Source organism: Dermacentor andersoni, chromosome 6 (assembly GCF_023375885.2).
Source record: "Dermacentor andersoni chromosome 6, qqDerAnde1_hic_scaffold, whole genome shotgun sequence".
NCBI lineage: Eukaryota > Metazoa > Arthropoda > Arachnida > Ixodida > Ixodidae > Dermacentor > Dermacentor andersoni.
This window is the reverse complement of record NC_092819.1, coordinates 89702459-89774547: the sequence shown is the minus strand read 5'-3', so window position 1 is coordinate 89774547 and position 72089 is coordinate 89702459. Positions and strand designations below refer to the sequence as shown.

Here is a 72089-nt window from a genome sequence, read left to right as displayed (position 1 = left end):
GGAAGTGTTCCCTCCAAATACAGATGGCGCTAAGCCCCATGAACCGCCGATGAAGCGCCATGTTTTGAGCGTATGCGCTTATATGGAAGCTTCGCTGCCAGGTACATTTAACTTGGAACCTGTGCCAACAAAAGTAAATTACGCTCAAACACAACGATAGCGGTGAACACAGTCGGCGATTCTAGAAAATATGATCTGGCAGCCAAGCGGCGTCGGCTTTTATACATCAGTCGACGAATTTTTCCGCGTAATCACTGAAGCCCGCGTGTCTTGCGGAAACTTCTGTACAATTCGCGTCGCACATGCAATCAGATTACACAAGCTTCGGTGACAACAGGCATCAGATAGAACCATCGATAACATTCCCCTAAGTTCCAATCATACAGGCACGTCTTGCGCTGAGCGTTGACTTTAAGTGTTGGTGAAATGCAGTCCCCGCGAAGAGAGAGAGAGAGAGAGAGAGAATGAAACCTTTATTTGAAGTCGTGACTTGTCAGTCGAGGTGGGAGGGTCCCTTATTCCAGGAACCCTCTGGCTTGGATCGCACTCCGGGCCCGGGCGACTAGTTCGCGCTGGTCGACCAGGTCCGGCTTGGAGATCGCAGCCTCCCACGTTTCAGCGAGGAGGTTTGGATCTGCGTCTGCTGCTTTTAGTTGTGTCGCTGTGATGCTTGCTCGGGTGTTCTTGCACTGCAGGAGGAGGTGCGCCAGGTTGTCAGGCACGTTGCAGTGTGGACAGGTGTAGCTGTATAGCGTCGGGTGGAAATGATGCAGCAAGATTCCGTGGGTAAAGGTATTGCTTTGGAGTCGCCTGTAGTCGGTGCCTTCGTTTCTTGTTAGTTTGGGATGTGGTGGGAGGGTACACCCTGCGTCCAAGCCGATAGTGTTGTAGTCGTGCTTCGTAAGTTAACGTTATTGTTTACGTTTTCTCCGCTGATTTGTATGGGTGGGACTTGTCTAGAATGCCGTGCGGGGAAGCCCGGTTGATGCTTGCGCGGGCCGCGGTGTGTGCCGCTTCATTTCCCTCGAGTCCCTCGTGTCCCGGAACCCACATGATGCAGGTGTAGGGGGGAGGAGTATCGCCACGTTTAAGTAAGTTGATCGCTTTGGTGGAGATCCTGCCTTTCATATAGTTGCGTGCCGCTGTTTGTGAGTCGGTGAAGACCACTATGGCATCCTCGCTTGTATGGGTGGCGAGTGCTATAGCGGCCTCCTCAGCTGTGTCCGCGCGTTTGGCGAGAATTGTCGCCAACGCCAGTGTCGTCCCCATGTAGTCTGTGACGCTGATGGCGAAGGCGTTTCGGCCCGGATACTTGGCTGCGTCCACGTAGCGCGCCTGCGGGTCGTTACGGCGCTTGAGTCTCATGGCGTTTACCCCGGCGAGCCGTCTGCCTCGATGGTGTTATGGGTGCATGTTCCGAGGGATCTGAAGAACTTGTAAACATTCTCGCAGCTTCGATGTGATCTTTTCCTTGCGTTCGCCATCGTGTTCTATGTTGGTTACGTATCCTGTGCGTCAGAGGACTGCTCGGCCTGTGGTTGTGAGCTTGAGTCTCTCGATCTGGTTGATGAGGTGCGCTTCCGCGACTTCTTCCCAGGAGTTGTGAACTCCCATGCGAAGCAATCGGTCAGTGGATGCGGTTGTCGGTAGTCCTAGAGCAAGCTTCGTGGCCTTTCGTATTAGAAGGTTGAGCTTTTGTTTCTCGGCTGTCTTCAGGTTGAGGTAAGGAGTTCCGTATGTAATGCGGCTGTAAAGGAGGGCTTGTACCATTTGCAAAGTTTCGTGCTCTTTGAGGCCATTGCGGCGATTGGCCACCCGTCGTATCAGATGAGTAAGCTGTGCCACGGTGTTGTGTAGCCTGGGGAGTGTGGCGGAGCCGGACCCGTCCTTGTGTATATGGACTCCGAGGACTCGAAGTGAGTCGACCTTCGGTATCGGGACTCTCTGAAGGACTTGTGGGTCCGGTGCGTCGTGGCTTGGGGGCTGGCCCCGGGTGCGTGCCCCGAGAACTAACAGTTCGCCTTTATCGGGGGCACAGTGGAGACCGCAGGTGTTGAGGTACCGTTCGATGATGTTGACCGCCTCCTGAAGACGGGTCTCCTGTTCGCCCTTGCTCGCGCCTCTCGTCCACAGTGTGGTATCATCTGCATATAGAGCATGGAATATCTCTGGGACGGTGTCTAGGAGGCGGGGGAGTTTGAGGAGAGCCACGTTGAAGAGGAGTGGCGAGATCACCGAACCTTGTGGTGTAACCCTGTTAGGTAAGTGAAATGACTTGCTCCGGAGGTTGGCAATCCCCACCGTGGCCGTGGGGTTGGTGAGGAAAGCGCGCATGTAGGCGCATGTTTTGGCACCGCAGCCGATATCTTCTAGATTACGGAGAATGGCTTCATGGCTCACGTTATCAAAGGCGCCCTTTACGTCTAGCGCTAGAATGGAAGACTTGCTGTGTTTGCTCAAATGGTCAAGAATATCTTCCTTTAGCTGGAAGAGGACGTCTTGCGTGGAGAGCATCTGGCGGAAGCCGAACATGGTGTGTGGATAGCGATCGTTTTCCTCGAGATGTGTGGTGAGCCGCTCGTTGACCATGTGTTCAAACAGTTTCCCGGCTCAGGACGTAAGGGAGATGGGGCGGAGATTTGCGATGGAGATGGGTTTGTTTGGCTTGGGTACCATGGTTACCTCCGAGTGTTTCCAGGCTGTTGGTGGCTCGCCCTTAATGCAGCAGTCGTTATAGTACCGAAGGAGAGCCGTCAACGCCCGAGGGGGTAGCTGTCGAAGGTGCTCGTTGGTGACTCTGTCTTTGCCCGGGCTCGTATTGCGTGTTAGCCTAGAGAGGGCCGCCTGCAACTCTGCCTGTGTGAAAGGCCGATCTAGCTCTTCGTTCGGCGCTCCTTGGTACTCCCTGGGGGTGGAAAGGTTGGTGGCAGTGCTTTGCAGGTTAGCTGAACCGTGTAGCTTCGTCTGAAGTTCTTGGAGTAGCTGATCCTCTGTGCCGCCATAGTTGTTGATTAGTCGGTGAATTGTATGTCTTTGTTGGGTTTTCGTATGGGTGTCGTCGACCAGGGATCGAAGTATATGCCAGGTCTTCTTTGTGCTGAGGGTTCCTTGAAGTTGGTTGCAGAAGGATCGCCAGTTATGACTCGCTAGCTGTTCAGCGTACTCCTGTGCCTGCATGCTTAATAGGGCAATTCGGCGCTGGAGCGTGCGGTTCAGCTTTTGGCGTCGCCATCGTTTGAGGAGCGATCGCCGAGCCTCCCATAAGTGCAGTAGGTGGTTATCGACCGCCGGATTGTCCTCGTCTAGTTGAATCGTCCTGGTGTGGCCGTCAGCCGCACCTACGATACCGTTTAGCCAAGATTCAACGTCTTCGATGTCTGAATCGTTGCCAAGCTCATTCCTATACGCATTCCAGTCAGTGAGTCGCGCCTTTCCTTTCTTGTGCGCGCGGTGAAATTGTTCAAGCTCGATTTGAATTATGTGGTGATCGCTCCCTAGCGTCTCCGGGAGTCGGGTCCACGTGGCCCTTCGCACGTCTCGAGTGAACGTGAGATCAGGATTGGTGTCCCGGGACACGCTGTTGCCCACTCGGGTGGGTTGGAGCAGGTCATTCCATAACGTAAGACCGTGCTGCTGTGCGGCGTCGTGAACCCGTGCCCCTTTCTTGGTGGTATTGGGGTAGCCCCAGGCCGCGTGTGGGGCGTTAAAGTCCCCTACTACAACAAGCCGGTTGCCGTTTACGTTCTTGCGAAGGTTCCGGACGAAGTGGTCGTAGTGGTGTAGCTGCTCCCGCGGCGGGCTGTAGAGATTGGCCAGGTATAGGCTCTGTTGATTCTTGCGAGTCGGCAACACCTCCACTATATATGGTGTGTTCGATTTCAGTGTCTTCAATTTCGTGAGGCTGTGCAGTTAGTGTCTTCGTGACAAGAATTGCAGTGCGGGCAGTGTGTGCCATAGCGTTGTAGCCGGGGAGCTTTATTTTCTTGGTGTTGGTTTCCTGTAGCGCGATTATGTCAGGATTGTTTGCTTTGAGATATTCTTGCAGGTTGGCCGAGCGGAGTCTATAGGATCTGCAATTCCAGTTCCAAATGCGGAGGGTGGGAAGCGGCTCGGTATGTCTACGTTTGGGAGCCGCCATGTTGGTGATTATCCTCCACCTGGAGTAGGTGGTTTGGCGTTGTCGAGCTAGAATACTCCGCGGATTCCCCTCGTACTGTGCTTCGTCCTTTTCGTTTGGTTCCTCACTGCTCCGCCAGATGTTCATGAGTAACGAAATTCTTGTAAGCATAGGTCATGAAGTTGTGTTGTTGTGCCATGAAGCCATCCAGTTTGGCGTCGAGTGTGGTGACCGTACGGGTTAGTGGCTCTACCTTTTCCATAATTTTAGTTATCACTGTCTGTATGGTTCTGTCCACTGATGCGAGAAGTTTTGTAGTGAGGGTTTCCTCGAAGACTTGAAGGCGTCGTTCAACAAGGTCGAGAATCTTCGCTTCATGTGCTTGCAGCCGTTCGTCTACCCGCTTCATTATTCTGGTTTCTACATGTTTTAGTATGCTTTCTTCTACTCTCTTCGCTACTCTTTCCTCGAGTTCTGACATGTTGCACTCGGCTACCGGTTGTTGTTGTATCGTCCTCCCTAGATCCTGTACTTTATGTTCCAGAGTCCGTATCGTCGCTGTCTTGCCCGAACTGCTCGGGTTGCGTGAGGAATTCGAGGCGCTGCTTCCGTTCGCCGTGGCGACGTAAGTGATTCGCCTAACGGAGCGAGACCGTGACCGAGAGCGGGATGTAGAGCGCGATATTAGGATAGAGCGAGAGCGTCTCCAGCCAGGTCTTTGTCGAGGCGAGGGCCCCCGTGAGCTGTCTGATGTGGCAACCAGCGCGGGGAAGTCTTCGGTGCTCGAGCTCCAGTGATTCTCTCGGGCGCGAGCGTTGTCAAGTTGCTGTCTTTTTACTTGGTAGGGAGGCGGGTTGTTACGGAGTTTCTTCTTACATTCCTTGCCTGCCGTTTCGTGGTCTCCGCCGCAAATTTTGCACTTCGGGTGACAATCGTGTTCTTCCGTGACCCCATCGCGCCCGCATGTGTAGCAGAAGTTGGCTCTCGGCTGAGGACATATATCCTGTCTGTGTCCGATGGCGCCGCAGGTTCTGCAGTACTGGACGGATTTTCGGTAGGGCTTGCATCTGTAGTCACAGCTCTGGTACGTTACGTAATAAGGGACGTGCTGTCCGTCGAAGGTAATGACCGCGGCTGTTGAAGATCCTAGCATGCGCGCGCCGAGAACCGTGTATCTTGAGTCCACTCCAAGGCCGGCAACAATCTCCGCGGGACTTGTACCCGGTTCGAGGCCGTATATAACTCCGCGGCACACATCGTCTGGGTGCCGAGTGTGGGGATTTACTTGATAGACGGTTCCGCCGAGTTGTATGGTGCTGATATGCTGCAGTTTGGAAGCTCGTTCCGTACTTGCCGTGCTCGCGATGATCACATTCTCTAGTTTCTGCAATTGTACTCGGACATTATCGTGAAAGTCTTGCTGGACCAAACCACTGGATCTTCCGATGGCATGTGTCACTGCGATGAGTGTGTGCTTCGATAGGTCAAGACCTGCCTGAGGGCGGAAGACGATCTTGAAGTCGTCAGTAGGGAAGGGGTGCATCTTCAGAATGCGTTGACGCTGTGGCAGTGGTTGTACTTGAGGTCTGTGGTCTGGTTTCAGGACTTCCATGGCTCTTTCTTCGGTGGATTTATTGTCTTCTATTGCTGATCTGCCTTTACGACCAACTTGTAGCCACTCGATGTGGGCTTTACCCGTCGATTTGCCGCTATTCACGTCGTATGTCCACTGTGGTATGGTATCGGAGTTAGCCCCGGTCACCTCCATTCGCGCCGTTGTCGGCTCTTCTTGTAAAGCGTTCGCCATCTGTGTTTCCAGAAAAGTGGGCGCGCTTCGCCTCAGATTCTGGTTCTGCTTGATTCACTCCTACTGCCAGAGCGCCGTGCGCGTGCACCGCGGGCCTGCAGGGCCGAGCCGCTGGTCTCCCGCTCGTGCCACGGGTGCCCCGGCGTTAGGGTTATATTGGAGCGCACGGTCACACAGGGTTCGATTATTCGAGTAAAAGTCCACTCACTGCGTCGTGGCTGGTGTCAAACGATGCCTTGCAACGTCAGGAATTCGAGGTTACCAAGCAATGTTCCAGCAATGTTTCCAAGCAATGTTCCACACAAAATAGCGAGAAAGGCAGGAGCCCATGTGAGGTACGACTGTGCTCCTCGGCCCCCTGGCGGTTTTTTCCCCGCGAAGAGGATAAAAAATTACACAAGTCAATGTTCGAGACAAACACATAAGCTAAAGAGATCAGTGTTCCTGATTTCTCTTATGTAAATAGCAGTCGTTGTTATTGATGGTCACGAAATTTGCAAAATTTAACATGGCAGTTAGCTTTCGCTTTCAGTGTCTCTGTCAGATACGCACCAGAAACAAATAATAAAATGTGTTGAAGGTGCTTATATATTGTTTGAAGTACTGAAATGGCTGCGTGCGTAATTATGCAGGGAAGCTTTTATTGAAGGTGTGTTAGGCCACCGTTACTCCTTGCAGTGCACGTTGCCTGCAGCTTACCTGTAGGCTCAGCTTCCCTCTTGCTGTTTCTTTTATTTATGCACATCCAATGCACATTGTGAAGCGAATCACCTCGCAAGTGAATAATCGAATCCCATAAATGTTCCCATTTATTCCTACGTCATCGGCATAAAGGAAAACTGACGGCGCCCGTGCTTGCTCGTATCCGCCCTGCGCTTTGTGAGAGATATTTATATAGGTTTGTGCTTCTTCATTTCTTCTTATTTATCTTAGATGTACCCGCCGCTTTATGGCCAGTGCCCCGTTGTAGGCACGTACTATTGTACCACCCGCTTCTTGGCGAACTCCTTCTTGTCGGTGGCTGTGCTCCAATACTCGCCGTAGGCGGCAAAGTAGACGGCCGTGCGGAAAGTGGCCATCTGAAGTCTCGTTCCGATTCTCACGAAGACGTTAAAGCAGACAGCTTCGCAAAGACAACATTGAAGTCAATAACGATGCAGGCGAATTTCCTGTACAAACAAGATGGCGGCTGAGCAGAACACTTGGAAATTCGTCAGGAAGGTCGTCTGCGCACAAGAAAATGCAGACACTCTTTTCTGTCCCCTTAATGTAAGTCCCGTCGTGTTTTTCACAGGTTCACTGGCACAAACACATAAAATACAGAAATAATGCGTGCTTTTCTCAACATTTTTGTTGCCGCGAGGTGGCGTCACGTCAGGGAAGCGTCTTCAATACGTCTTCCAGACGGTTCAGAACGCGTTCCATTACATAGTCTCGAAACTGTGTCGGCTGCCTCCTTGGCTGTTTACTTAGACTGTCTCCGATGCTGGCTAGAATTGGAACACACCCTGTATGTGCCAATATATGGCAATCAACTTCGTGGTAATCAACACGCGAACGGCGTTCTTGGCCAATACACCGTTGTGGACATGTGCAGTAGTATAGATACCATAATCACGACCAACACGCGGCGATTAATCAAAGCTAGTAGGCGTTGACACGATATGCACCTCTCCCTTATTCGCGAACCCTTTGTTATGAGTATGTGCCTTAGCATGAGAATGATCATGATAATCAACACGTTGACACACTGCTTGGCCAGCTCCCTGTTGTGGGTAAGTACGATAGTGTGAGAATCATGACAATCAACAAACAAAGGTAATCTCAAAGTGCTAATTGAGGTTGGCAGAAGATACGTGTACGTGTGGTTGTACACATCTTTTTAGATTGCTATAATGCAGTACATACAAATTACAAGGAAAAAATTACCACAAGACTTGATGGAATACGGCTCCTACCAGTAGATTAAACAGGGGCGACACCATGTGACCTCATAGTGATCCTGAGCCTCCACGGTTTGTGGAAAACGCGAATGTGGGTTCGTGAGGCTGACGAGAATGTTAGATACGTACCAAAAAAAATTCAGTAAAAAATGGGAAACTTTGCTTGGAACGGAATATCAACAGCCAGACTGGGTAACTATGCTTGTAAAAGTATTAGACATGCTTCCACAAGAGTGTAATTATTCATATGCCTCTATTATGCAGTCCTTGTGTAAACATACTCAAGGAAATTAATGGAAAAAAAGAAAGGTGCGGTCTAATGATTCAGGTTGCTGCGCATCGAATAGCCGCGCTGGGGAGCCGCGGTTCGAATTTCAAGCCGAGATGTGAGCCGAGGTTGGCAAGTATACTAGAGAATGTGGCTGACTTAGCATTTAGAGCTCACTTTGCATTATCCTCGCAGGAATTATCTTCACTGTACTCCAAAAGCCAAATATTTTTACTCTAGATCTCACAGCCCGTTGGTAAATTGTTCCACTTTGCAATAGATTGTGATAAGTGGAAGACCATCTTCGCAAATTGAGCTCAGTTCTTCGCTAACTACCGCTCTGTAGCGTCTTAATTTATTGATCCTCGCCCTTTTCAGGTGCTAAACCCCGAAACCTATCAAAGAGCTATTTAATGAATACATGACATGATCTTGCATCTCTTTTGTTGATTTCATGTAATAGTTTTGTTGGGTGCCAAAAGCATACAGAATACGTGTAATTGTTATCTTTTTCTAGGTGACGAGAACGGAAGAATGTATTCCTTTGAATACTATGACCCGGAGGAGAAATGCGCCGTGATTACTTTTTCCGATAACCCATGTAAGAAAAACGCATTTCATCAAACCCCAGGACATTATAGGGGACATTATCGTTTTATTAGTCGGCTCGTATTACCGACGCGTTTGTTATGAACGTCAAATACCCATTTCTTGTTAAATAATTGTTAGCTCCGAAAAGCAGCATGCACATGTCCGTGAGGAAAGTAATCGTCTCCTCATACTTAATGTCGCGACAGTTGGTTCATTGTTTATGTTTACTGAATAGTAAGATCATGTGGTGGGTTGCTTATATATATATATATATATATATATATATATATATATATATATATATATATATATATATATAGTTATTACGCGCGAAGGAGACCGTTTATCACCCTTACGAATGAAGGGGGCCGTTTACTTTAGGTCGCGAAGGTGAGCGCAGGAGCGACCAGCTGGTTGATAAACTCAGCCTCATCGTTTTCCTCTCTTCCCGCCCGGGAGCGCAAGCACGTTCACCGGTCTTCGTTTTCCTCACGTGTAACATTCTTCTCGTCGCAGACGAAGCCCGCCGGGCGATTGAATCCATTGGTCTTGAAGCGAACAATTTCAAGCGGGCGACATGGACCACCTGGGTCTTGGCAGCTCTTCTAGCACTCGCCGCGAGGCGAGCTATCTTATAGATTACTTCCGTGAGTCTGTTTATAATAACAAACGGTCCATCGTAGGTGGCCAAAAGCCATTGGCATAACCCGCGTTTCCGTACTGGAGTCCACTGCCAGACAATCACCAGGGCGATAGGTTACCGGACGGTGGCGAATGTCGTAGCGTGGTTTTGATCTCTCCAGCGATGCGAAACTGCGCAAACGAGCAATACGACGATCTTCTTCGGCAAGGCAGAGAGTCTCGGTGACAGTGGGATTTTCGTGACTACAGAAATGAAAAACAGTGTCGATTGTGTACCGGGGTGGCCGTGCGTACCGCAGGAAGAATGGGCTATAGCCGGTAGTCTCGTGCTTGGCGGTGTTGAACGCGTACGTGATAAAAGGCAGTACGTCATCCCTGTTCTTGTGGTCGGATGAAACATACATGGATAACATGTTTATAATTGTTCCGTTGGTGCGCTCCGTAAGCCCATTCGTTTGTGGATGGTAGGGTGTCGAGTGACGCTAGGACGGCACCAATACCTGTGCCACTGGAATCCGTATGCAGTTCCGTCGGAGCTGAATGACTAAAGTGTTGAAGAACCGGTCGTGACGTCAACAGAAACTTCAACTGACGAAAAGAAGATTGGATTGGATTGGATTGGAGCCAACTTTATTTATGCCTGCAGTTGGGCGCTCGCGCGCCCCGACGAGGGCCTACGTCATCCTCGAAGTCGCCGTTACTCGGCGCGGGTCTCCGCTCGCCGTTGCCGACTCGCTGGGTCCGTGCCTTTCGAGCGCCTCGAGGACCTGCTGGACGGCCCAGAGCTGATCGTCTAGGTCGTAACTCTTCGCGGCTGCCTCGAGCCGCGGTGAGAGCGTTCTTGATTTTGCTTCTTCTGGATATTTGACGCAGTCCCACAAGACGTGCGTGTAGTCTGCGGTCTCCCTCCGGCAGACTCTGCACATATCTGTCGGATATGTCTCGGGGTACATGCGATTCATGTCTCGGGCTCGGTAGCGATCCGGTCTGGAGCTGTCTCGAAAAGAAGAGTCGCACTCCGGAGTCCGCTCAAAGGGGATGTCCTTATGTAGCATGCATGTAGCATGCATGCGAATTCAGTAATAAAGCGGTGGAAATAGGAACAAAGCCCCAGAAAACTACGGAGATCCTTGACAGAGAGCGGTGCACTGAACGCTTCAACGGCTGCTTTTTTCCAGGAATCAGGCGAATGCCATCCTTATCGACGAGGTCCCCAAGCACAAGGGTTTGGCGGTCTCCGAAGTGGCATTTCTTGGAATTTAAAACTAGGCCAGCGTTTCTGATGCAGCTCAGGACAATATCCAGACGCGAGTTATGTTCACTGAAGTTGCGGCCAAAGATGACAATGTCGTCGAGGTAGCACATGCAGATGTTTCACTTCAAACCGCGCAGAATAGTGTCCATAAATCTTTCGAAAGTTGCCGGAGCGTTGCACAGCCCAAATGGGATCACATTAAATTCGAAGAACCCGTCAGACGTTACAAAGGCAGTCTTTTCCTTGTCCTCAGGATGCATCGGAATTTATCGGAAAGTAAGAGGCGGAATGAAGGCAGTCTATTGCGTCATCAATACGTGGGAGTAGGTACACGTCCTCTTTTTGTTACAGCATTCAAACGGCGATAGTCGACGCAATATCTCCAAGATCCATATTTTTTTTAACAAGAATCACTGGAGCTGCCCACGGACTCGCTGACTCTTGTACGACTCTCTTCTTCATCATTTCGTGCAGTTGTTCGTTGATAATCTGGCCCTCTGGTGGGGAAACGCGATATGGTGTTTGTCTAATAGGATTTGCCGAGCCCGTGTTGATGGTATGGCGTGTTCAAGACGCGGGGATTGCAGGTATTTTGCCCTTCTGCGCAAAGTCGAATACCGAAACGTGCTTCGAAAGCACAGCCACTAAGGTTCGACGTTCACTCGTGTTGAGCGATTTATTTACCATTGACGAAAGGGCAGTTTCTGAACTGTGGCCATCAGGTTCTTCGGGCCCATCTGTAAATTCAGCCACTGATAAGGACGCGTGTTCCATAGCGAAGGCTAATTTCAAGCCGGCTGGTTGTATAATGGGCTTCTTAGAGCAGTTTACTGTCCACAAGCCAGTGCGTCCGCCTTTGATTGACACCACGCAATGTGGCACCAACACATTCTTCTTCACACATATGTGCATCGGTTCTACGGTAGCATCGAAGCTGTCGGAATCGGCGCCGCAACAGACAACGGTAACACGAACGGTAGATGATGCAGGTACGACCCTGCCGGGGCCACAAATACAGTGTAGTTTCGCGATCTACAGGGTTCTCCAGGAGTCCTGACGGAATGCTACCACTTATGAATACCTTCCCTCTGTGGCATTCGACAGCAGCACCACACTCCCGCAAGAAGTCCATGCCGAGAATAACATCATGGGTCGACCGAGGAATAATTACAAACTCTGTCGTAATCCCGGGTGGGAAGAGATGAAGAGGACAACGCCGAGTTCATCAGCCAGCTTGCCGCTCTTGCGATCTCCTTCGCGACCTAAAGTAAACCGCCCCCTTCATCCGTAAGGGTGATAAACGGTCTCCTTCGCGCGTAACAATATTATATGCCAAAATTTCTATGAAGTAATGTTATTCAAATTGAACGTCACGGTGTTTTTTTTTTTGTCTATTATGAAATAATAGTATGAGACCAACTTTGTGTGTCAATTTTCAAGGAAGTAAACTGTGAAGCATATACTTGATATGAATGCATACATTTCCGCATGCGCCTGCTTTGGAGCTTATCTATAATAGGATTTCAAACGAAGTGGACTGTAATATACGCAGCCTGTGACGATTATATCGTTATATGACGATTATATAGTAAGAGAGCTTTCAATATGAATTTGCGCACAGAAGGTGTGAAAATAAAGTAACGGTTGACTTTACTTGCAACCGAAGTGTAGAAGCATTTAAGAACGTTTGCAACATAAAACACCCTGTTCACTATTCTCGTAATTGAAGTACAAGTTGCAAAGAAGATATTACTCGACGAAATGAGGAATTCTATTCGTAGCCTAACCAATGTTGCGCGTAATCAGACTTGTGGACAAAACAAAAATATTTTACTTCATATTTAGGTATCGGTTTCTGAATTTACAGATACACCGCGACGTTTACCTAATAATTAAGTCTCATTCTTTTTCCGCAACATTTGACAACAAACATTCGAAATAAGGATGCCTTAAAGATGGGTTTCTGACTCGCTATACTTAGATACAGTATTGTGGTGTGTCACCAAGTTCACGTTGTTGTAGGTAATTTAGCATTCCGCACGCGTTTGTATGCGTTTAAATGCGTGAGGACATCGCAAGTAAATATGCCTATCACTTCAAAACACTTACCTAGTACTTCACCTCACATGACCTTTGCCCACTCGAGGAGGAACGCCATGGAGCAGTTATACTTTAAGAAAATTGGCGAATTTCCTGCGCTCTATGGATTCAAAGGAAGCAGGTCACAATTCGATTTCGCGTTTTTGCTTTAATAAGGATGAAAAAAAAAAAAAGTCAGAGGCCTGCGCAGTACACGCTACGCAGTCACAGCATAAACAGAAGTGGTTCCGTAGGAACTGCATTTTTGGCAACACACTATAGGAAGGTCTTCGCGGCGAAGCCTCTTCGTCGTTTGTACTAGAGAGAACTGAACTTTGCGCCCGCCGTCAACGGTATGCTGAGGCCTGCGCTGCTCTCTGCACAGCGGTTTACCGGGCTCAGCGTTACCCGCTTGCAACAACACGCGTAGCTCTTCGATTCGCATTTTCAACAGCGGTTCGTACCGTGCGAGGAGGCGCCTTGTACTACCAATGCACCTTGCACCGCTAATAATGCAACTGCTGCATGGTGTGCCACTTGGTGCAATAATATGCAAGTGCAATGCAAATTGTGCACGTATTGACGCTACGCCGCGCGCATCTCAAATCACGTGACTCCTCGCGCATTGAACGCGTGTTTACGGCATGCTTCCGCAGCAGCTAGCAAGCGTAGCGCAGCGGTAGTGCAACTCAGTCCCGCGCACAGCCCCCAGGTTCAACAGCAGCGGAAGTTGGGTTTGTTCTTATTGCGGTAGCAATTATATGGATACCCTGCCGTTGGCGTCATCGTCGCCATGGGGTGACGTATAAAATCCAAGGGCGATAAAATCTTCGCCACGCGCCGTATGCTGTATGTGCAAGTGAAACTTTGCGAGGGTGAGCAGGCGAACGCGGCTAATTCTCGCGTGTGCGCGCAAGGAAGGCGGGCCGGAAGGCGTGCCCTTGCCTCTCGTTCGCGAGGCGCGCAGGCGAGGCGAACGAGAGGGGTGGGAACGTTCTCCGGTCGCTGTGCTTAGGGCGCGGCTGTACGGGCTCCGTATCTCGAAAGCGATCTGCGACGTGGCCAAAGTGTGCGCCCGCGCGGTCCTCATCGGCCTCATCTCCGAAGCACTAATCTCCGAAGCAATCTGCGATGTTTGCAGAGTGGGCGTAGTGCCGGTAGCTTCGTATGCGCTGTGCTTTCGACATTTCGTTCGCGTTAAAGGAAGGTGCACGAAGGTCGATTGGATCGCTGCTGCTGGCGCGATCGCTCACTCCAGCATTTTGAGAGCAAGTTTCCGCGCTTATCTAGCGAGTCGTCTTCATGCTTCCCTGTGCGCGCATGACACCGTGCTTATTAATTTAGTTAGAACGCGTTGTTGGGCTAGTTGGTTTGAATACGTGTTAGAATGTGTAAGCGCGACTGAACAAGGACGTGGAAAGGAACAGACACATCGAGACAGCGCTGTCTGGGTGTCTGTTCTTTCTACATCCTCGTTGAGTCACGCTTACGCATTATATTATTGGCAATTTAGTGACTAACGGAATTTAAGAAGCTTATACGGCCTATAAAACTACTATCCTTACTTCGTATAGCTATCCACTAACTTGTTATCCGTATCGGTACTTCGCCTTTCGGGCGAAACTGCGACTTCTTTTCGTATTCCTGACGATAGCTACGACGGACACCGGCGGTAGCGGTGGACAACATCGCCAGCCGAAACATGGACGGAGCCCATAACAGCTTAGGTTGTAGAAGAAAACTGAACGGATAACGTATTTGAATATCGCAGACATTTTATGTTGGTTACCCTGAGAATGTCGTTAACTAAACATGTGTTAATGCCTTCATAACCAAATTACCTTGAGTCATTGAAACTGCCATTGCTGCATATATTGACGGAACTGCATTTCCTGCTCTGCGCTTTGGTTGTATGAATCGTATCATGTAACATCCTTTCTTTCATTGTAGGTAACCTGAAGTGCGAAGTGCTGGTCTTGGAGAGTTCATTTTTATCAGATAAAGAAAACTGCCTGAGAGAGTACAAGTACCACTGTCCAACAGGCTCTTATCACATAGTCTATGACAAGGACGCATTTTCGTATGGACAAAGACCGTAGCTATAACTACCTCTATATTTCAGGTTAATAGGAGAAGTGTGAAGACGCCAACATATTTTACATTAATTGGGGTGAACCACAAGTAGACCAGATACCAGGAAGATTTTCTTGTATCATAACAACCTTGCTTCAATAATTTTTTGCAGTTGGCAATATACTGGCTGGCGTGACTCGCAAAATACAACTACGCAAGCTTTGACGAAACAAGAGTCCTTCCGGAGAAAAATTATTGGCGTTCATAGCTATGAATAATGTACAAGTTTAAAGGGACACTAAAGGCAAATACTAAGTCGACCTGGACTGTTTAAATACCTTTCCAGAAACCTTGCAAGGCTTGTTTCGTGCCGAGAAAAGACTTAGTTAACGAGAAAATTGTATCTCAAGGGTCCGAATACTTTTTAGGAATATGAATCCCCTGCCACCCAATCGGGGGAGTGGTGACGTCGCATACGCCATCACCGCCCTTTACTGCCATCGGAGGGTAAAACGGCGTCCGACAGACGGCAGCACCGAGCCAAGATAAAGCGGCGGATTTGCCGCTGCAGCTGCTTTTTGATCAAGTGGCGTAGACCATTCGGGCATCCAGCGACATCACATGGGAGTCGAATTGTCTGCTGCTTGCAGTTTGTGCGAATTTCGCGAGCCAGCAAGACCAGCATAGCACTGCGTGATCAGGAGAGTACTGAAATGCGAAAGCGTGGGCGGCGCAGAGTCGAGCGAAAACGAAACCGTTCGACCACCCGCGTCGTTGTCAACGATAATTTCAATTAGTACGTTTTTCTAAACATGAAATGAAACTGGACCAGTAGCCTTTTAGTTCATCTTATAGTACAATACGATGATGTTTTTTGCAACGAGTAGTTGACTGCTAGTGACAGAATTTAACTGAGGAGTGCTTTCGTCATCGGCCAAGTGCTTGAATGTCCTGGGAAGTCTCTAATGATATCCTGCATTTACCTCGATTTCTCGATGATTCAGGATCTGTTCGCAATAATATTGACGCCTTGGAGATTATAGAGCACTAATCTATCACTTTAGCTTGACTTAGTGTTTGTGTTTAGTGTTCCTTTAAAGGTAGAGAAAGACAATTTTGGTTTCAAAGGTTGGAAAAACCTGCTGCCATGGCTCCATTGATCCAAGCTACTTCCTGCGTGCGGGGCCTTTGAGTTGACGTATGCCTTGCGTACGTGAAGCTTCCACAAAAGATTTCCGAATAAAAGGTCATGATGGTCTTCACTTCCCCACATTCTTTTACTTATAGATTGAGTGCGTAAATTTTGAATGTGGCCTAGCTATTATTGTTATGTGGGTAAACATACGTCGGACGTTCTTGATAACTGTCAACAAACAGATACGGTGGACAGATCCGCTTTTCACGTGTAGGCAGCACCCACCGGATTAGTTTCGCGGATGATAAATCTGACATGTGAGTAGAAGGTTGTCGGTATAGCAACGTTAGGCGACGCTCTAGATGATTATGCCTATGCATTGCACGATTGTATTCTGATATCCTCCCAACTTTGCACCGTGCCGAGGGTGGCTTAGAATTCGTTGGCCGGAATTGGGCCGTCTTGAAATAAAATGCTATTTCCTTGCTCCGTTCCGTGACGCCTGAATTAAATTTCCATGCTGCTAGAAAGACTGGCAATTGCTAGAAAGGAAATAAAATATATGCAGATTCTACGTATTCTTGGAATAGATATTTTGAGAAGCGTGTTGATGGTCGTATCAAACATCATTTAAAGATCCATAACGTCACCTGATAAGCGAACGTGTTTGTCTAAGTTAAGCAATTCTATTTATGAACTAGCATGTGTGTAACGGCAGCAACAAGGCGACCATGAAGGTAGTGTGGCAGCGATGATATAACGAGAAACGTTTTACAGATAATTAAAGCGGCCTTGCAACACGTTTAATGGAAGTCGTGCAAAACATGTCAAATGAAAGGAAACGCATTTACAAATATTTTGCAGCAAAGCTATTTCGATTCGTCCTATAGAAGTGCAGTTTAGCGCATACAAACGTCAGCCCTGGCGGCGATCTCGCTCCTTCTTCAAAGGCTTGCATTGCGGAACCTAAGGTGGAGCTGGGCGCTGCCCACAGCGCTCCGTCAACTGAACGTGATCGCAATTTAAATTTCTTATTACGTTTTCATTTTTTCTGTGTACCTCACGCATTTTTCGGCGGCCATGTTCATATCTATGCATGTCTCTATCTGACCGTGTTTCCTCCTACTTGAGCCACTGGGCAATGTGTGGTCGAACCGATAGCGCATCGGGCTGCTGTCTGAAGGAACAGGATTCGAAGCTAACCATTGGACTAACTTGGGTCACTGTACATGGTGTACATAGTGCTGCTCTACAACGAACCTCTATCAGGCCGTGAAGGGTCACTGTAGAGGCGCGAGTGGATGGACACCACTGTTTAACAAAACTCTTTCACACACACTTTGAACACTGGGCATGTGTATGTGTATGTAAACACTGGTACGAAAATGGGGGAACTAGGTATGTAATGACGAAAAAGATCCTATACCTTTGTTGTGTGCTGGGTGGAATCGGATTCACGTCACAAGGGTTCTTCAAGCACAGCAGCCCGACACTTTAGCAACTGCTCCAGAAATGCAGTGCGTATGTACCGCTTGAAGTGAACGTCTTCACCTCAACGTTTCAGCGAGCGACGTCTCGAATGTTCTAGGTAGGTGCCGTACTTCAAAAAAAAAAAAGATACTTCATCAACCTCAGTAAATGAGTATATGCCACTTGGTTTGCGGCAAACAAGGGGAGAATTGTCAACGTTTGCAGGCACCTACATGCGAAGCTTCTTGTCACGGAGGCCATGGGTGAACTTCCAGGCAGTGCCACTAGATGGCGCAGCGTGTACAGAAAGAACAGCGAGAGGAGAGCCTGGTTGCCGTATTACTGGTTTCTCTGCATTCACAGGTACCGACGCGCCATGCATATCGGAGACCAGGCGTGCGCTACGAGACAACTCCGCGAGATGGAGCCGAGTATCGTTAGGGAAGTGCAAAAGAGGAGTCCCACTGCACTACACGCCTCATATATAACTCGTTTCGGCGATGAGAATACGTTGTGTCGCTATATCGATCCGCTGCTAAACGCTTTACCATCGACAAACATCGTGAGATTGGTCTTGTCGACATTTATAACGGTTCAGCTAGATTCACTACTTGCGCTTGTGGCGCCTACGACAAGTTGAACGCTGAGGTGGATACCTAATTAGACTTGCTGAAGCTGCTTGTCTTGCAGTAACCGGTGCAGTGCATTTTTATCACACTTATCACTCAAGGAATCGCGGCCACATCAACCGGTTTCGGCAGTGCTCAAACGTTGCGGCTACTGCGGCGTCATCTCGTGGTGATCGCTTTTTTTTTTCGTTACGTAGCATTGGAAGGATCTTTTTGGTTTTAGCAGTTTGGAGGTCTCATGTCTTGTCAACATGTACCAAATTCATGTGACCATTTAGTGCTGCTGTAAGTTCTGTAAAACTGTCACTTTTGAGTGGGAAATAAGCCTGGCGGAGCTCAGCGAGAAGTTGTCTCGCGCTTGCTGACTGAGCGGCTGAGTCTCGGTGTACTTTTGAAGATGCATGCTGTGAACGGGAACCTGTCGCATACTCTTCTGAGGCATCTAGACTCGGACCGGGACGTTGAGCGACGTTGGGGAACGCCCACAGTGTTTCATGCTGAAGACAGCTATGCGGCAACCGACGACGACTACGGGCACTGACCTGCCTCATTCCTCTGGCCAGCCGATGTCGTTGCCTGCCCATCAGGATCACCCTCGGCGACGGGGCAATCTGTTATGGTTCACTTTGTGCAGCAGTCAATGGAACAGATGCCAAAACCTGTGACACGGCGTGTCTCATCGTCACGCCCGTCAACATGAACAGACTTGTCCGTCGGGTGTGTTTCACTTCCATGACAATCTGTGTAGGTTGACTCGACATGGCCTACGTTCACCCCCTCTACGTCAAGGAGTGATTTACCTCCGTGCTCCTCTGTATGGGTTGACTCGATGTGTCCTGAGAAGGTCCTCTACCAGGGAGCAGCAGAGAATGAGGTTGGCCGGCTATGGGAGGGTATAAGAGAGCTAGCGAGCCACCACGTGTAGACATCTTATCTGCCCTTGCCTGCAGGTGCAAGCACGCTGAGCTTATTTGTATTTTCGTTGAATCGCACCGCTCCCCCGTAACCATGTATTGAACTTCTTTTATTTGTTTTTACATCTCACCTTTCCTGCCTAACCTTCTCCGGTTGTCAACCTGGTTCGAGCTCTAAGCAGACGATGTCGAAGGTCACAAAACCCGTCCCCATGACAACGAATTCAGGGTGTCGATGGTAATGTAAGTCGTGACGGAATGGTCGCGAGCCATCGCAACTTCCCTCTCTAGAGGCGCTCTGCGGAAGGCCAGGGCAAACGCGCAATTCATGTGCTCCCAATATCTGAATTGCTCGGAGATAATAATTGCAAGCTTTAGAAAATACGAGAGAGATACAGGCAACTCCTCTTGATAATTAAACAGGATATGAAAAAAACAATGGCTCTAACGAAGTTATAGCCATTGTTAAGAACTGGATTCCAAGGGAAGGGAAGAGTTACGAACTGGATTCCAACGGAAGGGGACGACAGAAGGTTAGGTGGGAGGATGAGATTAAGAAGTTTGCAAGGACGGCATGGCCACAATTAGTACATGACCGGGGTAGTTGGAGAAGTATGGGAGGGGCCTTTGCCCTGCAGTGGGCGTAACCAGGCTGATGATGATGATGATGATGACGACAACGACGACGATGATGATGATGACGACGACGACGACGACGATGGTGATGATGATGATGATAACGAAGTAATCGAAGATCTTCAAAAACCTCATAGGTATCCATGTATTGAAAATTTCATTTTAACGAACTAAAATTGTCCTGTCAATGAATATAACGAACTAAATTTGCCTAAAAACAATATAACCGACAGTTGCGCGCCGAGTACATCAGTTTTCACGGGGAAAGATTACTGCATTCATTTATAATGTGCACCTGCTCGGAAGGTGCACGACGCAAGTACGCGCAGCTGGACGTGGCCTTCGATATATTCTCAACGCAATCTCGAAGTCACGCCTAGGCTGTGCCTGCGCCTGTCCATCTGCCTGCGTGAGCTTCGCCACGCTGTGCCGTTATCAGCTGCGGCGCAAAATATTTGTGCATTCAGTTTCCCTCTCCCTGCAGCCCGCCACGCGGGCTGGCAGCTGGGTGTGGCCTTCGAGATCACATTGGCACTAGAGCAATCTCGGGAGGCCACGAGGCGGATTAGCTAAGCCTCCGCGGCGAAGTTCACTTGCATTCTCGATCAGACAGCGGAGCGCTGTGTTGTGTGCCACGTGCTATCCGACCGCAACGGGCCATGAGGAAAGCGGAAATAAAGGAGCTTCATAATGGAAAAGAAGACAACTCTCTGAGGGCTGCCGGGTCAGGTGCTAAGAAGTCGCGTGTTGAGCACGTCGAAGATGCATTTGTTCTATTCAAGTTTCATTTCATGCATGGCCGCGTAGTGGTTCCGCGGGCCGCTAAGCTGTATTGTTATTTCCATGTTTACAAATTTGCACCCAACCGGAATATGTTACAGTAAATGACAATAGAAGATATAACGAAGTAATTTTGGTTCCTGCTCTACGGGTTTTATAACTAGGCTCGAGAATATAACCACGAAATCCGAAAAAAAATGTGTTCTGTACAGCTGTAGCATGGAGCCCACTTTTGACCCCCGTGTTTTGCCGGCGACGAAGTTGAAGACGTGAGCAATAGATGTGAGCTTCATATTGAAGTGGCCAACCTCAGGGCTCCCGGAGAGGTCCTGGTCAACAATGACAACCAATAAGCGATCAGCTATGTTATAAAGGAGAACTGGCCTTTAATGCATAGTGGATAAGTAGTAATCTCTTTCGCGCAAATGCGACCAACACATGTTTTCTTGGCGATATGGTTAGACCTTGTATGCTAATCTACCTGCATGGTTAACTTAGCCAGATACCTGCATGTCTAGCCAGTTATCTGCATGGCTAGCTTCTGCAGCCTTGCACGAAACTTCAGGAGAGTCACTGCGAATTCCCAGACGCTGATTTTGTTGGCGTAGGTTGACTGTGCCTGACTAACTGCTTCCACGTGGACTGTTTTCACACTGACTGTTTCCTGTAGGGATTCGACAAGACCAAGAAGCCCGAGTTTGAAAAGATTAGGGCTTAGAACACAGCTTTTAGGGACGCCTTGGTATGTGTCGGTTGTATCCAGTACTTACAAACAGAAACCTTCGTGTCAAGTAGCTTCAGATCCATTGAAATACTCGCCTTCCTAGCTCATTTGTCAAATGCGTGCCTAGAATGCCTTGATAGGAAGTGTTCACGTAAGCGTCTTTCACGTCAATAAATAGTACTACTGATAATCACGCGCCAGATTTTGGATGCTTAACGATAACGTTATATCGATGACGTTGTGATTTGAAGAGTGGCTTTGTCGAAATCTCGGGAAGGAGTCGGGGTAAATTTCCTGTTGTGTAAGGTACCATTTGATACGCATGAGGATCATACGTTCTGTGAGCCTCCCGAGGCAGTTTGCGAGTGCTATAGGACGATGTGATGGGAGTTTCAGCGGTAAATTTCCTACATTTAGAGCGTTACTAGGCGGCTGCGTTTGTATTCCTGTGGAGCGACGCCGTATTGCCATGACCTAATAAACAGGTTGAGCCATTCTCGCGGTGCTTATTTTTTCTACGTGGCGCAAAGCACTGTATATTACTCAATAGGTCCCTTGGGAAGACGAATGCCTACAGAGCACCATAACAACTTCTAACTCTTCGATAGAGAATAGAGAGGCAAATTTGCTTCCCCTGGACCAAGAATTTTGCATGAAACATTGTTAGTGGGCAATACTTTTCAGCTGGTGATATGCGCACAAAATTCCTCTCCAAGGTCTATCTCACGGTAGCGGAGTCATTGCAAACATTTTTACCAACAGATTAAGAATCAATACATATAAATAAAGCTAAACAGACGGCTTCAAGAACAGCAACCATGTTGAGAGGGGCTGTGTTCTCACATGTTTAGGGTGATAAAAACTGTTTCAATTGATAGAGCAGCGTGTAAAGTACAACGAAGCTAGGCCTCGTCATCTAGTACACTGTGCATCTTCCATTCGGAGCCTGGTCCTAACGTTTGACAAGGATTGAATTTTCACACAGAAAGCTGCTGACGATTTGGTGAACCAGCCCGGCTGTTGATTACCAGTACGATAATCTGGGCTCGTATTTGACGATATTTACGTTTGAGGTCAATGTAATCTCTGATGAACTGATGTGTTGTCGCTTAGTGTTTTTGTATTAAATTTCTATGGCTTGGTGTTCTGTTTTCAGAAAAAGAACTGCACAAGACAGGTCTTTCTTTTTTGCAGCAGTGGTTAAGAGCTCGAAAGAACGTTGACCTCGTCCGTCGGTCCCGCCCGTCCATCCACTGTTACACTGACAAAGACTGTGGCCCCCATCGACGCCACACAACGAATATTTTTGTGGTCGCCATGCAATCTTGCGATCCCAAGCACCCTTAATGCCATAGCATGAAGAAAAAGAAAGCTTCTCCACAACCGGCTCTACTCTGATCTCAACCCATGCCAGTGAAACAAATGCAATTGGGGGACGAGTGCACTAACCACAAAGCTATCGCCCATTTTTTTTTTATTTTGATAGCAATTGCGATAGCCTGGGCTCTCCAGGCGCATTTCTGCCGTCGGCGTCGGCGTCACCGTGATGTTCCGTATAGGCTCGAAGGGTGATAACATAGTCGCCGCACCGTATGCCGTATGCGTGAGTGAAAGCGTGTGAGGGTGAGCCGACGACGACGGCTTAGTGTTGTATGCGCAAGAGGAAAGTGGGCACGAAGCGCGCCGTCTTCCGTCCCGCCCAAGGTACCAGGGGGAGGGGAGGAAGGAGGGGGCGTTCTACTCCGTTTGAGGCGGCGTATGGCACGACCGCGTGCGTCCGGCCTTGCCCTATCTTGAAAGCGATCTGCGATGAGCACAGAGTCGGCATGCACCGAAGGCTAATAGGTTCGTGTGCACTCAGTTCTCGCCGCTTAGTTCGCGTTGAAGTGAGGTGCAGCACGAAGGCCTATTCGCTAATTGCTGCTGCCGCACGCTTTCTCACTTCAGCGCATTGACAGCGAGTGTGCGCGGTCATCGAGTGAGATGCGTTCACGTTTGCTTATGCGGAAGCGACACCATGCATGGTCATTTATTTAGTAAGCGCATGTTTGCAAATTTACACGGCCGATAAAACTGCTATCCTTACTTCGTTTAGCTGTCTACTAATTTGATACCGCAACTGATGCTTCACCTTTCGCGCGCAACAGGGACTTTTTTTCCGGATTACAAGCAAGCAAAACCATAGCAATTGCTCTAAACGTACAAGTAAATAATCAGGCAAATTTTGATAGAGATCAATAGATGAAACCAATCGAGACATTCACGAAAACGCTCGTATATCCCGTGTATCTGAATTATTAAAATAGAATTAAAAGCTTTTACTAGAGCTTAGGATTGGGCGAGCTGGTAATGCGCTCTATAACTGCTACAGCGCAACACAGAAAGGAAGGAACAAGCGGAGCCAGCTTGGCTTGTTCCTTCCTTCCTGTGTTGCGCTGTACGAGTTTTATAAAAGCTTTTAGCTCCCGTTGTCGCGACCTTCACGTAACCTTGAGTCAAAAGCAAGAGCCGTTATGCGGACACTGAAACCAGAACATCCGGGAAGTCAAAAAAGAACATCCGGGCCAGTTGCGAGAATGAAGCGAGATCCCCCCTCCCTTTCTACGGGACCGCATTACGTATACTAGTTACTCCTAAATAAGTTACGAAAAGTATTGCTTCCGAGTTCTTCCTAATGTTTATTCGCAATATCACTCAAGCTGTAACTTCTAGTACGTTGAAGTTTTATTTGTCATTCCCAATAGGGCAAAGTTCAAAAGGCATATACAGGGCAACACAATATTCAAGTGTAGGAAATGGAATTTGCTGCAGATCTACTGAGCTCGCCGAGTTGCGGAGTGACATGACGCCGGAAGTGCCTGGTGCGCTGCTTTGCCCAAGGAGGTTTAAAAACCTACATGGATTTGCCTTCATGGAGGAATGAAAAATTTAGAAGAGAGCATTACGCCATGCAGCCTTGGCAAGCGAACGCTCCGGGAAACCAGTTCTTTGTTCAGTGATGCTCCAACACGTGGCCTCTTGCGTCGGGATCACGAAGCAAGGATCGAGATTTGCTCAGACGTTTGGTCGCGCATCCTTCAGGTGCTTTTCTTCTAGCTGGGCAGTGCACTCGGTCTCCCTGGCGTCTTTCGCTGCCTGAAGAGCCGCCTTCAGCCGGTTCTCTTCTAGCTGGGCAGCGTCCATATAGACCACTGCACACTATGGCATGGTGCGGTGCGGTGTGGTGTGGTGCGGTGTGTCGTTGCCAACATACACTACGCCCATTTTTATATTGTACGTATTATAATCTCCAACCAATCTGCTTTGCCGATTGCGATTTCATGCTTGCATCTACTTTCGATTACGGGAGAGCCAGCAATTCATGCTCCTTCCTCTAAAATGTCCTTCATTCGCCGAGGTAGTTCGGGACGTCTATCTACCATCCTTGCTCTCCAGAGGCTATGCTATTGAATAAGGCAAATAGAATCGTATGGCAAGGTTCTGTCTTTGGTCACAACAATGTATTTGATATTGATAGGATTAACTTATAATTCTTTCCTCAATGTTCGCTGTAGAGCATCCAAAGTAATCCTGCTTCACCACAATCAATTAGGCTATGATTAATGGCTTCTGGCTTTTCGCGCAATGTACAATTTGTGTCTCAAGCAATAAAAAATCCCTTATTCTTCTGCTAATTCTTCGCCGAAAACGTCGAGCTATGAAGTTTAGAAAAGAAAGTCTTTGCTCCCGGAGAAACACACATTTACTGAACGCAATTCAACGCATCAGACAATTGAAAATTACCAATGAAATGTACAAACTTGTGTTGGCATGGGAAAGCACGTATCAATAACATTCATTTACCAACGTCTTACGACTTCAGCTAAATGAACAGGCGTTGGAGATCTGGTCTGAAGAAATAAAGTCCTATCAACTATTTACTTGCGAAACACATACCGAGAACAATTTTCAACAAAGGAGGATACAACAAGGAAAGGTAAATGAAGTGATATACGGCGCGGGAATATCTTGTGTAGGCACGAATGTGTAACAACACGGAACTCTAGAAAACGCAAGACCAACTGACATATAAACGAATGCGCAAGACCAACACCATCCCTTTCAAGGAGCCAAAACAAGTTAACGTATGGCATTGACTACCACCCACAGCGCTGGACAAAGTGGGTGAACATCCTGTAGACTAGCTGAATATTCTTTCGCACACAGTGGAGGAGTTAAAATATCACAAACCAATTTGGTAGTCAAAACATATTGCAGACTATTGCTTTTGCGAAGCTAGACAATTCCCTTCCAGCCAGGTCTCAGCTGATGCCGAAGTTTCGTACTACACTGATACCTTTCTCTGGTACAGTTACGAAATTGATCAAGGGGTACATCAAGGTAACGCAGAGTACCAGAATTCCATCGAATAGCGGCAAACTGCGAGAGAACCACTGACCATACCAAAATTATCGAGACTTAATTAAGAGAGGCACCAGTGCTTAAACAAAACAGTTGCATTAGACTGACAACTTATTCGACACTTTTTTCCTGAGCATATAAACCTGACAATGTCTGGGTAAAGGAGCACTTTGACTAAGGGAGTGCGATAGTCAAAGCCCTTGAAATTCTACAGTATGCCATTAAGACACAAGCGCTCTACACGAAGAGCGAAAAGTAGGGGCCAAAGAGGCCACCCTTGTCTCACAAAGAGCTAGCCCAACATTGTTGCTGGGTAATTAGGGCAAAGTTTTGCGCTCCATACAGAGGCTAAAAGGAGTGGCAGCTGTGCATGCAGACTGGAAGCCATAATGAGCAATGTTGTACTGTACGTGGACTACGTCATATGCATCGCGTATGCATCGGTGTTGACAAGATGGGGATGTGTCCGCGAACAAACCTTAATTGCTAAGCTCGTGAAACCAGCGTTTAGCGGCACATAGAGGCGTACTTGACAATAATGATAAGCATCAAACATTGCTCATACGCCCAATATAGTATACACCGGGAATAACGTTGTTGGTTGAAAACAACATAGAAACCGTCGACAACGTCAACGACAACTGCGACGTCGCAATGACTACATTACTTAGTTTAGACAGTAGCTCACTATATTCACAAATTCCAAGTGCCTATATATCCGTAGTGCAAATGTACCGATAAACTGAAATTCCATAAATATTGTGGTTAACATAACGACATGACGAATACGTCATGTCGCTCATGATATCAGTTGTAGAAGTTTTGGCTACGGAGTCTATTTGAAAATTCCAGGCGGGACATTCAAAACGAGTCATAGTTCCTTGTATGCATGAGGGCTGTAACAGAGCAACTGCCTCCTCACCTGCGGTCTAAATGTTTACTTCCAGGGGAACCTAATACGAAACATGATGTAGGGAGACTTCAAATTTGAAGGAAATATGATATAAAGTCACAACAAGCATGTAGATTCTTGGAGGTTGTCCCACTGCATGATAGAAACGAAGAAATGCGTCTGTGTTACCCAAAACGAGCAAAACAAACGAGATATATCAACACTATCTGACTGAAATATGTTTATATTCTTAAATTCGGAACTGTCACGAACAGAAACAAAACAAGCGAAATATTCGCGAATAAAAGGTATTGAAAGTTGGAGACAGGGGACTCTGAAGGGTAATGTACGTAGCACAACTTTCTCAATATGCATTACTGTGCATACAGAAAGGAGGTTGCGCACATCACAAAGTAGGAAAAGTCAGAATTTATCTATGACATACTACCATTTCTGTGTAACCACAACTTCTTGTGATACGACAGAATTTTTTTTATTGTTATTGAAAACTAAATTTTTACACAACTGAACCCTTCCACCCTAAGAACTCACCCTAACCGCTGTAGTCATCTCTAAATTTGCGTAGCTGGTGAATGCGAATATTCGATAAAGAAGCAGGCACCGAAACAAAGCAAACAAATATGCTGGTATGTACTGTAGTAGAATGCTGCTGTCTCTGCAAACGAGGTCACATGCGAAGGAATCACCGAAATCATCTGTCGTTTTCCTTAAAAGGCTGTGAGGTCATTTCGCGACAACATTCACAACTTCTGCATCGAGAGATTTTTGATAAGATGAAATTCGTTTTATTTAAGAAAATTAACCTTAATAATATTGATTGGTAACACACTGAATATTACTGATTAGCCTCAACAACGTTCGTCAACATAGACAGAACCGGCGGAAGGCTCTCCGTTAGTTTCATTTTCGGGACGTTTAGTTCGGACATGAGATACATTAATGTCAGAATTTTTGTGAGACGGTTGATAGAAACCGGCAGTGCTCTCAACATTGTCTATAAATTAATATGTGCTCTGGTTTTCTCCTACATATATTAAGTTAAAAAAATATGTAACCTTTACTGCCGTGTAAGACCCCGGGTTTTCATATATTTATGCTAAATAACCGCGGTAATTCTGAGTATGCAGAAGTAATACGCTGATTTTTCTTAAGAACTTCTACTTTAGTATTTTATTTGAATACAAGAAGGTGCTGTGTGGTTCCAAAAATAATAATATATAATTTTATTAACAACATATAAAGCCGACACAACTCCAGCAAACATCTACGTAATGCGAAACCATCGTGGTTTGTAAGAGTATGTTCTTCTCAATCATATGTCTGTTCTGCACCAAGCGTTTACTGCTTTTCTGACGTGTTGCGAACTGATGTGGAATGCACAGCATGGGGCGCGTTGCTGTACGATGTCATCGAATTCGCTATATTCTGGTTGGGCCAATAGCTTTATGGAAGGTTACAAATGCGCGAAAAAACGAGGACAAGAGAAAGGATCACACAAAACACCATGAGCGAAGACTGTTATCTGCACAAGTGTGAATGGCGATGCGGTCACGTGCCCGGGTTCTTGTTTGACTATCCTATGCTTTGATAACCAAGAATAAACGGTTGTCAGTCTACCCTCGCGGTGCATTGTGTGTCCTCGTTTTTTTCGCGCAGTTTTGACCTTCCTTCAAGTGTGAACCTACTAGGCAGCAAGAACGTCCCACATACAATTGCGTTAGATTGCACTATCTTCGGGCTTCGTAATCTCTAGAACGCCGGATGGTGCGTCGCGCTGATGGCAGTTCATCCTTAGCAGCAACAAGCTCGGTGGCAACCTGGCGCAGACTGCTGCACTGCCACTAAGCCAGACACCAAATGCCAGGGTTGAGCAGAACGAATAGCGTGTGTGCCTGTGTGCGTGCTCGCCCTGCTGCTGTTTTTTTAGCCTGCAGTAGAACTCACTTGTTGGCTGAGAGAGCTCCAAGACGAGTAGGCCTACGCGTGGTGCGGCGGAACTTGCGCAGACTCAATCCGCAGCCTGGTTGGACCGCTTAAGAAGCTGGCGTTGGAGAGGTTCATTGAAGATCAACACATACCCAAAGGTACATATTCGTGCGAACGGCAGGCATTGACATTACTGGGTACATACGCATTGACGCATAACATAAGGTACGGCCCACATTAACCAGTGACCCACGTTTGCGTCAAGGAAGCTCATTGACGATTGCCACATACGCAGTGTTACATACCTAGTGGCCACAACTGCAGATGAGCAGAGCCATTAGGGATCATTCCACAATATTATACAGCACTATATTCGAGATTTTCTCACAATAATAGTCAGAACGTTGCCAGAAGTTCATCATATGGTTGTTATATAGGTTGAACTCACCAAAAATTACATGGTGCCGAATTTGTGGAGTATTCGATTAGGCTAGGTCCACCCATCACAGATCTTCAACTTTCCTGCGTCGCACTTTTGTTATGTGTCGTGAGTCGCTTGCTTGGAGAAATTGCGATTCGGCACCAAACGTTTTTCCTGACGAGTGCCTTATTAAAAACATCTTTTGTTGCATCTCACATGTTCCATCTGAGAGCAGTAGTCGGAAAAATTTCCATCAATATCAATTTTTTCTCGTAATATATACTCATCCGACCCTATTTTGGACAGTTGTTTCCGCTAAGATATAGTTGCCTCCTCTGTCCATGTACAAGCGCCTATATTGAGTTTAAATAGGCCGCTCGCTTACTTCATATGTCACTTGACAATTGAGAAAAGCGACGCAGTCATGCCAAGAACAGCGCTGGCATGTGTACGCGTCTACTAACTGCTGCAAAGAAAGCTGACACCATTGGCTTGCCACATCATAAGTATGCCTGTTGTGCACCATTGTGGGAACAACGCTTCCATGTACCCTCGTAATTATGGCTTGCTAAGTGGCTCGCTAGATACCACCAGTGACAGTGAGTCATGACGGGCATATTAAGCTTGAAGTCTCAAGCTACATTTTTGTGCTTTTCTTTTCGCGACGCAAGAAACTATCGAAGCAATTAGGCATGTTCTTGTTTCGTGAGATGTTAACCTCGACCATCTGACGTAAAGAATGATTCAAATGCACTTCGCAGGTGCGGAAACATCAATCATATAATATAACGAAGGGGATCGGCACTTTTTAATTGCAAGTTCCACGGCCGTCATTACAATACACGCATGAATAACGAGTCGTATATTCACTGTGCTAGCCCCATATAACAAGGACACTTTCTTCAGCTGCAGAATTGCAGAAAATTTTGGAGTGAAAGCCTTCTTTGCAAAAACAATGCCCTCATTTGGGTGCCGTTGATGTGTGGAGGAAAAAAAAATGAGCGATGTATTCCTAATAGTTATCATTTAGTAGAACAAAATGATCTCCATCTTCAAATGCTAACAAGCGCTTTGTTGAAAAGCCTGTCGTCAAAACTTAAGATATAAAATTTATTACTATTGCTTTCTTGAATTTTTTTGCTACGACCTATGTCATCGCAACTATTGAAGGTACATATCTATTTGGATAAATTCATGGGCAGGTCCTTTCGAATGTACATGTAGGGTAAAAAGTTTAACCGATGAGGGGTGCTTGAATATAGCAATATTAGCCCAGTTTTTGCTTGCAGTCCTTAGAATAGCGTAGCAATAATTCGGTCATATACGCTAGTACACGAAGCATGCTTTAAAGCGAGGATGCCTGCCTTCGTTACAAAATATTATGTGGTTTCTCGGATACCAAATTTCCTAAGCTTCTGTTCTGCTCGTACTTACCATAGAGGTGACATTTAATTAAACGTCTAGAGAGATACGGCTTGTTGTGCGAAGCATGTTCAGGACGTCGGAGTGCATGAAACCCTAAATGCCACTCGCGGATAGTCATCAGCTTCTGACTCATCAATTTAAAACTTAATCACGTCATTGGAGTTTTACCTTCTGATCTTAGCGTCCTGCATGTGTGCAAGATAAAGAATATAAGCTGCAAGCCAATTGTGGATGGTATAATTCAATAAGTACCTCTCTGAAAGTCGCGTGCTGTCTTTTCGCGAGCGTTAGCATAGAATGACGCACTGTTTCTTCGTCGTTCTCTTAATTGGACATGCTACAGGAACCTTTGACTATAGCGGCAGAGCCACGTTGGATGATGTCAAGGCTGTGAGCATCTACTTTTCACATTGCTTATCGCAATATTACTTGCTCTGAAAAACGTTTATGAAACACGTTTAATATGTTTCGTGCATAGCTTTATTTGTTGTAATCTGCACAACTCACACTCTCCGTAGGTAACTTGAGGTCGTAGAAATTTGGCAATCGGCACCTAAATCACAAAGTATCTGCACCAGTGAAGAAGTAAGATATTTGCGAGGAGTATTATGCGTACGTGAAGCTGTTTCAAAAACTATCGCCCCTCTGTGGTGTAGTCCTGATGTATTTCATTGGCGCAATTCAAGTAATCGCGATTGTCTTGCGGCACTCCAATAAAATGGACGACATAAAAAGATCCTATGCTTTCGGTAATTAAGGCGCAGACCTTCGCGTTACCTGTTCTTCTTGCAGCAAGCCCATGCAGAATGCAACTAGTTCTACGTCATTCACCGCAGAAGAAGTCCTGCACTAAGTCTGCTGCCTGCACCTTTCATCAAAGTTTGAAGCCGGCGACGGTGACCGTCTATGCGCGCAGGCTGAATGACTACGGTGCTTGGCTGCTGAGCTGGAAGTCGCGCATTTAGATGTCAATGAGAACAGCCCCATATCGATGTGGGAAAAATGCGCAAAACGTTATTGCACGGCAGTCTTTTCTAACATGTTCGAGAATCCCTTGCGGTGAAAATACTGCGAAGCATTTGACTACAGCGGTTCCATGTTACCATAAGGCAGTAAAATTTATCCGTAAATGATCATGGCGATTTTTCTACATAGAAAACTTCTTACTAAGCTACAACTAACCGACTGAAATTAAAGTTTCACGAATCCAGGTTAGGGCAGTCTTCCTACCTGGAGATCGAACATTAGAGCTTACGCCTAATATGATTACAACTATTCACATGACATCCCTGTTTTAGGAAATCTGACCACATTTCACTTTTGACCGACAACCTTAAGGCACTTTTATGAATACTTAAATCTTGCGATAGGCTTACAATTTGGCTAAAGACAGTTTTTGGGAATTGCAGCTTAATGAAAGTCCCATATACTGCATTTTTTATTTCTAATATGTCCACAAGATTTGCCAAAATTACGTTACCACAAGTGAATTATCTGTCCAAGCGCCCATCATCCGCAAGAAAATAAAAGTAATTAATTGATTAATTCAGCTCTTTGCAATAATTCATTTTTAGGTACGAATGGTGCTGCATTTGTTTATGTTGCAAAGCTGAATGGTAGCGTAGTAGAAGTCTGGCAACGTGTTTTGACACTTGCAAGTGTTACGACCCCCTTTCCCCCCATGTAGGCCTAAAAAATTGATCTCGGGTCATTCGTTCGATTTACCTGACAATGCACGCGACACCACGTGATGCGGCTCTCTGGCCAACCTCCCTGTGACGTAGAAGTTTGGCGTAAGATGAAGCTGCCATCACAGGCCCCTGTTCACAAGAGATTATTCCTATTGGCACTTTGCTTAACTCCCGATTGGACGAACATCAGATGATGTAGCTGTGCTGAGTCAGACCGCTTTGTCGTGCAATATGGCGAAGCTTAATTTTACGCCGCCCTTCTACGTCACTGAGGGCTTTCAAGGATAAGCCAAGCTTCGTGGTGCTGTGGGTGTAATATTGGACAGATAACTTGACTTTATGATTTGTCGGTTTACACCGCCATGTTTCAGTGTAGAAACACGTAACCAGACCTAAACGAAGCGTCCTCTAGCTCCCCGATGAAAACATATATCGTAATGTTTGTACCTAAGAAGTTAATAATAAAAAATTTAATGTGTGAATCATTGCAATTGATTTTTGTTAAAAATGATGTCCATCTGGGCAAATAATTCATCTGGTGTGGCGCGGTTCTGTTAACTATTGTAGGCTAAGCAGAATAAAAACAGCATTCTTCATGCTGATGAGGTGCAGAAGACAAATATTTGGCAGTGACACCACTACACATCTCCAAAAGGGGGCATCACCTCGTAATGCCAGAGCAATATACAAGAAAGACAGCAGACTTAGGCGAATTTCCAGACTCCCTATCTAGTTTCCTTCAAACCTGTTTCTGTCGAGCAGTTATATTGAGAATTCGCTTCCTGAAAGTAAACCACATACGTTGTAACCTAACGTTGTAAGCATATTACTCGACCCTTTATAACCTTAATTGCATATCAAGCTTGCAGCCACTTTCTATAAAAAAATTAACAAACACTACATTTGATCCATGCGCACTTGACATCGCATACAAATTTTCTGTGGCGTTCTCACCATTTCTGGCTAAATATGACCTTGCTTGCATTCACAGCTTTTTTTTCAGAAGAGCAGTTCCAAAAAATTCGCCCATCGTAACACACAAATTTAACTTTACTGTTCGCTTGCGTATGTAACTTACTTTTGTGTCTGCTAAGAAAAATTGTAGCATAAGCTCTCAATTTCTACAAAGAATTACTCATAACATGCCTTTAACGTTAATAAATATGCGCAACACATCTTGTTTAGCTCACTAAAGACACCTAGGATACGGAGGAAAAACGGAGGAAAGACGGGCGTTGAGTATTTAGTTGTAAATATCTAACTTAAGCCAGACATATAATAGACTCGCAACATACAACTACATGAGATTCTATTTTCGGCAAATATATACTCGGTGTAATATAGAATTCACTAGGAGTATTGGGAAACAGCGTGCAACGACCGTACAGTGCTTTCGATCAGTCAAAAAACAAAGAATGGCTTTGTTGCGATAGAAATTATATGGAGATCCCAGGGGTATTTGTGCCATCGCCGTCGCCGTGATGCTCCGTATAAAGTCCAAGGGCGATAACGCCATCACCACGCGCTGTATGATGTATGTGCAAGTGAAAACGAGCGAGGGCAAGCCCACGATGGTAGCACAATCTCGCGCGCTCAAGGGAGAAAAACGGGGAGGAAACACGTCGTCTTCCGTCGCGCACAAGGCTATGGGGGGAACGGAAGGAAGGAGGGGGGCGTTCTACTTTTGCGGCGACTCAGCCTCTACCTTGAAATCTATCTGCGATGAGTACAGAGTGTAGGTAGAGCTTCGTGCGCGCTCTCGCCGCTTAGATCCCGTTGAAGTGATAGGTAGCACACAAAGACGAATACGATCGTTGCTGCTGCCACGCTTTCTCATTCGAGCGTTTTCACAGCTATTGTGCGCGATCATCGAGTTAGAAAACATGTTTATATGCTTATACGGCCGATAAAACTACTATCCTTACGTCGTATAGCTCTCTTCTAATTTTCTATCGCAATCGATGCTTCGTCTTTCGGGCGAAACTGCGACTTCTTTAAGTAGACAAATACCGGCGTTTTGCGGGGCAGAACTATGATATCGTTATGAGGCACGTGGATTAGTTCTCGCCAACTCAGGTTCCTTAACATGCACCTAATTATAAGGACACAAATATTTTTCAATTTTGTCCCCATTGAATCCCGCAGCCTAGATTGAACCCTGCAGCGAGTTCGAGTTTAGCAGCGCCACGGCAATTCCATTAAGCTACCGCGCCGGCTACGTAGCTGGAGTTGCGGCTAAACTTTTGAGAACATTGGAATTATGAGAACTGTAGTCCGATGGTTTCCCGCGCATTTGTGAAAAGTGGACGAGACTCGGGTAAACCTCAATAAAGTTGCTCATGACTTGGCAGGAGGACTTGCTAACCGTGACAGTCACAACGGAGCCGCTCACCATCAAGCCAGGGGATATAGAGATCATTTAATAACTTACAATGACATTGCCAAACATTACTATCTAGGACGCAGGAAATTTTCATTGCCACATTCAAAACTGAACACGGCTCAGGCAGTTTCACTGCGCTTAAATATAAACAGGTACGTCTCTCGCAGCGTACCGCGTTAGTAAAATACATCACGAGAGGGAGATTAAGATGGACTGCAACGATTGTAATGGCACCACTGGAATCAGACATATGCTGGCGGGGTGCCCCGCGACTCTCACCAACCACGTTAAAAATGGACACAGTAGGAAAAAAAAGGATTTAAAGCCGATTTTTTTCAGGACGAACTAAGGGCCGTCTAGAGAGCTCATGATGTCGCTGAAAGGCTCGGCCTCACAGGGCCAACGTGGGAGCTTTGGGTTAGAAGCTCAAGCCTCCTGACCTCATTTCCATAAACGTTTTCACACACACACACCGCGTCGGCTTTTCATTACGTTAGGAATTTAATGGACACTTCCACACGCATTTCCGCCGTCGGCGTCACCGTGACGTTCCGTGTAAAGTACCAAAGCGATAACATCGTTGCCGCCGTATGCTGTGGGTGCGATTGAAAGCGTGCGAGAGTGAGCCGAGGATGTTGCCTCGATTTCGCGCATAAAATGGAGGAAAGCGGGGAGAAAGTGCGCCGTCTTCCATCGTGAGCAAGTCGGGGTGGAGGGAAGAGGTTACTCCAGTGGCTGCTGCTTATGGCACGGCTGAGAACGGCCACGTGGCTTTTATTGTGAAAGTGATCTGCGGTTGGTGCAGAGTCTATGTTCTGGGCTGATGGTTTCATGTACGCGACGTTCTCGCCGCTAATTTGGCATTGAAGGGAGAAACAGCATGCTGCCGCTCTTCCTCAAGCCAGCGTTTTCTCTCTTGTCATTTACAGAGAGGTGTTCACGTTTGCCGGCGCGCGTAACACGATGCTTAATTTAGTTATTAACTTAAGGTACTGTTCACAACTTTATACGGCCGATAAAACTACTATCCCTACTTCGTATAGCTGTCAAAGTATTTGCTATCGCAATCGATGCTTCGCCCTTCTGGGGAAACTAGGACTTTCTTTTACAAAGGTTGTATTTATTCTATGCGTATTTACCGTCGCAGACCAGTTTGACGTAGTATAGTCTCCAACATTTATACTTAGTCTGATCTTGGCATGTGTGCTTATGCCAGGGAAGTTGGTTAAATTTAGCGTCAGTCCTAAAGAAATCATTTATACACGCTCAAGAGCACTTGCAAACAAAATATATTACAAATGCCGCTAATATTACCCCAACACTTTGTACTTTGTCTAGAAATAACATATAAATTTAGTGTTGTTTCTATACACATATGTAGTTTGCAAAAAAAAAGAAAAGGAGTCCCCTGGGGACAATGGAGAGAGATAAATGAAAGGTGGAGAGGTTAACCGCAGGCAAGTTTCCGGTTTGCTACACTGTACTGGGGTAGCGTATATAGGGGTTGCAATGACGACAAAGGGCGAGAGGAACAAAAGGAACAATAAAAAAAGAAAAAAAAAGAATGAAAGAAAGAAAAAAACAGGCAACAGACAGGCTTTCCAGTCACAGGCGTTCACACAGGCCGGTCGATTTGAGGAAGCGCAGTAGCGCTTGCATGGCCTAGCGATGCAATGTAATGTCGCATCAATGTTTCAGTCACAAAGGGAATCACAACGGAGAATTCTCTTATAAAGCTTTCGAGCAGTTGTTAAAGTCATTTTTTAGAAAAAGTAGACTTCGTGTATGTGCATTTAGTTTTGCATATGGAGTTGCAATAGTCCATTGGACTTTTTGGCTAAGGCTGATTTTGGTGGAATGTTTGTGAAGGCATAACGATATTGTTCAGGCATCTAGGTAACATTTGGCTGGATGTCATGGAAGATTTCCACATACGAAATAAATGTTGTACTTGTGTCGCTATATTTGTTTGAGCATGAATTACATTTGTTAGATTTTGATTGAGGGCGCGGACCTGCTTAGATCGTTCTAGTTGGTTTGCTGGGCCAGTTATTCTGCCCCGGTAGCAGAAACTAATTTCGAACTCAAGGTACTGACTGATGGTAGTATTCCTTGCCAGCTGTTGCTGTTTTTGTTTAACGAGTACACGACACCAGACACTACAACACAGAAAACGCCTGTGGAATGAATGTTCGGTATGCAGCTTCCGCGTCATCTGGATGAGCTACAGCCTGAGAACTTGAGAACAGACTATTCACCAGGTGACAAATTCTGGAACAAGCACTTTCTGAAGAGTCCCGCGTAGCTCCAGCGGTAATAGTAGAAGAGTGGGCTAAACAGTCATTTGCTAAGGAAACCAAGGATGCCATATGGTAGGATGTCAGATGAATCACATCGAAAGAAAGCATACGGACGTAGGAAGGTCTCAGAACGTCCGTGTTATTATTTTGCAGAAAAAAAGCTCTCGAAGACTACTACCGGCTTACGCGAAGTCGAGTGTCCTACATTATATGCCACGTTTGTTCTGACAGTGACGCTTCTCCTTGTGCGGTTGCGGATTTGTCACCTGAAGCAGGCTTGGTGCAGCGCGGTCACTATGGTCCTGTAGTGAAGGCGCCAGAGTGACTAGGCATGTGAACATGATAACGGTGACTTGATTGAAATGTACTTGGCATTACCTAGAGATGGCAAGTGTTGTATATCGACGCCTAGAAAACAAGCGAAGGCGAAGATGACGAAGGGGCAGCGGTGGTGACTCTGACAAAGAAAACGAAAACATTGATTTGCGGCGATGCTGGCGATCATGCAGGTGCCGGGAGCAACGTGCATGGCGCAACCACCTGAATATGGAGGATGTGAGCAGCTAGGCGAGGTCAGAGCGTTAGCTGGTGTGTACCGTGGCGTCTTAGTCCAACTTTTGCAAGTAGCGTTGTGGGAGGTGGGGTACAATGGCGATGAACATACTCGATCAAAGATCGAGTATGTGTGGAAAGCGTCGGGGTAACCCCGCACACCTGGCAGGATGGTAGGCCACGACGCTGTTCAAGGCGGTGCTGGATCGTATCAATGAAGAAGGTCAGTTTCTCAGCCTTCCTGATGAGGGACGCATCATGCAGGACATAAAACAGTGTGGGGGAAAGAGAGAACGGGCGTTCTGGCGCAGTACATTGGCGTGCCCGCCAATAATTTGGATGCTCCGTCCGCTGCGCCCTCGGGCAGTAAGTGTCCAGCCGTGGTAAGGGAGTGTCGGTGTAGAGGCTTCACGGACTAAGACATGAGCTTGCTCATAACCCAGGACTCCCTCGTAACCAGGTACCCACTCCAGCAGGAAGTTGGACTGGCAGGCAGGCTATGTCGTGGGCTGAAAGTCACCAGCAAGACCATCCCTACACGCCCTGCTGGCGAACGTGAGCTTAAAGATGAAATAAAACAGCTCGCGATACTAACCGGCCTGCTTGTGTGGTTAATGGAAAAGGTGATCTTGCAAATTGATGCTTGTCCTGCCACTTTTTGACGCTGATAATTTGATAGGGAATTACGTGATGCGCTAATTAGTGATTTTATATGGATGTCTTTGCCCTATCAATTTGCAGTTGCTGTTCAGCACGGAGCTTATCGTCTCGCAGTCGTTTTCACCCTTACACGCTGTCACCTGCCATGACATCTATCGCGCCGCAAAACCAAGCATTTTCATATTATAAGATTATGATTAGCCCTATGTCGCAACGATTTATTTTTTATGCAAGAGAGTCAAATGTCCCGTTGAGGGAAAAATCGGCCGTCTGTAACAGCGAAATGGCCCTATAATCTAAAACAGTTATAATACATTTTTATTCCTATCTCCTGATGTCAAATATACGTAACCGCCGACGCAAGCGTCGGGCGCAGTCCCGCGGCTTTGTCTGAAAAGTCCAATCAAACGATCTCCTTGTTTATAGAAGATTGCTTTTGTTTGATTTCAAAACGAATAAAATTGCCTACATAATTGGGCTCCTTTTCTTATCTAATTGGCTTACAAGAGGCGAAGTGCACGTTCAAGTGCAGAGAGCTTCGATGGGTCCGAGCCAGCGCAGTGAAAATAGATAACCGGATTAGGAGAGTGGTGCCGACGGCTACGATTGGTCCACTTCCCCTTACATAGCTCGCGGTCGCTGGTCGCGACGACACGCAACAGAAGGTAAGCATGCCGCTAAAACCGAATCAGCAAAAAAATACGTGCCAGAGTAATACGCCAGAAGGGCTGAATAACGTAATACTGCAACGCAGAAATTCTATTACAAGCAAATAAATCTACAGCCAGTGCCTGAGGGATCGGTGGCTGCCTCCTTCTATTCCTTACGGAACGGAGCATTCTCAGCGTATTCAGAAAAAATTCTGAATCCACGTGACATCCACCTGTCATCTTCACGAACGTCACTTTCACAATCGTTCTATCGCCTTTTGCCTGGTTACCATGCGATTTTTGACAATGCGCGAGTTGCGCCGCCAAATTTGCGTATATGTATTGTGTGTTTCCGTCAATAAAGCATCGGTTGTTAGTAAGCGCTCGCCCGTGTCTCTTCTTGTGTCGTCTGTTTGGCGCTTTAGTACTTCAGTAGCGCAACAGCGTCTGAGATTATTCCGCCGCAGGAATTGGACACGATCGTTAAGGCGTACGGAGGAATGTGGTGTCGCCTTGGACAAGTAGTAAACCGAAGATTCGTCGGAGAGTGGCAAACCTAACAGCGGCGGGAGTTCTATTTCGGCCTGCGCGCAATGAATAACGGAATTGTGGCGTGAAATCAATTTCATGCCACATACTATTACGTGTAGGTTCATATGTTAAGTGGAACTGCTTTAACATTATCATTACGTAGCATTTGTTGCAAACTTCAGGCGTTTTCTATCTATCTATCTATCTATCTATCTATCTATCTATCTATCTATCTATCTATCTATCTATCTATCTATCTATCTATCTATCTATCTATCTATCTATCTATCTATCTATCTATCTATCTATCTATCTATCTATCTATCTATCTATCTATCTATCTATCTATCTATCTATCTATCCCATTAAATCTATAAGAATAGGCATGGAGAGGCATGATATGTATGTATACTTGAAGTGAATGACATGCCATGACATCAATGGCACGACTTACTTGTGATGGCATGTATGTCTGACATAAATGATATAAATCACATGAAGCTGTCGTCATCGTTCCTTTAGATAAATATATTCAGGATATGAATGACATGAATGCATGACCTGACAAGAATAACACGATATGCAAGCGCATGCCGTGTCATGAGATCAAAGACATCATATGCTTGTCATGACATGTAATATTTGCTATAAATGACATGATGCTGCCATGGTCGATTATTTAACTCGATATATATCTAGATATGAATGGCATGCCATGCGTACATGACGTCACATCAGTGACGTGACATAAATGCCATCACATACACGATATGTGTGTCATATGATTGCCATGAATTGCATAGCATGCCATAGCGACATTATGACATTATAGCGTGCCATTAATGACAACGCACACATGAGCATGTCATTTCATGTCATCCTGTCATGTCATGCACGCACGTCTCACCCCACATATGCTGATAGATATCCAGTAAAGATATCACCATGACTCCATAAGCTCATATTATTTATGTCAATCATGACAATCCTGTCATGACATGCGGATCCCGTAATTCAAGTGATGATGCCATGTCATCTTATTCATGCCATGGCTATCCTGATATGTAACTTGCTAGAAAATGCGACTTACATGAATGTCATAAATGAGATGAATATGATGGATTCAATAATATGAAATGCATTCCTTTAGATGAATATATTATATATATGCCAGTCATGAGAAGCATGTGTGACATTAATGACATGTCATATCATGTCTGTCATAAACTGATTGGCATGTATGTCATGGCGTCAATGTGGAGCCATAACATGATTCCCATGAATGACATAACATGAATGACAAGAATGAGGTACATCTTGACATGCCTGCATGCATGCACGACATGACATCACCATGACAACAGCTTATGCCTACCCAGTAGACGAAGCTGTCTACCAACGTGGGTCGAGTTTGTGACGCCGTGATGGTCGTTGCATTGTCATTCCGGCTTTGTAATACGACTCTCTCTTCTGATTCTCGCGTTCAATCTGCGCTCGAGCCAGGTGACACGCGTAAGAAGATGCCGGTATTACAGCACCAGGAAACCACTTGGTGGTTGCGTTCGTTCAAACATCAATTGAAAAGAATGTTCTCCACGAGCTTTCATTTCCAAGAACCATCGTGCCGCAGCCTCTTCGTTCGTTCCAAAGCTCGTACCGGCCTTTTTTGTATCGTCGCCGAGCGTATCATGCTGTATGTGCGAGTGAAATCACGAGAGGGAAGCCGACGATCGTGGCTCAATCTGGCGCGCGCAAAGGAAGAAAGCGAAAAGCAAATGCGCCGTCTTCCATCGCGCGGAAGTCCGCGGGGAATGGGAGGCAAGGCGGGAGCGGGGGCGGTGTTGTGTTCCGGCAGCAACTGCGCATTCACCTCCATGTCGCTTGTTCACATCAGTTCGCTTGTTCGTAGAAAATATGGAATCGTCTTTACCGCCATCGTCCTCTTGCTGCTGTCGCCACACACGCATACACATACCTGAGTTAACTCTTATTCATTGTACTCACGTAACCCACAGAAATACTGGATTTACAGAAACACATTCGTCAACCTAGTATTGTTTTGAGGAATCCCCCTAATAAGGTAGCCAACCATACGCATGTCATGGTTAACTTTTCTGCCTTCTCTATTTTTTTCCTCCTCCTCCTCCTCCTCCTCCTCCTCTTGCAAGCTATGCTGAATTGCCAGTTGCCTACAAAATGCTTCCCATAACGTTCAATTTCACAGTTCGTGAGATGTGCTCAACTTTTCATAATTGATGAAGCGCAGGAAGCCATAATCTTTCCATGTTCTTTATTGTTATTACGTGTACTCATATAACGCAATGAATAGGCAAGGTGCAACTAATTTACAGCTTTGAACATTTTCTTATGTTCGGGGACATCCTATTGTGCATAATTTATATAGATATAGTAATATTGAAGCATGTATTCATTAAAGCGCATTGGTTATTTGTTCAGTCTAATTCCACATTAGCTTTTTACTGCCTGACAAGCTCCTTTGAAGTTCCAAATGCCTCCGATTTGCACAGTATTTTCATATGTGAGCCTAAAGGTTACGTTTAAATAAGGTGTAAATGAAAACTTCGGGGAGGCTGTACCGGAGAGGGAGCAGTAGGGGTTTATGCAAAATGTCGTGTGCTTGCTGCAAGCGATGTACGCATACTTAGGTGGAGAAATGAGGTACCGAAATGCAGAATGCGCATTTATTCGCTCATTACAAAGTTTACACGCTTAACACATTGTACAGATAGAGGGAGTCCAATGGTACGGCATTGCACTCGTGTTCACTACCTATTCGAAGTAGGCTCGAGGTAGTCAAAGGTGGTGAGCGCGAATCCGCATCCCTCTGTCTTGCTGTCCGTGTCTCTTCACTCCATCCGGACAATACATGTCGAACACGGGGATATCATAGCCGGGCAACTGCCAAATTTTTGCAAGGAATTCAGCATTTGTAAGTTTTGTAAATTCTTATGAGCATAGCTGGAGTTTTACGGATTGTACCTATTATGCTCGAGTGAGTTCTCTAAACGCGACCACTCCGGCTTGAATCGACGAACGCACTGCCAAGGTATGCTTCGCTGAATGCGATGCGAGAGACTAAATGTAACTTCGTTTACCTCATGCGTGACACGATAACGATTGCATCTGTGCACGTGACCCATTAATATTCGAGTAATTGTTTTCTCTTCAGAACTATAAGAAAGTAAAGCGGGAGGGTCGTCGAGTTGCAAAAGTATAATTGACGCTAGTATAACGTGTTTCTTTGTGCATGGGCTTTTATCAAGTGTAACATGAATGTGCCCCTGCATGTGCTGACCAAATTGAAAGCTGTTTCTTGTCACAATATGAAAATATCCAGTACACCTTAAGTAAATACCTGTGTCTGGCCGAACATAGACTTCCTTTTCCTTTTTCTCTTACAGTTCTTCAACACCCCGGAAAAGGTCCTTCTGCTCCGAAGAAGCTATTCTCGTTTGATTGAGAACTCTGACCCTAAATGCATATATAGCAGGAAAACTACTGTTTCACCGACGCACATTGCACTAATCGAACAGTTTGATTATGGCGACCGAAGTAGGTAATCCTCCTTCAAAGCTTACCGAAGCTATCTTCAATGAGTAGACATTGATAACGACTTAAATTATCAATGCGAAACATTCTTCGCCAACTGTATGTACTTTGAATCTATCTATCTATCTATCTATCTATCTATCTATCTATCTATCTATCTATCTATCTATCTATCTATCTATCTATCTATCTATCTATCTATCTATCTATCTATCTATCTATCTATCTATCTATCTATCTATCTATCTATCTATCTATCTATCTATCTATCTATCTATCTATCTATCTATCTATCTATCTATCTATCTATCTATCTATCTGTACGTCCGTCCGTCCGTCTGTCAATCCACCCGTCAATCTGTCTGTCTGTCTGTCTGTCTGTCTGTCTGTCTGTCTGTCTGTCTGTCTGTCTGTCTGTCTGTCTGTCTGTCTGTCTGTCCGTCCGTCCGTCCGTCCATCCGTCCATCCGTCTGTATGTCCGTCCTTCCACCCGTCAGTGCGTCCTTCCGTACGCATGTCCATCTGCGCGTCCTAATAAACCGGTCCAGAAACCCAAGTTGTCTACTATGGGTCGCTAGGTATGTGCTCATGGTCGTGTACGTTTCTTTAACAGAATATATATCAGATTATCTATGTCATGACATGAAGTACATGACATGCGCGAGTTACACAACATGAATGAGGTAGAATGGCATTTCGGGCACTAGTATTTGCACGTGGTCATCTCTTTACGTTAACACACAGGGTGTTGGAGCCAGCTTGTGCCATGCAATAAAATTCCACGAATGTGTTACGAGAATGTAGCCAACTAAGTATTTTTCTTTGTCCTCTTGAGCGCATGAGTTCTTAGTATGAAGTTAAATCTTTAAACAAGAATTATTAAAAACGAACTCTCAAATAACCACCTTAAACGGTAAATCTTCAATGGAGAAGTCGTAGAGCCTATCGAGGTACCTTCCGATAATTTCTTTTAGCGATGATAGCAGCTGTTTCAACTTTTGTATAAAGTACCACTTGACTACGGCTTGCGCGCAGCGACATTAGTGCACTCATACATACTAACAACGGATAATCGATGCTGCACGCAGACCGAATACACCGAGAGACTAAAAAGCCCCCAAAAAAGCAAAGATGATATTCGATGGCCACACCCATTGTGTTGCATACATCGACATCCGCTGCAGAACTTCCCCAGCCCTTTAAGCTGTCTGTCTACAGTAAAACTAGTTTAAAGAATTGCCAGGCGTTATTCAACGCTCATTACTTTGCTCTATTAGCTTCCTTGCGTAGACATCTTAGAAAAAGTGGAAGCCATGACCTTTGCGCATATTTGATTCATCTTCATTGCTTAAGCCCTGTTCGTGCATTTGGACTGCGAGCAACGCCGATTGGCGGCATGTTTGAGGGCGCTAACGTTGTGGAACGAAGGCACTTAGTCACGTGTTGCCTTTTCAAATTTGGCGCGCTTTCCTGACAACCTGCAAAACCTAGGACCACAGCATATTTTTCAAAAAGTTAATTGAATATTTCTCAATACGGGGCTTCAAAACTTCTCCGTAGAAGATTTCTTGAATAAATCGTACGTTGAGAGTTGAATAATGAGTAATTGTTGACTGAGGACTTTAAGTCATAGTATAAAAATGATTTGATTTGCTGAAAAGAATGGTGAACAAAAAAAAGTTGGTTCCATTCTCTCTAAATTACGACCCATATGCTGTGGCATACCAGTTCAGACTCACTGATAATAAAATAATGCGTTGAAAAGACAAAACCACCAATTCGGGGCAGTAAAAGAACAAGCTTAATGGCATAAATTTGCAAATTAGCATGTAAATGTTCCGGTGTTCAAAGGACTACGCGGACAGCCAACGTTCGGGGTCCGAATTTTGTACGTCAATTACAGTTGGCGTGAAAAATGGAAATGTGCGCGCTTCGTCACCAAATTAACTTTATGCGATGAAGTCGTAACATATAAAGAATTTGCTACACATGATCATGGCACATAGTTACCCACGTAATATGAAAAAGGTGGAATAATGCATTTTTTATACGGCTACTTGCTCAACGTCCAAGCATTGCTTCTTGGTTGGAATCAAAACGTGTGCGTTAGATGTGCATATTGTTTACAATGCGTCTTACAGTTTTTCTTGGTCGAGGATATCTGTATACGAACACACAAAAAGTGTTGCTTGCACTGCGGTCTTTCCCACTAGCAAAACCGCACTGTAAAGAAGGCTGATATGGTATTCATCAGTGACTTGCGCGGACGTGGTCGCTAAAATAATGTATGCTGCTGTCTACGGCCCACTTTTACAGAGCACACCCGACGTTGCAAGCACGCCCACACGGACCTATAAGCTGCATTTCGTGTGCTGAAGCACATACGTCAAGGTCCATCCACACGAACACACAACCACAAACATGTGCTGACATCATAAGTTGCCGGCAGACGCACCGTCATGTATAAGCCTTTTCTCGCACAGCGAAACGCTGCTGTCGCGTTCATCATTGTCACTAGAGTGATCACAGTTAATGTAGACGAATCGAATGTATAGAGAGCTTCATGCAGGCGTGCAGCACTTGTAAACTAGCAAACACATAGATGTAAACAAGCCATCAGCCATGAGTGGTATTGAGCACTGCCGCCGCCCCACAGCCTCATGTGAAACACCTGCATGACGACTCTCTCTCGGCGGGAACGGGGGGGGGGGGGGGGGGGGGGAGGAGCGTTCTCTAAAGCTCCCTGTGCTGGGTTTTGAAAATGAACAAGAGTTTGAAGCCGGGTACAATAATCATATCAAGTTGCATTTATGCTCTCGCTGGTAGCAACCAGAGAAAAATGAAGAAGTGTCGCTGTATTGCTTACATCAGAGTAAATATTTAAGCATGGATAGCTTAAGACGCATGATAATGAAAACTATCATGTGGGCAAATTTTTTTACCGTGCACAGGATGCCATGGTCAAGTTAGAGGAGGGGATGTGCGCTCTCCTCTTCCGTAGCTGGGCTAGAGGGGAGACATGCGTGGCCCATGGCCTCGACCTCTTTGCCTGGCCGTGCATCCGACATAGAGTGTTCGATCACGTGATCACGAGTGCTCGATCACGTGATCACACGTCTTCCGGCGCGCAGTCACGTGATCAGTGCGCGATGCACACTTAGAGCGGCGCTGAAATTGCGCATTAGGGATTATGGTCATCGGCGGTGAATTACTTTCGTATTGTCATCCCACAGAAACTGGGGCCAATTAGTACAGAGCAGTGACCTTTTACGATTTCAAGTCAGAATGGTAAATGTGGGCTCGAGACTGCTTTACGCATTAAATAAAGGTGGCGGATCTGCAATTGGGACGAAAATAAACGCCAATTCTGTCAAATACCTAGCTTTCACGAGGGACAATATTCGTGGGCCTGCAGTAAGGTCGTTTGCATTGTGTTGCATTTTTTTATGTTTGTGGACAAAGCATCTAAATCAGCCAGCAGAGTCACAGATAGCTGCTAGTCGGGAAACGTTCTCGTAAAACGCCCGTCTTGTCATTTTGCCTCTACATGGTTACGTGGTGACTTTTAACCTAATTTAAATATTTGCGGGTTGGTAAATTTCTCGTGTCTAATGATTTCACCTGTTACTTTCTCATAGCAAACTTCATTGTACTGCATACCGTGTTTACATGGAGATGTCGAAGGGGAAAGGAATGGACGTCGCACCACTGCTGAAGGCAGCAAAAGTTGATGGTAAGGAACACGAAGCTCTCACGATCATTCCTGAAGTAGTAGGCAGCTCCGCATGTGCCATATGCAGTTTCATTAGCAGGTCAGAGCTTACGCTTGAAATACATTCCACACGCGAAAAAAAAAAAAAAGGCGAACGCCTTATACGGCGTACGTATGCTTCTATTTCATACGGAATTGCCAGTATCGCTCGCTTCTCAGCGCAAGCCGCAACATTAGCTTGCAGCATCTTATGACCATGGCCTCGAAAGACCGTGCTAATGAAGGTATTTATCACAGCGCATGCGGAGGGAGTGTGCTGGAGACGGTGATGACGAATTTACAAGGGGTGAAGATGAGCCGCTGTGTAAGGACAAAAATAAGCAGTCTTTGGTTTATGATGTTTCTTTGGATACCTTCGTTTACATAACACTCTGTTCATTTATCATACCACTCACCTCATGCCACATCCCTACAGCGGTCTCAAGAAGAAATCATCATCTTCAATTCAGGAGGCCGCGGCATGTACGCACGCTGTAAGCTGAGAAAGCCGTCACATGTATAAGTCTTGCTAGGGCGCGGAAATCAAGTGATTTGATTTCTTTTGCAGTTCTTGCTCTGGACACAGCAAAATATCAAGGAAGCGCAGCATACACAGTCAGTATTGTCGATGACTAGGGCACCAAAAGAACGGCAGCAGCAATACTTACGCAGGACAGGCAAAGCTGAAGAACTAACCTTGTAACCCTCGTGGCAACGACCTGCGGCGCAGGGAGAAATTCTTACGCACTCATATACCACCTTCAGAAAGAAACGTCAACAGTCAGCAGATATCTGCCTGGTCGGGGACAACTCAATTAAAGAGAAGGCCAACCAGGATTCATCTTTAAAACCCGACGTATCAAAGCCTGACCGGCTCATTCGTCAGGGGTGAGATTGCGTGAAGCGTAGTAGTGCTTATATGCGTTTTTGGCGCTTTGACAGCCGCGGAGTCTTTCCGTAGACCTTTAACGGAAACGATGGGAAGTGTTCCTCGCGAACAATTGCTGTTTCCCGGTGTCTTCCAGATGTGCTAAGATTTCAATAGGAGTCGCCGCTAGGGGTTGTTTTCTTTCTCTAAAACGACAGCGCCGTGGCGGATAATCTGGTGATAAAAAACCTGGCACTGTTCTGTCACAGCACTGCGTTCTCTATTTAGGCGGCGAAGGTCATTCTTGTATTGACGAATTCTATCCGCGAAATCTTTAATAATAATATTTGGGGTTTTACGTGCCAAAACCACTTTCTGATTATGAGGCACGCCGTAGTGGAGGACTCCGGAAATTTTGACCACCTGGGGTTCTTTACCGTGCACCTAAATCTAAGCACACGGGTGTTTTCGCATTTCGCCCCCATGGAAATGCGGCCGCCGTGGCCGGGATTCGATCCCGCGACCTCGTGCTCAGCAGCCCAACACCATAGCCACTGAGCAACCACGGCGGGTGCGAAATCTTTAGTCAAGCCAATGTAAGACGCGGGGTATTCGGTGCAGGTAGTCTTGTACACGATGCCCTACGTCTTTTCCACAACAACGTGCTCGTTTGTGCGAGCCAGGATGTTACCGACCGCAGAGAGAGGCTTGTGGTCGACTTTAATCCCTGCCTTTCGCAGCACGTGGGCCAATGTCTCACGGAAGCTTCGTATATATGGTACCTAGACACCGTGCTGTTGCGAGGGTGGTTTGGCAGTTGCCCTCTTCCGTTTAGTAGTCTTTCCGATGGTGGAGGGCGTCTTGTATAAATGCCTTTGTAAAACGGTTCATCCAAAGGTCACAGATTACTGACTTATTTTCGACCTTTTGGAGGCGTGAGTACGAGCAAATTCTTTCGGCTGTCTTGACGAGGCTTGGGACAAGGGAACACTGGTAGCAAGTGGGTGAATGTGCACAAGATTACCTGCATCGAATGCCCCATGTCGTATGTCGGCGAGACTAATAACTTCCCGGATAGAATTCGACAACACAAGAATGACCTTAGCCACCTAAACAGAGAGCGTAGCGCTTTCGCAGAACACTGCGACTTTATTTTTTTCACCAGGTTAACCTTGATGGCGCCGTCGTTTTGGGGAAGGAGGACAACCACTGGCGGCGGCTCTTTCTCAAATCGTCGCACATACAGAATACGCCGAGTTACGTCAATCGTTCTTCAGGAATATTTCGTGCCATTTACTCTCAAGGTCTACGAAAAGTGTCTTGGCGCATGTCAAAGAGCTAAAAACACCTATAAGCACTGCTACGCTTCACGCCCTTTCACCCCTCAAGAAGGAACCGGTCAGGCTACGGTGCGTCTGGTTTTAAAAATAAATATTGGTTGGAGTTTCCTTCTCTTTCATTCTCTTCATAAACCACCAGAATGAAAGAATCTCCAAGCACCCGGTCCGGATATTGTAAACCACCAAGAAACTGCCACAGATATGCATTTTCTGGACCCCGGTGCTCGAAGCCCTGGCAGAGAATGCGATGGCAGAAGCCGCAGCCCGAGACCATGCTCGTCGGACTTTCCTGCCAGACGAATCACAGAGATAGGATGGCGTTCCCCAAAAAATATGCTGATATTTTGCGGTATCACGGACTTAACGTAAATATCTGTCCCCCGCCACAACCTGGACTCAGCAAACAGAAACGGTAACTTTCACAAGACTGGGAACAAACTTTTTGGCACATGGCCCGCTACTCCACCGAATCTCGTCCACGCTGAACTTATTTACTTGGAAGTTCCGCGACGTCCCCAGCGCCGCACATCAGAAGGTCTGAGACCATGGAGGTGCGGAGAACACAATGCCAACGCACGCAACAACAGGTGACCCGTGGAAGGTCCATCTGTCGAACTCGAACCGTGACGATCGACCAACTACCGCTGGTGGACTATGCTCAGATAGCCTCGTTGAATAAGGAATGTTTGCTTGCTCATACCAATAAAGTTTATTCATGATAATGATCACCTTTTCACTTATCACCTTGAAGACCCGAAGGCATTATAATATTTAGGGCAGTAAAAAGACGTGCAAGACAGGTCGCAAAGAAGAAAATAAACAAAAGTTCTTATATTTAAGATAATTCAAACCTTTCGAAATGGGCGAATGGTTCATACGGGGTATATGTGCTTTCATTTCATAGACAAAGGCCTGCTTAGCGGTCACCTCTGAGCCTCTGAAATGTCTGACACCACGTGATAGTCGACCCAATACTTGTAACATAAGGTTTCATAAAGGAAAATTCTAGCTGCCATTACGATTCGTTTTCCAGGATATAAACAATCCTTTCTACGCTCTGGCCTCGAACCAACCACCGCCAATTCAACCGTTTAACCTGCAGCCACAGCAGAATGTTTTGTGTTATCACGAGCGGTCTCCCATGAGGGGACTTCAAGGCCTTACCTCGTCGCCGCCTCTCGGGCCTGCTGGACAGCCAACCTTGCGTCTTAAGGTTGGAGCTGCGCAGAGCTCCGGCCCACTTCGACGCAAGAGCCTCTGAAGCTACTGCCGTCGTAGCTGATATAACACGACACTCCTACAACATGTGTGAGAGCGTTGCTCGAGTTTCCTTACATAACTTACAAACAGCATTCGGATATTGCGCAGCGAAAATGTGCCACAATCGAACCGGACTGGGAAAGGTTTGTGTCTGCAGTTGTCGCCAGATGACTGCCTGGCGACGTTTCAGTTTGGTGTTTGGGGTGACGAGGGGGGGTGGGGCAATAACCGCCTGCCTAGCTGGTAGTGCTTGGTGATGTCATTATATCTGACCAAGCGTTCTCGCGCGTTTTGAACCAGGAGTCCCAAACTCGAAGAGGCGGTCTCCGCTTCTGCGCGGCGGGTCAGTTCTCGCGCAGATCGCTGTGCTACCTCATTCAAGTTAGGGAAGCCCTCGTCGGTGGGGGTGGCGACGTGCGCTGGGAACCACATCACTACAGTGTTATCGAAGTGCTGTCGACCAGCCTTGCTTAGGATCTGGAGAGCCTCGGAGGAAATGCGCCCCCGCGCGTAGTTGCGAACTGCGGATTGTGAGTCACTAAGCACCCTTTCGCAGAGGGGGTTGGTAAGCGCAAGCGCAATCGCTACCTCTTCCGCTGTTTCTGGTTATTCCGTTGCGACACAAGACGCGTGCGTAAGCCGGGAGTTAACGTCTTCGACTACCGGCATGAACCGGTGTTGGCGTGTGCATTCTGCCGCGTCTACGAAGCGCGTAGTCCTCTTCCCACCCAAGGAGCGCAGCAGTGCCTTGGCAAGGGCCTGGCGTCGGCCTAGATTCTAATCGGGGTGCACGTTTTGAGGGATAGGGGCAATGATCAGCACGTCGCTGAGGTCGGGTGGAATGACCTGTTTCTGACCGTGTTGGACGTGGTAATTGAAGCCGAGTTTCTGCAGGATGTACTGGACCGTGTCTGTCAGGGACATGCGTTTGAGTTGTGAAGCTTTTTGCGCATCCACGATTTCCTCAAGCGTGTTGAATACCCCCAGCCGTAGTAGACGAGCAGTGCTTGTGGACTCCGGTAGACCAAGGACTATCTTGTAAGTCTTGCCTATAAGGGTGTTGATTTTCTCCCTTTCGGTGACATTCCAGTTGTGGAAGGTAGCCACATAAGTAATTTGACTGATTGCGAAAGAGTATGTGAGGCGCATGACGCTGTCCTCCTTCATGCCCGTGTGCTGGTTTGTAATACATTTGATCAGGCGGGTAGCCGCTGTAACCTCGCCTTCGATTTTGCGGATAGCTTCTATGTTTGGCCCGTTGGCTGCCATATGCATGCCGAGGATGCGTATCTTCGGGACTCGGGGAATACAGGAGCCGTCTTACGTATGGAGGATTATTTCGACACATTCGCGCGATTCACCTGTAGGCTTGGGCCGGCGGCGCGGGCGGTAGAGGAGTAGCTCCGATTTGAGTGGAGATAGTCGGAGACCTGTGTCTCGGAGGTAGGTTTCGACTGCAGAGACCGCTGCTTGTAAGTTGGATTCTATCTGACCGTCACTGCCCCTGTCGACCCACAGGGTGATGTCATTTGCATAGAAGGCGTGATGGAGGCTGTCAATCTCGTCGAGGTAGGCCGTGAGGCGCAGCATCACAAGGTTGAAAAGGAGCGGGGATATGACCGATCCTTGAGGAGTCCCAGTGCTCCCAAGTGCATGTTCGTCGGATGTCATGCTGTCGACCTCCAGGATGACTGTGCGGTGCGATAGGAAGTCTCTGATGTAGTTGTAGCTTCGCTCGCCCATGTCGAGCTTGTTTATTCGGCTCAGGATTGCTGCATGTGCTACATTGTCAAATGCGTTTTCCAGATCTAGGCCGAGGATGGCCCGGTTGCCGCTAGTTGGGTCGTTGATAATCTGGTGGTAGAGGTGGAGCATGACGTCTTGAGGGGAGAGGTGTGACCGGAAGGTCACCATAGTGGGTGGGTGGGCTCCAGTGTCCTCGAGGTGGCGGTTGATGCGGGAGAGGAACGCGTGCTGCAACCCCTTGCCAACGCCGGAGGTGAGGGAAATGGGCCGCAAGTGATCGAGGCTGGACGGCTTGCCTTGCTTCGATATCAGGACTGCCTTAGAGCGTTTCCACGCCTCTGGAACGCGACGTGCTCGCCAGCATTTGTTGACGTATGCCGTAAGAGCGGTTATCGAGGTATCATCGAGGTTTCGTAGAGTCTTATTCGTAACATTGTCGGTACCAGGTGCTTATTTGCCATTAAGGTCGTGGAGAGCTGCGCGGATCTCGGACTCGTGAAATTCTTCATCGAGTGTCACGTTTGTCTCTTCAGTGTAATCTCCGTGTTGAACATCTGCTCGTTGAGGGAAGTACTTGCCTAGCAGGCGGGTCAGCAGCTGTTGATCACTCGTGGTAGCCCATTCCTTGTGCAAAAGGCGTTGCAGGTTTGCTCGCTGAGCAGACTTGCCCTGCGTTTACCCCAAGAGGTGACAAAGGAGATGCCGCGTGCTGCCACTGTGGAGCTGCCCATCGACTGCGTTGCAGATGTCATACCACTGTTGGCGGCTTAAAGTCCGGAAATGCTCTTTTAGCTGGCGATTGTTGTGTGCGACCTTCTTACGAAGCTTTCGGTTGTGCCTTTGCTTCTTCAATCTGGTATGTAGGGATGTTTTGGCTTCCCAGAGGTGCGCTAGTCGGCTGTCGATCTATTCAAACTGGACTTCGGATGCGACCGTCTGTGTCACCTTGTTCATGTTGTTATTGAGCGTCTCCATCCATGCCTCAATATCGCCGATGTTCTCTTCCCCTCTCTGTTCTACTCGCTGCTTTCGGAACTTGGCCCAGTTCATCCATTTGACTAACCTAGGAGGAGGGGGTGTAGTGACCACGTGATCATAGAAACACGAAGCAGATCACTTTCAAGATAAGAGTCCGCGCGACCACACGCGACCACCCATGGCGCCTCCCTGTGCTACTTCCATGCCACCTCCCCTCCGTGTAATCATGCCCCTTCCCATTCCCCGGTCGCTTGCACACGATCGAAGACGGCCCACTTCCTGCCCGCTTTCCTCCCTTGCGCGCGAGAGATTGAGCCGCGACCGTCGGATCACCCTGACACGCTTTAGCTCGCGCATACAACATACGGCGTGTGGCAACGGTGTTATCACCTTTGCACATTATACGGAACATCAAGGCGAAGACAACGGGTGCGACAAAATGTCCGTACAGTGTCCATATAATTGTTGTCACAATAAAAGAATATTCAGCAGAACCGCCTTCACTGTGCTTCGAACCCATGAGAGCGAAGCAATGTGGATTTGGGAGTAGAGCGGTCTAACCACTCAGCTATCACGCAGCTTCATTTATGTTTATTGTAAGCAAATATCAGCAACGTCAAACGAACATTATATACATTTTTTAGAAGCACATACAAAAAGCAAAGGCATATATGGTATACAGTAAAAAGAAAATTCAGTCCAATAAAAGTTTGCGACAAATCCTTAATGAATGCCCCTTTTCTGCAGATCATGTGTTTCTTTTAGTAGTTTCTTTATTATGCGCATTTTTTTGTTTCTTGCGAAATGACTGAGACCCATTTTCGCTTTTCAGGAAAATGGTACCATAGTATTTAGCAGCAGTTCTTGATCTTGTCAGCAGTATCGTCGTGACTTTTGTGATCTGGAAGAATCTTCGTGTTGCGTGGTGCACTGTGCATAATACCATCAATCGCTTCCTTGAGCACAGAAAGTTGGGTGACAGGAAACGAAGTGGGTGGTGTCCCTAGTTCGGAGAAGACAACTAACGCATCTCAGCTAAGCATGCGCAAAATTGGCAAGATTTGAAAATCAATGAGGCATTGGTGCGACGAACATCACACGATGTCGTGGGCATGAAAAGCTACAAGATGCAAAACTTTAACGCTCTGACAGAAAAACTTGCGACAGGTATGGCGGCGAAAAATGCCGACAGCCTGCGTGTCGCTTTGCTGCGATACGCAATTGCCGCAATATGATCGCCAACAAGAAAAAAATCTCAATACAGCGAAGTGCGAACAGACAAAATGATAGGACTGCGGGTTGAAGTGTTTAGGAGAACAACAAGCAGGGAAAATTATGTGGAGGTCTGGTAATCCAAAGTAAGTGTTGGTTTGGCAGCCCGCACTTTCTATGAAAAGTCAGAACTTGTTTTTACTCCAGAAAAGACGAGATTGAACAAGCATATTTGCCGGGAGGACATCCTGAAAACGAAATTGCACTCCTGAAACATTAAGAACATTCGAAACAAAATTTTTGTCTTTGAAAGAAAGTCTGCAACCTTCCAAGAAGTCAGGACAGTGCAGGAGCAGTGTAGGAAAATGCTCCTAGGATTGGCCGTCAAACTCACCTTCCCTCAATCCAATAAACTATGCTGTTTCAGCGTACTCGGAGAACAAGGCCCACCTCACCCTCACCCTCCCCTCTTTCAAACCACAACTTACAGTGGCTCAAGTGTTCACTCGTGAAAAATTGGTCCGAACTTCCCGATGACTATTTTTTTGCGGTCATGGGCCTTGTCCCCAAGCATTTAGGGCTTATGTTGTGATTAAAGGGGGAATTTTCCATATTTTAACCGCATTTCTTGTTGCTTTTTTTAATTTGAAGCGCACAAAAGTAATATCCGTGCTTTTTCAAAAATGACATGTTTTAGGTGGCTCAATATAGCTGTCAAAAAACTTTGGACGCACATGGTAGTTATCATGACTGACCTAATCTGGTTTAATATTTATACTAGATATCCAACATTATTAGGCAATGTTAGCGCCGTGTTAGAAGAAAAATATATAAATGGGCAGGCTATAAGAATAAGCAGTATTCAGAGATGAGTAAAGGGAATACGAGTGTTACTGGCATGCTTTTTCGTGAAATTTCTCAGGGCTCCCTTGTAGATTACTTGAAATTTTCAATATACACCACTATGCATTGCTGCTATCGGCGTATTGTATTGTTTAAATATGTCGCTTAAGATTATATTCCTTCCCTGTCCTTTTTCCTAATCTTCACTGCATACCGTACAGCAGTTCTTCGGAAGACTACCACTAATACGAAGTGAGTGCTTCAAGCTCACATTATTGCGTTATAACTTTTGGTTGAAAGCTTATCAACGTCCTTGCTTGTCTGTCTGACTGTGCATTTGATATTCCTTTTTTTGCCATATAGCCCTGAACGTGCAAAAATACTACACAGTTCGTGCCGTTTCCTCACTCATGCTTTAATTTCACAGGCTACCAAGTTTCTTTGAAAATCGCTCTCTCATTGCAGTCGTTCTGAAATAGCACATTCATGAAGTGCTCGCAGGTGCATCACTATGCTGTGTAGGAAGTATGCTGTGCAGAAAAGTTGCCGTGAAAGAGTAGATGCAACCACTAATATGACACTTCACTAGTTTAAGGATATACCAGATGCTACAAGTTAAAGGAGATAATTCGTGAACCAAATAAAAAAACGATAACATGTGTAGATATGACGACACACAAAACAAGAAGCATGATATAATTTCTTTTGCAACACAAAATGTGCAACAATGTATTGGTTCTGTGGCACTGAATTAATGAAATGTTTATTCGTACGTAAGCAATACCTTCGGGCTGTTTCTCCCTTACCTTTGCAGCGCCGTGGTGTCCTTTTACTGAGCAAGAAGTAAGTTCTGGAACCAAAACTCATCAGCAAGGTACAGTTCTACGGAAAAATACTTCTTGTTAACCCTAGAGACGACCGTGCTTTCCCAGAAGTAGGCAAAAGAGCATGTGTGATTTCTTAAAAACTTTACTTTCAAGAGGACCCTACTGAATCACTAATATAATTTTTTTTGCCGCAACAGTCAATATTTAGGGGGCCTCACAACATCCGTAACAGATGCCGCTGCTTCAGCGTAGTCAGTGCGTTTCTCATCGCTGTCAGGACTGAGTTAGGCACTCGAAATGTTACGTATGGTTTGAAAGTAAGTATGATTTGAACCCTGACTTATACAGCGAAGCGGTTAATGCGACCAAGGCTTCTTGTAAACTTTCTTTGCGTGTTTGGCTGTCATCCTGGCGAAACTAAAGCGTGCACTCATTCTAAATGGAAAGGAAAAGGGTGCACTGTAAGGGTGTTGTGTGGGTGAATAATTGGGTGTCTCAGTTATTTAGAGGCTAACTCACAAGGATAAAACAAAACAGCTGTGTTCTGCATGCTTAAAGGTCTTATAATAAACTAGTAGAAAGTTCTCTTTCTTTCCTGTTAAAAATAAATATGGCAGCGACTTTTTACTTGGAGAGAATGGGCAATGGTATGCATATATGTTGAGATATTAAGGTGCCTAGGAGGCAATTGGGCCTTTTCGAATACAATGTATGATATTCAGTTTCTTCCTTACGAGAGGCGGTAAACGAAAAGCGTAGTTTTGTTCTCCGGTCTACTGAAAAACTAAATGTTCTACAATCATATTTCCAGCTTTGCTAATATAATCGAAAACAGTATTTGTTGAAATACAGATGTGTGAAATTTCAAAGAGTGTTATATGCGTGTTTCAGCAGCCTTAGTAAGTATGCGTACTGTTGTAAAAGTACTGTACGTCACACGAAGGCTACGATAGAGTTTGACTAAGCAGACAGGAAGCTGTGGTAGAAGTGCAGGAAATGTTTCACGAGCGAAGTTGCTTACGGGGACGACGAAATAGTGTAAGCACTCGAAAGCGTTATGTGCAATATTTTCAATCACCCACCCTGAACAGAACATGGTGCTGAGTACTCATTTGGTTAGGTTAGGTTAGGTTAGGTTAGGTTGACAAGATGGTCATTCGTTGGTGCATCCGTGCGCCTTTTTTACCTTTATTAAACGTTCTGCAACCAAGAGCTTCGATGGATACCAGGAGCTCCTGAGGCGAGCTACCTGGTTTGTGAAGCTGGTTTCCCATTTGGGATGGCATGATTTTTGCAGTGCGTTAAGCAAGCAAGAGCGGATAATCGCCCTGTTAACAAGCTTTGAATTTGCCAATTGGTATGAAAGGACAGGTTTGCTGCTCCTTGGTTCACACGACCAACATATATGATGAGAGGGTATGTACACAACAAGGTATAAAAACCTAATAAAAACACTGATAGCTAGCTCATGTGTTAGTAACAATGACGCAAGACATTTACAAAACGCGGTCATAACATTAGCCACGGCAAAATAAAAGAAATTGTCCTCGCTATATAGAAGCACTGAAAAATTACCGACGTATCTCAATACTCTAGTGACTTGGTGGCCTTCAAAAGCGTTTCTTAGTTTCCTGTCACGCGCAGCCAAATAAATATCGCCTAACCCAGGAGTAATGCACTAGTAAATGCAAATGCCTTTATTCTGGATATATACGTCGCCTTCCCGTCAGCAAAAGTAGAATGCAAGTAAAGCGAGAGAAGTTCTGTAAACTCTAGAATGAAAAACACAAACAGCGCGACACAGGACGTGAGTAAAGAGCACATGGCAGAGCGCTGACTAGCAACCAAATGCTTTATTTGCAGGAGTAGCATATAGAGACATCATTGAATGTGACATAAAGAACAGAAAAAGAAGGATAAGCGTCAGCCACGGATATCATCCAGCTCTTTTGCTGATAGCGTGAGGGACGCAGAACTGACACACACGTCGCCAGTTTGGAACATTCAAAATGCCTCAAAGATTTTCCGTGCGCGCTTTTCACTATATCTTCCCATTATGTGGCACTAATTAACGATCGGGGTTCCACCACACGTGTTAGAGTGGGCATCCAGATGACTGTACAGGTTTTCTTTTTGTGAAGCGGCATGCTCGCGCAGGCGATCATTATTACACTTCCCCGTTTACCCGGTATAGCAACGTTTACAATCAAGCGGGATTTTATAGATGACCTGCGTTGTACATCAAATGAAGCCACGAACATGATTTTTATCGCAACTTTTACGCGCGACAGTATCCACCTTGTTGAGTATTTTGCACAACCCACTATGTATATTAGGGACATTGCACACAAGCTTCACTCCTGCCTTGGCCGCAATTTTCATAACGTTACGGCAAACATAGTGTACGTAAGGAATGACGGCAAGTCTAGATCTCGAAGGCGGTGGCTGCCTAGTTTGTTTTCCGACGTTCTTTAACTATTTTACAAGGTCACTAGCAACACTGCACAACACGCTGGTCGGGTAGCCTGATGATGTTATTCTGTTAACTTCTGCGGAAAAGCTCTGTTTAACAGAGTGCTCACTCGAACGCTTGAGAGAGAGAGAATCAACTTTTGAACTGAGCGCTTAGTGGCGGTTGGTGCGCGCTGGCACCAGATGGGGTGGAACCTTATTCGCAGGTCCCATATGCGTCCAGCAGTTCCTGGCCCCTAGCCGCCAGCGCGAGCTGGGTCGGTAGGTCGGGGCTGGACAACAAGGTCTCCCATCGCTCGGGGGGGTTGGGGCTGGGGAGGGTGGGGGGTAGGGATGGTGGGGGGTTCTTGAGCTTAGTGCACTCTGCAATGATGTGTGCTAGAGTGCCTTTTGACCGTCTGCAAAAAGGGCATGAAGTGTCATGCGCTGTTGGGAACATCTTGTGCAAGAGCACGGGATGCGCTAGCGACCCCGCTTGCGTGCGTCGCAGGATCGTTTGCTGCTGTCGGCTGAGTTGCGGATGCGGACGGGGAAGCCTACATCTGCCGCTTCTGTACATTTGCGTGATTTCTTTGTAGCTTGTCACGGGGTGCGGTAGCTCTGGCTCGTCCTCGGCCCGGATTGACAGTTCTCGGGCATAGTGGTCGGCGAGTGCGTTGCCTTCCACTTGCGAGTGAGCCGGGACCCACACGAGCTCGCGAACATGCCTTAGTGATGCCTCGTTTTACGAGTTTGGAGTTTGAAGCAGCTTCGCTGCTACCCGCCGTGGTTGCTCACTGGCTATGGTGTTGGGCTGCTGAGCACGAGGTCGCGGGATCGAATCCCGGCCACGGCGGCCGCATTTCGATGGGGGCGAAATGCGAAAACACCCGTGTACTTAGATTTAGGTGCACGTTAAAGAACCCCAGGTGGTCGAAATTCCCGGAGCCCTCCACTACGGCGTGCCTCATAATCAGAAAGTGGTTTTGGCACGTAAAACCCCATAATTAATTAGCTTCGCTGCTCGTCCTTCTTCACAGAGGGAACGCGCTGATGAATTTTTATCGCTTAAACTTCTTGTTGTTTCTCTGGTTTTCTTCCTGCAGGTATTTTGTCTCCTCGCACAGCCTGGGCATTATTCCTCAATATTGGCATCCTTTAGCCGAATTGCAGTGTAGATCTTTATTAGAAATAGTCGTACATTCAACCGGGTGATTCTGCTTCTCTTCCGCACTTTTTGTTTTGTAGTTCCTTTCTGCGTTTCGTTACGGGTTTTGTACTTCTGCGTCCTAATATTTGTGATATAACTGACAAAAGGTTATTTAAGGCTTTTAATTATCACTTTTTAGCTGATAACTTCAGTGCTTTAGAATCCAAATGTTAGGTTTTGTATTCTGCCTTCTCATTTCACATAATAACGTACAATGGAAGAGGTCATCAGTGTAACTACCAATCAGGATAAGAGTACATTTATTAAGAACGTTAATTTATACAGCTGGGCATTGCTGCTAGAAATAGAGACTAGGTACAGGCAACAGCTTTTATTAAATGTTTGAGACACCGATCCCGATACCATGCTGTATACGAAACTTCGCTTCGTGAGAAATGGCCACTAGGCTTTGAAAATACTTTCAATGTTCTACAATACGTACTATCTTTTCCAGAACGAATGCATTTAATCTGGCATTTAGTAGACCCTAAATTCCATATGTAGTACACGTGTTGGCAGGAGTTGACCAGCTTCAAGCAACGGTAGATAGCGAACAAGCCGAGTATTATGCGCTAAGTTAGGCTCGCTGTTGGTGAAGGCTGCACACAAGGATATACTGCTACCACTATTCAATGTGAGCCGAACTTCTCTTATGTTTGCAAGTATTCTTATATCGTCACTCTCAAAAATTTATCTGCGTATTACAAATTTATGAAGGGAGCTTACTAAATTTCTTTGACAATTTCGGTAATTCAGACGACGTAAAAGATTGCTTTTTTCTGTGCAGCCCAATTTGAAATGCAAAGGCGAGGTAGAGGAGGCGTTAGATATTGTGATTCGTTGTGTTATACTTTATTCACATGGTCAAGTGACAAAATTGTTCTACGTGAAATGATTTACTAGGAATATTTTCAATTGTGAAAGTCCAGAGATTGGCTGACAATGTTTGAAATTGAAGCAAAACACTGCTGAAACAGTAAGCTTCTTTACAGCATGTTATAAATGTGAGTTTTCTTATTCTAGTAGCTGAAATTGCGTTAAAATAGTTTTTTTGAGACAATATTGTTATTATATTCAAGTTACTGACTAAGGAACTTGAAAAAGCACGTTGCTGCCTCAGTAGGTTCGTATACGTCTGAAAAAAGCCTTAGGGACACTCTAGCACTATTCTCGGTTTCGCAAACCCTTCTGACTTGCTGTCATTCAAAAACTGTGCAGCATTTGAGTAATGTCTCCTAACATGTGATCTGGTATTGTAAGACAGCTGTTCACAGAGGAAATACAGTATATTCGACACTTTATCGTCACAGTTTTATTTATATTGGAATGCTCGCTTGCCATAAAAAGCCACGGTACAGAATGTTCGCTCATTCTCTTACAGGGTACAAGAATGGGCGAACTTACACTTTCCAATACTATGACTCCATAGACAAATGCGCTGTGATAACGTTCTCAGACAAAGAATGTAAGATTACAATGATTTACGCTCTCCTTCTCTATGTGGAGGCTGTTCTGCCTTACAACAATATTGTAATTAGCTATGAAGGCCACATAAAAATGGCGAAAGTCGCATTTTAAAACATTTCACACAAATAATCCAATTTATTTATCTACAATTGCCATTTAAGTGCTGGAATAATGTAGTAAAGAACCTTCAATTCAACATACAGGACTATTGAAGAGTACACTGCACGAGAAAGTCACATAGGACAATTTAAGTAGAAGAGAATTCTGAATACATTCGCAGGCACTGTACTTTGTTGTACCTCTATAAGCAGTCCATTACTCGAATTTATGGAATTTCATGAGTTCGCAATAACTCCCCGATCATTAAAGACATTTCTCAACGACACATAAAAGGAATTACTTGTTGTACAAGCGCAAACACGGGGAACGTAGGAGGTGGAAATTCAAGACGATGAGCAAAACCAGAACTGGGTAAATGCGGGAACCAATGTCCCGGCTTGTGTTTTCTCAAGGCCTTAAAAAAAAAACAAAAACAAGTGAACTGGTCGAAACATTGGCTTCCGCTTTTACCTTGTTGTCGTTTTGCTCATCGTTGTTGTACAAGGTAAACATTTCAGTTAGGACCAATTTCGTGCGGTCGTTTAGCAAGTTAACTTGAGTTTGCACGAGCGATATGCGCCGAGAAACGATATGCGCCGCAGAAATCAAGCTGACCATTCTATATTTATACACTGTGATTGCATTAGATGGACATAGTTACTTAAGAGCAAAAAAAAAATTATTCTAACTGTTAATATATTATATTTTTTTGTTTATGTGCATTGAGTTCACATTTTCTAACCAAGAACACCTTGGCACTTAGCAGCTAGACTGACGCTCGCTGGCTTTACGGCATGTTTTCTAATAAGCATTCATACGTTGCGATTTCTGCAAAACGGCCAATGTTTTGTTCTGGAAACAACAAATAGTTTCCTTGTTATTCTCAGTATATTTTGGGCCCTATATAAGGACACGTGTGCTTTGACAATAAGGTTTGTCGGCTGAGCTTCACAGTACATTGCCGCTAGACGGAGCTTGAGAAGCTTCACGGCATTTTTTTTTTTTTTCATCAGCAAGGGTTATTCACGACACTAACCGTAAAATCTACATATTATAAGGGGTTTGGCTCATTGATGAGAGGTTTGCGCCCCGTATGCAAGCCTGCATAGAAGTAAGCGTGTAAATTATAATTTAGTTTGCGAGTTCGGCTGTGACTAACATCGTCCGCCTCCCGCCTATAATAAGATTGGGCCGCTCGCTTCAACCTAGTTATAAAAGCTAGCGTGTTAAAGAGTATTCAAAATGTACATCAAACGAAGTCCCCAAAGCATAGTTCTGCATTTGTTTCAACATTTATTTATCCATATGCTGGTAAAGAAAGATATTGCCTGTGAGTTAAAAAAAAAACATTTCATTCGGCATCAAAAAAGAAATGAGCAGTCCCATAAAAAGAAGGTAATGCTTCTATAATTACATATTTTGAACGGAATGCGTGTGTAGGTTTTTGATCGTTTATTCATTGATGACACTACCAGTCTTAGTGAGACAGAAGTAGGTGGGCGTGATATCAGACAGTTTTACAAAATATATACACAGAAAAAAAGAACAGCTCAAGCTACATGGTCGAGTAAAAGAGAAAAATAGGAAAAAGGCTATTTAATTTCAGCAATAATCACCAATGACGATGTGAAATACAAAGCTTTTGGTTAGTATGATAACGTCACACAATAACAAATATACTATTAGTAGAATTTACATAAAGCTAGCGATAAATGACCCATGTAATATTAGAGAAGTTATACCGACAGCATAGCAGAAGTGATCACAGTTTGTAGGTTGAAATGCACTTTTATGTGCAATAAACAGGTATTATAGAGAAGATATGCGGGTTTGTTAAGTGGCGTCTTCTGTGTTTGATGTCTCCAGTTGGTTGATGAAAACTGAAAGTGAAGCCGAGGAAACTATCTCTGAGTTCAGAAGGTTCCATTCTTTCACCGCACGTGCGAAAAGTGAGAACTTGAGCGTGTCATTCTGAACACTGTACTAGTTTAGTGTAGATGTGTGTATTTTTCGCGAATGACGTGATGTAGACAAAGTAATGCACTTAGCTCGATCTATATTATAACTGGCGTGCGTTAGTCGGTAGATGAATTTCAAGCAGGCTTGTTTAGCCCTAACAGATGGAGTTTTAAGGCCTGCATCAGCTAAAGCGTTTGTAGGGGAGTCACAGGTCCTGTATTTATTAATGTTAAATCGTACAGTTTTTGTTTGCACTTTTTCTAATTTTGATATGTTACTTGATGTGTTAGCGTATTCAAAGACGTAGCGAACGAAAGTTTTATAGGCTAGTAGCCTGGTGTGCTTCGGTGCAAGGCGTAAACATTGTCTAAGAAAAAGAAGTTTCCGTAATGTGACTGAGGTAATAATATCAACGTGTAAATTTCATGAGAGGCCAGAAGGAAATTAGAAACCTCGTTTATTTATAGTGATTTACATTATTCAGGCAAGTTCCACCGAGAGTGCAAGAAAATTCAGAAAGCTTCTTTTTTGGTGTAAAGGACATGCATATAGTAGTGTTAATTCACATTTGCTATTCCTTGCACCAAGTCGAGATCAAGTCGAATACTCTGTTTAATAATTAGTGATTTGCATAACTCCCAATTTTCAGTTACGCATGTCTGAGTTTGTTGCTGCAATATATTAATGAAGTACGAAGGTGATGACCAGTGGAATAGCCGTTAACTAACGTTTACGCATAGAATGCGTAATCAAAAAGTGTGAATTTAATGCTGCTGCTTGTCTGGAAGAAAAAGGTTCTAGTAAAGAAGCCATAAAATGGTACCTAAGCAAGGCTACTTTGCCCAATTTTTAATTATAAGTTCCTTGCTATTCAAGAACAAAATATATGTCTGCACTGTCTCCGCTTTTTACAGGTGAAATAAAATGTGAATTGCACGTCTGGGAATATTACCGTAATTCGACAATGACCAATTGCATCAGAGAATATGAATACTTGTGCGGACATCGCACTAAGTACACCCCTTATGAGAGTGATATTTGTAATTGGGATAGTAGTCGTTATGAAAGGCGATATGTGTTCATTCCTCATAAAACCACTGCGAATTGATGCGAACGTTTGTCCTTCCTCTGTAATATACCGCGGGCATAGCATCATTTATTCTTCTGCGAACAGTGTTTCGTAGAGATCAATAAAATTTGCCTAAAATATTTTGCTGCTTCCACGTTTGTGTTTTCAAATGTCTCTTATGATAGGGGAGATAACTGCTTGATTCCTAGTAATGCATATTCACTCGACCCTGATGATGGGCCACTGAACAGGAGAAAGTGAAAGAAGACATCCTAATCATTCCTGAAATTCTACATCTGTAGGAAACCTGAGAAATTCAGATTACACCTGTCAATACGACAAGCTTACATATTTGCAAGGAAAAAATTTCTCGAGATCGAGTTGCATTAGCTGAGTCGGAAATAAACATTTCAATTATTTTAATTTTGCTCAAGATTGTTTTGCGAGCGACGAGGGCATGTTGGACGACTACAATTTATTCACAGTCATGGACAATCCTATCTGCTCTCTGGCGGAACTGAAAGTTATGCCACTGCCTAGGCTGATGTGATATTAATTCTGAGTTCCCGCTCACAGAGCTTGCATCATTCTCCTTGTCTTTGCCATGGCACGTGTAACCTTAATGCCCCCACTGGTGGTCCAGCTACTATATTTTGAGAGAAGAAAATATAGAGGTATAGTGTAGACAGTGGAAAATGCACAAAGGTTACTCTTTTCCTCTTTATATTGCCGTTTCCCTTGTGCTAACGTTGTGAATAAAAGTGAGTGATTGTCTCGTTTACGTCCAACCTTTCCTCTCATTGCGTTCTCTCTTTGTGACCTCTCGGAAGAGGAAATGCCTTGCGTAAATAGCCAGTAGGCACGGGTTCGGTTTTTCTGAAGCCAGGGTAATGTGAAATTATGTTATATCGAAGGTATCACTACCAGAAACAGCCGTTTGGGTCTCGAGGAATGTGATGGCAGATGATTCCGCAGTTACTTTGACCGCCAGTGGTTCTTTATTGTGCACTTAAATTTAGGGGCATCGGGATCTTGGCAGTTTGTCCCACAGAAATGCAACCACCGCCAACGGGAACCCAACCGAGTGACGGTATGGCTGGATGGTCAAACATCACCCAACACAAGGCTTATTTAGGGAAAATGGATGTATAGAAATTTCTTTATTTGCTGTTGAAAAGGCTAGAAAAGTATACAAGCTGCGGTTCAAAGCCTTTTCAAACATATTGTTACGGATGTGGCCTGAATTTATTTGCAGTACAAAGGATAGAGAAGACATGGGACGTTCCGAAACAACCAATCACCAAAACCACGGGCCGCTTCTTCTTCCTCTTCTACACACCTCCGGTGCGGTGTTACATTTTCCACCGGGGCAGGCGAAGCTCACCGAGAGAGTCAGTGTACACGTTGATGGTAGAGTTTCAATCGTGAGACGTGAACAACTTGCGTCTTTGGCGAACGGCGGTTATTAGCTGTCACTTTAGCGATGACATAGGTCACTTCACTCAAAAATTTGAGAATGACGAATGAACCCGTATACTTGGAAAGAAGGTTTTGGCAAAGTCTCCTTTTCGGAACTGTTGTACACAGGCACATCAAGTCACCGGCGGCTGATCCGACGGTTAAATTTTGTGCATCGTAGCGAGCCTTACCGTGAGCATGCGATGATAGGGTTCTGAGCCGGGCAAGTCGATGTGTTTCTTCGGCATGACACAATAGACAGATTTAAAATATCGTTGCAAGCAAAAGTAAACGCATTACTAGCTGAACAATGAGCGTTCTCATCACTGTGCATGCTCCGAACGTTATTGGGTCTTTGCAACTTACGTGCGATGTGATAACATACATTATTTGGCGAGTTTAACGTTCGTATTGTTTACGTACGCTAAGAAATAGCATTGTTGAACGAACATGGCGGCACACATAGCAGTCACTTCAGCGTGAATTGTGATGGCTACGTTCTCACGCATGTTGATGGCCAGTAACTATTGAAATGAGCTTTCTGTTTCTCTAAACTCACCTGAAGCATTAGTTATGAGCGCACGTCGTGTCAAAATTCTGAGTTCATTCGACGATTCCAGCGCCCGTACACCCAACGATACTCGTCCACATAGCAGGGGTCCCGCGTCCGGCGAGTGAAGCGATCGGACACATGCCACCTTGGCTTAGTCAATTTTCGACAGGAGCCACGGACCAATTCGTCGAACCCCAGCCATTTTGCATCCATCGGACGCAGAAAGTTGCCCGGCACACAGGGACACCACTTTTATCCAGGTGGGCCAAATGTTTCGCCCATTTAGAGTGCACTTTCACTCTTGCTGGGCGGCGACGCCGCGAAGCCTAACGGCGGCGCCGGAACCCGGCGGTGATGAAGCGCTCACCGCACCAGCATGGCGAACTCCCTGCCTCAACGCGGCTACGACCCGGACGCCATGGCCTGGTCGACGGTTCCTCAAGCCAAGCAACCCAATTCGGCATCATCGGACCAGCTCCGGAATGAAAATCTCCTGCGTCTCCCTGACAGCCGCTCTCAGCGCCGGAAAGCCAAAATTACGGCAGGCGCCACATCGACAACCAGCAAGTCGACCTCACCTCAGCACGGCCCCGTGTCGCTTGTGACCTAGGACCGCCAACTTAAGTTTGCATGGAGCCCCAGACCTCTCCCCAAGTTCCACCCCGACGATTTCATCGTGATCATCAAGCCCCGAACTACTGTGGCCATCGGGAGTGCCTTCCAATATGGTGAGCTGGGTCTAGCCTTGCGTGCCTACCTCTGCGCGCAAATGGCAGTCGAACTCAGCTTCGTCTTTTCCCACGCACAAAATCTACTCATTGCGAGCGCCAACAATGCCTAGGGGGCGGACCGCCTGCTTGGTGATTTTGTGATCAAATCTGCTCAGAAAGACGTGCCACTACGGGGCCATCTCAAGCAAAATGGCGAAGAAATTTGCTTCAGCGTCATCACTGCGGCAAATCAAGAAACAGTAAAAACTCTGAACGACGCTATCCAGTAGAGGCATGGCGCCATCTTACAAATTCGCAAATTTGGAACCTTCAATAAGGCTCGCCTGACTTTTGCCGAAAAAGGGAAGCCGCGAACAGTGAACTATAACTCGGAGATTGTCCAAGTGCAGCTCTACCTGCGCACAATCCCGACCTGTGGTATGTATGGCACCGTGGGCCATAGAGCAGACTCATGCCCACCCAAATTGCCGAATGTATCATTCTCAGACCTTTTTAGCCTTGCGCTAAGAGTTGCGGCCTGGGGCCCCCTCGTGATTGTTGGCGATTTCAACGCACCCAGTCGAGTCTGGGGTACCGGCGTGAAGAGTAAAGGGGACGCAAGTTGGCGGAGCTTGCGCCAACGTTGGGCCTCACTCTTCCCACAGACCCCATCCACCCAACCCGTATAGGCAATTCCGTGACTCGGGATACGTGTCCAGATTTGACCCTTTACCCGCAACATTCAGTATTCAAACTGGGTCAACACGAAGGAAACCCTCGGTAGTGTCCACTGCATCCTAAGCACTACAATTCGGGCCAAGCCATTAGCAAAACCCACAACACAGGCCCGACTCCCAGATTGGTCCTAGTTTAGGCAAAATTACAACACAGCGACATCTATACTCGAGCAAGGCTACCAGTCACGGCGCCAAGAATTGGTTTCTCACCTTCGCTCCACTGAAACCAAAATTCAGCTTTTCGAGGTGGTATCGAACGTGGATAACCACCTCTTCCACCTCTGGGAAGCGCGGCATTGCCTCGTCCGCCGGTGGCGCCGACAAAAGCATAACCGCAAACTTAAGGCTCGAATTGCCGAGCTCACCCAGCAGGCGGCCGAGCTTGCGGCCCAGCTCGCGGATACCAACTGGGTGGGTCGTTGAATGCGGCAGTCTCGTCCTAACAACATGACACGTGAGAACCATAATGGTCGGCGCCTGGCGTGGTCGGAAGCCCTGGGGCCCTATTATGAGTCGAAACCCGGGACTTATTACGTGGACGCCTCCGGCCCCCACCGCACGGCCGCAGTCGTCCACCAGTCCAAAACAGTTAACAGGCTTACATTTCGCGCCCGCGACATAACTCATGCGGAGGAGGTCGACATTTCACTGGCTGCTCCCACTCTGATTCCAAAACAATTATCTCCGACTTGCGAGGAGCCTGTCGGAACATCGAGCAAGGCTGGACTCCATACTTAGCCTACCGACTACTTCTAAGTTGCACCTACAACGGGGACCCCGCTCACCGGAACATAGTATGGGCTTCGGCTCATATGGGTCCCGAGGGGAATGAGGCAGCCGATGCCGCCGCCCGCGCGCTCTCTCTCTGGGCTTCCTTTCTCGACCCCCTAGATCAGGATCTCGAATTCAATCCCGCATAATATTTTAAGTTCATTGTCCTGAATTATCAACCTGGCCATAGCCTTTACCCTTGCCTGAGTAAAGGACTATCTAAGACGGAGGAGCGGCTTCTACTCCGTCTGTATACGAACACTCTGCTGTGCCCGGCAGCACGCAAACATTTTGTTCCTTCCTTCACTGCAAGTTGTCCGCACTGTGCGGAGAAGTCTTCGGACATCTACCACATGGTGTGGGCCTGCCCATCTAACCCAGCTATTGCCCTTCACTCCAACCCCACTCAGGAGGACTGGAAGGCGACCCTGCTCGGCTGCTATGACCTGCAGGCGCAAAGGGCCTTGGTCGGTCCCGCACTAGGGATCCCACCTGGTATATGAAGGGCCGGGCCCTTAAGGACTGGTTTATGCATACCTCCATGTGCTTCATTTCTGAGACTAATAAAAGTTTTTCACCACCCCCACTACCACCACATAGCAACAACAGTATGGTTGCTAATAGATTGCCTTGGCTTGGATAGGTTTGGCACGAGGCACCAGACGGCACCCTGTTCGTATAAGAGGACATTGCACTAGCGCGTAAAAAAAGGACACGGACAAGAACTTCAAGAAAGACACACCGAAACACAAGTTCCTTTGCATGTCCTTTTTACGCGCTAGTGCAATGTCCCATTATACAAATAACCACCAACTAGACCAGCTTTCTACCTTAAAAGGCACCCTGTTTTATAACGACTTGCTTACGTTTGCATTACCGTATGGTAAACTACATTTCTTGACAGGACACACACCGTAACACCAAGCAAACGTGCTTACATTGAACGTATGTAAGGCGACAAACACTATTATAAAACTGCGTAATATCTGCGCGACAAAAAAATCTTCGTTAGGTGAAAAAGTACGTATGCTGTCGAGAAAACTTTGAGGATGGCGAGGGTAGAGAAGGAAGATGCGTATTCTGCTACTTGGTGTTTGCCTGTCAAGAAGCATACGTCATGAATGGCAATTCGGCATCCCAGTTCTTATGCGCCGCTGAGACATAGGCATATAGAAATCATGTTGATGAGACCACGATTGAAGCTCTCTTTTGGACCGTTGGTTTGCGGACGGTAGAGCGTGCAATGACGATATTGAATTGCACAAAGGAGCAATAACTCTGCCACGACGTCTGCGGTGAACGGCGGGTAGCGATCGCTTATCACCACACGAGGAACTCCGGGGCGGAGTATTAGCAAATGCAGAAGGAACCCCGAAACATCGGACGCTGTAGCTGAGATAAGTGTCGTCGTTTTAGTATAAGTTGTTAAATTATGCATAGACACGATTATCCAGCGACAACCGGTGGACAAGGGACCAAGTAAATATCTGCCCCCTTTCTCAAAAGGTGAAGTCGGTGGTCGAACAGGTTCCAGAAATCCTGTAAGAGCAGTAACCGGTTTTTGTGGCGTTCGCAGACATCCCTGCTAGCGACATACTGTTTGGTTGTATTCCACAATTGCTGCCAATACAAACCCTGTGGCAGGCGGTGGAGCGTTCGATCGAATACAAGGTGCCTCAATTTAAGGTCGTCGTACATGGCCCGAAGTACAGCAATGCATGCAGAGCAGACCGTCATGAATCACAAATGGCGTAGCCCGTTTGGATATGTGGGCGGCATCAATAATTGCCTTTAGTAAAGGGTCGGGCTGTTCAGTCTTGAAGATGGCGAAGTCTGGAAAGTCCGATGAGATTGCCGTTAAGTAGTCGTCTAAATCGTCATCATCTGCGCCGTAGCTCTAAGAGGGAAGATGAGATAACACGTCGGCTTCTCTGTGACACCGACCACTCTTCTAACCCAAGTGGTAGCTGTACTCTTGGAGTCGCAAGGCCCACCAAACCAACCGGTGAGCTGGGTCACGCAGTCCAACGAGTCAGCAGAGAGAATGATGGTCGGTAAAAATATTGAAATGATGGCCGTACAAATATGGTCTGAACTTGTAGGCGGCAAAAACAACAGCAAGACATTCCAGCTCTGTTACTGTATAATTTCTGTCTGCTTTCCTCAGAGTACGACTTGCGTACGCAGCAACATGTGGGCGAGCGTCGTGAAAGTGGGTGAGCACAGCACCAACATCCATACCACTTGCATCAGTATGTAGTTCGGTGAACGCCTCCGGATCAAAATAGCGGAGAACTGGCCCAGAGGTGAGCGAAACTGCAGCTGCTCGAAAGCAGTCTCGCACTGAGCGAATAATATGTAGGGAGCGTCCTACCCAAGCAGGTCGTCAGTGGACAAGCAAGCCTGGCGAAGTTTTAATAAACCTGCGCAAATAAGAGCAAAGGTCCAGGAAACTTCTGAGGTCTTTCACTGTCTTCGGCTGCCTACAGTTGGGAACAGCAGAAATCTTTTGGGGGTCTGGCCGCATATCGTCCTTGTTGCTTGTGCTCGTGGAAAGATAGGCCGAAAATAACCATATCTTCTAAATACCGTATGGAAATCTCCGCATTTGAGACCACAGATAATGGAGTCCATAAATCAGTCGAAGGTTGCTGGGGTATTACAAGAGCCACATGGCATGACTGTAAACTCAGGGTCCGTCAGGCATAACGAAAGCGGTATTTTCTGTCAGACGAGTGCATCGGTATCTGCTAGCACCGGGACCGAAGGTCAATCGACGAATAATACGAGGGCGAGTGAAGGCAGTCAACAGCGCAGTCGATGCGCCTTAAGGGATATATTCTTTCGTTGTGACGGTATTCAGGCCGTGGTAGTCGACACGAAATCTCCATGAGTTGTCTTTATTTTTTACTGCTATAAGAGGAGCTGTACATGGGCTGCTCGACTCCTCAATAACGCCTTCCAGCAGAATGTTGTCGAACTGTTCGGCGATCACTTTTTCTTCCCGTGGGAGATACACGATAGGGTTCCTGATGTATCGGAGTCGCTAGCCCTGTGTTGATGCGGTAGTGCATGCGGGATTCCGGCAACTTTCGCGGACGCTCGCATTGAGCAAAATCAAAGACTGACTTGTAGCAGGCAAGCACTTGTTGGAAAACATCCTGCTCGGAAGACGACAATGACTTGTTTATCATACGTCGCAAGCCATCCGAAAAGTTGCGCAATGGTCGACTGATGTCTGATGACGCCGCAACTGTTCGGACAGCAATTGTTACTTGCTCCTCAAATCTTCCCAATTTATATCCGACAGGCAGGGCAATAGACTCCCTAGACGTGTTCACTCTCCACAAGAAGGCATGCTCGTCGATGGGTTGAACAACATATCAAGCGACCAACACATTCACACGCTGTGGTTGCTTAGTGGCTATGGTGTTGGGCTGCTAAGCGCGTGGTCGCGGGATCAAATTCCGGCGACGGCGGCCGCATTTAGATGTCGTCGAAATGCGAAAACAACCGTGTACTTAGATTTAGGAGCAGGTTAAGGAATCCCAGATGGTCCAAATTTCCAGATTCCGCCCCTACAGCCTGCCTCATAATCAGATCATGGTTTTGGCACGTAAAACCCCATAATTTAATTCATTTCAACACATTCTTCTTACTCACGTTATTTTGTCTGGCTCGAGGAGACCTCGGTGTGATCCCATCCGGACACGCGAAGAGCACAGGGAAACAAACATCGCTGTCCGACCAGGCAGAAACAGATCTTGAGACAGTGAAAACACGTGGGCGTAATCGATCTCTACATTATCAAGTATGGCGATTGGCATCGTGCTCCGTAGTAAATTTTCTGCAGTCCCACAATCAAGTGTAGCACTGCATTCACGTAAGAAATGTACACCTAAAATAGCATCATGAGTTGCTCAGACCAATACAGTGAACCCGGCTCTAAAACTCTGTCCTCCAATTGCAACCAAAACCGAGCACCAACAAGGCGATACATTTAACCTCCAACTCCAAGAAAAGTTTATTTGCGATCACACGCGAACATAACTCTCTGTCCCACGCGACCTTTGAAGCGAATGCTGATAACATAAATAGCGGCACCATTACTGATAAGAGAAGTAGTATCTACTCCGTCTATACACATATAACTTCTTCAGCATAATAACAGACGGAGGAATTGGCGAGTCAGACCATCCCGCGACCGCGCCTCCATCGGCTGCTTCAGCAAGTTTCCCAGCTGCGGTGGTGTAAGGCTGCGCTCGGAGACAAGGGACTCATCGCACGATTGGTA

The 72089-nt window shown here is 46.2% G+C and overlaps 1 long non-coding RNA gene across 1 annotated transcript; it reads left to right on the top strand.

Annotated features, from left to right (window-relative positions):
* Nucleotides 1–30446: 30446 nt before the first annotated feature.
* LOC126522550 (uncharacterized) lies at nt 30447–63718 on the top strand. Its single transcript, XR_011894957.1, has 6 exons — nt 30447–30539; nt 42339–42493; nt 46125–46219; nt 55299–55358; nt 60354–60437; nt 63412–63718. It is a non-coding gene; the product is annotated as an uncharacterized lncRNA (long non-coding RNA).
* Nucleotides 63719–72089: the final 8371 nt, after the last annotated feature.